This window comes from Ascidiella aspersa, chromosome 7 (assembly GCF_963924565.1).
Source record: "Ascidiella aspersa chromosome 7, kaAscAspe10.2, whole genome shotgun sequence".
NCBI classification, from domain to species: domain Eukaryota; kingdom Metazoa; phylum Chordata; class Ascidiacea; order Phlebobranchia; family Ascidiidae; genus Ascidiella; species Ascidiella aspersa.
The window spans coordinates 21,286,980-21,359,068 of NC_139453.1; the positions used below are offsets into that span (position 1 = coordinate 21,286,980).

At 35.1% G+C, this 72,089-nt stretch overlaps 6 protein-coding genes across 6 annotated transcripts in view; 4 read left to right on the forward strand and 2 right to left on the reverse strand.

The window, feature by feature from the left end:
• Positions 1-11,822: 11,822 nt before the first annotated feature.
• LOC146138293 (uncharacterized) lies at positions 11,823-24,456 on the reverse strand. Its single transcript, XM_083394041.1, has 10 exons — positions 24,343-24,456; positions 24,112-24,190; positions 23,869-24,037; positions 20,047-20,196; positions 19,491-19,610; positions 19,032-19,100; positions 16,409-16,533; positions 14,278-14,453; positions 12,793-13,091; positions 11,823-12,097 (listed from the first exon to the last, which is right to left on the reverse strand). Exons 1-10 carry the CDS (start codon positions 24,404-24,406, stop codon positions 11,981-11,983), a joined length of 1,368 nt encoding a protein of 455 aa, XP_083250167.1. The 5' UTR covers positions 24,407-24,456; the 3' UTR covers positions 11,823-11,980.
• Positions 24,457-34,042: 9,586 nt separating this feature from the next.
• LOC146138294 (bile acid-CoA:amino acid N-acyltransferase-like) lies at positions 34,043-36,331 on the forward strand. The gene is made up of 5 exons (XM_083394069.1): positions 34,043-34,144; positions 34,211-34,306; positions 34,369-34,469; positions 34,533-34,770; positions 35,110-36,331. The coding sequence occupies exons 1-5, from the start codon at positions 34,111-34,113 to the stop codon at positions 35,901-35,903; spliced, it is 1,263 nt and encodes a 420-aa protein (XP_083250195.1). The 5' UTR covers positions 34,043-34,110; the 3' UTR covers positions 35,904-36,331.
• Positions 36,332-38,008: 1,677 nt separating this feature from the next.
• On the reverse strand, positions 38,009-40,851 carry LOC146138295 (uncharacterized). The gene is made up of 5 exons (XM_083394781.1): positions 40,834-40,851; positions 40,383-40,509; positions 39,795-39,906; positions 38,599-38,719; positions 38,009-38,213 (listed from the first exon to the last, which is right to left on the reverse strand). The coding sequence occupies exons 2-5, from the start codon at positions 40,496-40,498 to the stop codon at positions 38,194-38,196; spliced, it is 369 nt and encodes a 122-aa protein (XP_083250907.1). The 5' UTR covers positions 40,499-40,509; positions 40,834-40,851; the 3' UTR covers positions 38,009-38,193.
• Positions 40,852-48,476: 7,625 nt separating this feature from the next.
• LOC146138296 (uncharacterized) lies at positions 48,477-51,724 on the forward strand. The gene is made up of 5 exons (XM_083394308.1): positions 48,477-48,571; positions 48,808-48,925; positions 50,098-50,260; positions 50,604-50,727; positions 51,511-51,724. The coding sequence occupies exons 2-5, from the start codon at positions 48,819-48,821 to the stop codon at positions 51,570-51,572; spliced, it is 456 nt and encodes a 151-aa protein (XP_083250434.1). The 5' UTR covers positions 48,477-48,571; positions 48,808-48,818; the 3' UTR covers positions 51,573-51,724.
• A 4,381-nt stretch (positions 51,725-56,105) lies between these two features.
• On the forward strand, positions 56,106-59,188 carry LOC146138297 (uncharacterized). The gene is made up of 6 exons (XM_083394560.1): positions 56,106-56,140; positions 56,353-56,470; positions 57,704-57,866; positions 58,200-58,323; positions 58,709-58,831; positions 59,127-59,188. Exons 2-6 carry the CDS (start codon positions 56,364-56,366, stop codon positions 59,186-59,188), a joined length of 579 nt encoding a protein of 192 aa, XP_083250686.1. The 5' UTR covers positions 56,106-56,140; positions 56,353-56,363.
• Positions 59,189-67,223: 8,035 nt separating this feature from the next.
• LOC146138298 (uncharacterized) overlaps positions 67,224-72,089 on the forward strand; it is an 8,670-nt gene continuing 3,804 nt past the window's right edge. Inside the window, 8 exon segments of the mRNA XM_083394145.1 lie at positions 67,224-67,289; positions 67,972-68,081; positions 69,109-69,262; positions 69,781-69,918; positions 70,661-70,771; positions 71,087-71,246; positions 71,433-71,565; positions 72,013-72,089. The exon segment at positions 72,013-72,089 is cut by the window's right edge and continues 104 nt beyond it. Of these exon segments, the coding sequence (XP_083250271.1) occupies positions 67,224-67,289; positions 67,972-68,081; positions 69,109-69,262; positions 69,781-69,918; positions 70,661-70,771; positions 71,087-71,246; positions 71,433-71,565; positions 72,013-72,089 (949 nt within the window).

Consider the following 72,089-nt stretch of genomic DNA (forward strand, 5'->3'; position numbering starts at 1 on the left):
ATCACTGCCCTAGATGCAACATAAAATGGAACATTCTAGGTCAGTTGTTCCCAAAGACAACCAGCAGATACCACTCTTCGACTTACAAGTAAGGTCTTATCGTCTTACATTAGTGATTGTATGGTGCATTTGTATAATATTTTCACTTTTACATATTCTCTTTAACTCTTATCCCCCCATATCAGTGGCAACAAGTGTAACATCACTGGAAAGGTTTAAGGCCTAACTTAATTTGTTGGTACAGTTGGAAAATATTTTTATCATGTATTATTTGGCTAATATTAATATTTTTTGTTTTGATATTTATAAAATATAGACCGGTCTTAGTGTGGAGGTAAACTTGTTTGGCACTTGAATCCTACCACATTTTCGTTGGCCGGGTATACTGCTCACATTTTGAGTTTGGGTGGGTCAACCAAAAGGGCACTGTTATAGAATCCTACCACAACAAACATTATTTGGATTAGGGTGCGTGTTAGGTTATTAAATAAAAATACCTGATCAACCCTGAACCAAACACTAGATCGACACCCTAGCCCAAATATTGTGCGTTGCTCAACGCTATGGTAGGATTCCAGACTGCGCCGGTTCAAGCATTTATCATTATATTTATTTTCGGCGCTGGTCTTTTATGTAATATTTATTTTCGGCAAGTGGTAGGATACTAGATCAGCGCCGTTTATTTTGACATCGACATAATAGGATGAGAAGTTGTAGGTTTTTCTCCTACAACGTTTTTATTAGTTGAAAATTACAGCAACTTGAATGAAAGTTCGGTATGTGAACTGGCGAAACCGCACAGGGCAGATAATACCATTGTCATTTCGGCGAAATATTTTTTGTATTTTTCAGAACTTTTGTCAATCCGTTTACCACAATATAGTTTTTCGTTAATCTAAGAACTAAAAAATAACACATTCAAAAAAATGTAATAGCGAGTTGAATAAACGCTTATAAGAGAACCTATACACCGATATTTTATAAGTTTTCTACTTAGGAAGATTCACTCATATTTATTGCAGTTTGTATTGCTAATAAACAAAACAAACTAAAATAAAAAAAGTACATACTGTTTGCTGCGATGGCTTTTCGGTGTACTATTGATACGGAAGCCGTAATCGTTGGTCATAAAGCAACTTCCGAGGGGCTAGATCACAGATGTTATTAAACACATATGTTTGTGTGTGTCTTTCATTGATTGATACGGACTGATGATCCCCCAGTGTGAAGCTGCTTGTACTAACAAAATGTGCAAGTATTGGCGCATGGTTGTTTCTCGACTCGCTCCTCTCTGAGCCTGCATAGCTCAGTTGGTAGAGCGACGGTCCCGGCTTGACCGGAGGTCGTGAGTTCGAACCTCACTGCAGGCCAGTTGTTTTTCTGGCTTGCTCTGCTTGCATCATAGATCGACAGATTCGGCGAGTCTGCGATGGCTTTTCGGTGTACTATTGATACGGAAGCCGTAATCGTTGGTCATAAAGCAACTTCCGAGGGGCTAGATCACATATGTTATTAAACACATATGTTTGTGTGTGTCTTTCATTGCTTGCTAAAAACTGTATCTCACTTTTTAAACATTTATTGATACAATATCAATGTAACCAATAACCATATATCTTATTTTTTCATCAGAAAAGAAAGATTGGCATGGGGAAATACCTTGGGGCTTTTAAAGACGTGACAATAGCAACAATCAATAAAGGAAACGAACAACGAAGCAATGGTTTAAGGTACAGTAGTTCACATTCACACAAAGAAAGGTGCTTAAACAAATGTTGTAAAGAAAGTAAAACAATTCCTGATTAATTATCCTAAAAATTTACTTTGTGAATTTGAACATTTTACAATTTAATTGTCATGCGATAGTCGAACCTTGACAGGCTATAACTTTTTTCCCTTCCCACGATTTTGCAAAAAATTACTGTTGAACTACATAATACAACACCTAATAACATAACGTTAGTCACTAACTCATGCCATTCAGATTATGGCAGAAAATTAACTTTTTCGAAGTCCTCTCAACGAAGAAAATGCTATATTTTTCGTGCGAAACCTCCCAGTTTGGCGGGCTATAACTTTTTTCCCCTTCCTATGATTTTCCTAAAAATTACTGTTTAACTTACTAATACAACACTTAATAACATAACGTTAGTCACTAACTCATGCCATTCAGATTTTTACAGAAAAATAACTTTTTCGAAGGTCCGCTCTACAAGAAAATGCTATATTTTTGGAGGAAACCTCCCATTTTGGCGTACTATAACATTTTTTCCCTTCCCGAGATTTTCCTAAAAGTTACTGTTAAACTACCTCATACAACACCTAATAACATAACGTTAGTCACAAACTCATGCCATTAAGATTTTTGCAGAAAAATAACATTTTCGAAGGTCCGCTCTACAAGAAAATGCTATATAAGGCCTATCTACGAAAAATTGCTATATATTTCGTGTTAAACCTCCCATTTTGGCGGACTATAACTTTTTTAATATATCGGTATAACGTTTCTCTGATAAGGGTTTATAAAACTCGCTATTAATTTTTCTTTAATTTGTTTTTTTAGTTCTTAGATTGGCGAAAAACGTTTTTGTGGTAAACGGGTTGTAAACAGTTCTAAAAAATACCAAAAATTATTTCGCCGAAATGACAATTGTCAGATAACATGTTCATTTAGTCTAGTGACACAAAAAATAGGTAGATCCCCGAAATAGGAAAAAACATAATTCTTGCCCAGGGGTTCTTTTTACACCGCGCTTTCCTTGACACAATTTACCAAAAATTTCGCCACCTTTTCTGAATAATATGTTACCTGGCCACACTACCTATAGATTAACGATGTCCGATACTCGGCATTTTCTTCCGATACGGTACCGATACCCAAATTATGGACGAAAACATCGCGATACGATACCAAATGACGTCATTACTATGCTTAAATGTGCAAATCAAATGAAACTAAAACGTTTAAAGCAGGGAGTTTAACCAAACCAGAACCATTTTACAACTAATAGTTTAAAACAGTAGTCCCCAAACTATTTTCATCACGACACAAATTTACGTGTTGTGGCCAAGACACAGACGACTTGTATGCAGTTAGTTAGCCTAATTCTTAGCAAACAGTTAAATATATTTGAGGTTATTTGAATAAAATTTCCAACTCTTCAAATTTGAAACGACACCTGGCGCATTTAGCCCGTAAAATATAGATTCGCATATTGCTTAAAAAGCGGCACTTTTTTTCGCTTTTTCACTTTTTTAACAGAATTCGCAAAAAAGTTTGTAGGCTATTTGCAGTAGGCCTACTTAGTAAAATCTATCAAAAAATAGTTTTTGGTGTAGCATAGCCTGCGACCTCCCTGTTTCGGTACGTGTCCTTGTCCAATATCCATTATGCCGGTCTTGGTACCGAGTACCAAATCAAGAAATTCGAACACAAGAAAAGAACGACAGAGGCTCTTTTTTATGGCAATATGCTGTTGAACACATGTTAAAACTTAAACTTAAACCCGCTTTTTCAGAATGTTTTTAAATTATATTTTTATAACAGCCGCCAATGAATCAACTTGGTTTAAGAGAAGCTAATTTTTTTTAAATCCAACGCCGCTATAAACATACAAAAAATGATTTTACCTAGGATTAGATACTACCAGTTACGCCATGTATGTGCTAAGCACTTCTCTCTTTTCCTTTCTATCTCTAATTTTTGTGGAACGTAACGTATAGGTTGCCTTTTCTGCGCGGCGCTGCTTTGCATTAGATCACCTTTCAGAAAGCCATATAGTATTCTTCTAAAAGTCTGTTTTTTGTTTTAAAGCTTTTTTTTCTGATCTGTACTGCTTTCATATGCTTTTAGCTTTTTTATTACATTTTTACTTTGCTATGTATTTTAGTAACTGACGATGTCAGTATAGGCGATATAGGCCTATATTTCTTTAAAAATGTCTAATACTGATTTCACTTGGATTTTTAAACCTAACGAGTCAAACGTAAATTAAAGAAATGTGTTTTATAAGAAACTTAAATTTAATTTGCCTGGATGACTTTAGTCAGAGTTAGATCAGCAGTTTAAATGATTATATAATAATTAGAGACAGTTTCCCAACACGAAATTAAAGAAACTTGCATGGTATATGTATGATATGGTAAGAAATACAAACTATATGAATAGAAAGTGACATTTGATTTAGGATAACTTAATGATGACCTTGAATAGGGGTCGCAAATTGCTGTTGTGACTTAGGCCTACGCCAAATTACTATTCCCAAATTTTAAGAACATAATAATTCGCAACACAATAATTATTTGCGAAGATAAGTAATATTAATTCAAACAGAAAATTTAACTATTTTCACGTTATTTATACATAAAGATTTTGCGATCCAAAGAAAATATGGACTCTTTGCTGACCTACATAATGGTGTGATAATACCTCAATTAAAAAAGCGCAATATAAAGCAAGCTTTAAAAAAGTAAGATAAATAACCCAATTGTATTAAAAATACCTAAAAAGCTTGTCGAAGTCAAGACATTTGTCTAAATTAAAGTCAAGTCAACTGATGTTGCTCAAAAGACATATGTCAAGTCAAATCATTGACTTAGTCATTAAAACACTGGTAGGTAGCATGCTATATATTGCAAATAAAGATGGAAAATATATATTTCAAAAAAACACTCGAGTAATCAATGAAAACAAAACGTGAACTTCGTTGAACGGTAGTTTAACGAAGTGTTGTTAAACAAAAAACAGCAAAACAAAAATATATAAACGAAACACAAAAAAAAAAGATTTTTATGGTTTCTACGGTTTCTGGTTAAAGCATGATATACCGACTTGAAAAATCTTGTTTTTTTTTAATAGTACAATGCTGTGTATACAAATCATAACAAAATAGGCCTACTTCCAATATGTGCAATAACAGCAAAACTTTAAGTTTATCATGATGTTAGCATAGACTTAAGTCACAGAAAGCATTTGTTCCACAAATTTGAAAATTGTCACACAATTTCCATTGCTGATCTCTATAGTAAGAGTAGATAAGTAAGGAGTGTAAATTTATATCAACTTTAATAAGAAAAAGCTAAAAAGCTGCTTAGCTTCCTACATGTGGCAAGACTTTTTTCCTTATGGCTCCCCAACGCTTTGGCTACGTTGATCCTGATTGGTTGGTCGTAGAAGACGATCAGTTTTCCGTAAGACCAAAGAGTGAACATGGACTAAGACACTGTATTGTAGCCTAGATAAGTTTTGTAGTTCCCGCTTAGTAATCAAGTAAACTTTCAGCTTAACGTGGGACTAACATTGTAGATTTAGGCCTACGTTTGACAGTAGAGACAAAATATTATTGATAGACTAGGTAAGCGCAAGTACGTTTTACAGCTTCACCAAGTAAACTTGCCTACGGACAGCACCAAGTGCTTTAGAATGCGTGGAGTTTAATTTTGCCAAACACCAGTAATTGTTTCTTTTCAACGATTGTACCACGCATCAAAGCGATTTTCAAAAACGGTCTACATGGTGCACTCTGACGTAAAAAGGTTACCAAAGCTTGCATTAAATAACAGCGGTAAACTATATAAACAACGTTCAATTTGCAGAAAACGCAAAGCAAATATTTATATTTTTAGTAAAACTCCCACAAAGCTCAAATAGGTGGATCCTTAAAACCTGATTTTGATTTGTCCATGGCTGGTAATCTCAAACAGTCAATTCCTAATTGGTTTAAGGGTGTCAACAAAATTAAAAAAAACATAGTCAGTCTATTTCTTTGTGATATTTCTAAATGTCACTAACTTAACTGCTATAATACTCTGTTATATTTAATTTTATTGAAGTCATATTTTGTGGTGTGCAAAATTATTCATTGTTGGCTTATAGTTCGATTTGTTTAGCAAAACAAATTGCGCGGGTTACATAAATAAAAAGATCAGACAAACGGCAGCCTTTCGTACATGAATTGTTCAGTTCACAAAACAATAATGTGGAAAAGATAAATTTGTCTGCAAAATATTGTACGTTTTTGATTTCTATTAGTTTAGGATCGTATTCAAAACACCGAAAAATAAAATTATTAACTTTTGCAGGTCGTGTTATGATCCTTATTATTTTTATAAAACAGTTTAGTTAAGCGAATAGCAAGCGTAGTGAATACTCGAAATTCAGGCATCTAAGTCGTGGAAGGACCAGTTAAACTGAGAGGCATGCTGCCCGAAGTCCCTATCCAGTTGAAACGTTTGCTGTAATAAATTAAACATAATCAGAAACGGAAAATAAGTCTCCCAAAAACAGTAAGTATACATGTCGTTTTTTCTGTTATACACCCAAATTAACAGTTGTAACTTTTTAATATTATCGACAAAGACGTACAATTGTTATGGTTCACACTCATTAGTTGAGGTCAGTATCGATAGTGGAGAGGCCATTTTATGGAACCGTTTACAATATGCAATATTCGTTTTATGTATATGAAGCTTCAGTAATAATTGTTGGCTAGCAAGCATTTCTCTGTAGATGACACAATGATTGAACTGGTGCGACTCCTTTATCCAAACTTTATCCGAACGTCAAATCAGACAAACGGACAATTATTGCTGCAGCCCCATCCGTGCATACACCGACACAAAAGATCAGTTTACGTACGGTTTAGGTTTAAATAAAAACAATAATTTTTAATTTTCAATTATTATTTTAAACTCTTTCACGGACCGATAACAAACTCCTCGCTGACCGGCACCAAAATTAGAATATATATGAATGCAGAACGTCAGCTTTGTTCCTTGGGCAGCCTAGGACTAGCTTTTGTTGCGTATTGTCCATCGACATATATTTCGTAAGTGTGCCGCCGATTTTTTTAGTTATATTGGCGTGCCAGATGTGAAAAAGGTTGCGGGGCATTACTCTAAGGTAATCTTGAGTTTCGGGCTTGAAAAATTCTCCGTTTTTTCTAAGAAGGTGTGAAAAATATTTATGCTTAATTACAAAACTTCTCAAACGAATAACGTTACAAACCTTTGTAACCCTTAGTTTGCCCCCGGACAAGAATTAACGAGCAATATTTGCAAAATATACGGATGTTTTTTTCTGGTAATTACAATTTTTATGTTATCGAGACTAAAGACTGTTTAGACATGCAATAGCTAGAACTTCGAAATGGAAAGTAGAAGTGACTATAATTTTTGTTTGTGTTCTCGCATATACATAGTTTGTAGTTCTTTCAAACTTCTGGTAGACCTATGATTGTACTTTATGTTTTTTTCGGTAAAAATCCAAAATTTCACAATATATGAAAGGGCTTATCTTCATTCAATCCAAAACCACTGGCAGCCAAAGTCAAAGTTTAGCTAGAAATGCAAAAAAACTACATGCACATATAGGCTCGAAAGATCGAGTCACACACTTAACTACGTGTGAACAGCGTGTTAAGGCTAATAAACGGTAGATTTTTCTAGACAATTCTTGGATCCGCCTCTTTATGGACGTGTCGCAAGGAGGGTTGTAAATGTTAAGGAAAGTGGCAGTTTAGAATAAGATACTATCGGCAATATCTATGACAAGCATTTACCTATTTGAGACGAATGATGCTTTGTAGATACTTGTTAAAGAAGCGAGGTGAAGTTGCAAATGGCAAGCTGTCGACGTACTTCGTCCAGGACTTGACGCTGTTAGTAAGAAGCACACATTAAATGGCACCACACACGCTGGCGAGCACTATTGGACCAAAAAGTTTAGGTAAAACAACTTCGACTCCAAAGGTAGTGTGTGAAGCACGGTTAGAAACTCAATATTCATGGTATACGTTATTAAGTCAGATATAATTCCCAACCTAACCCTAAGGCAGGGAAAATGCAAGCAATACATATCACATATTTAGTGTTTGACTGGCTCTAATATAAATAAAATACCGGGAGTTTTTTTAGCCATAATTTATTTTAAGAGTGATCTTAAGTAAATCTTTTTGGATAACAAAAGAAGCAATTATATAATAAAATTATTTCTGTAGGCTATATTTTATTGTTTACCTATGAAACGCACGTCAAACCTGGTGCAGGATTACAACCAACAAAATGCAACTATGTTTTTCTTTTTTAAAATCATCAATTAAGAAGTTAAAAAAAAGTTTTTCTAAACTTGTCTTATACATGGTAAAATGCATATTAAATCAGTACATATTCATAAGAACAGACACGCACCTATTTTATTAAATATATGACAACATAATATTTCCGGCAAGAAATCTGTCAGTTTTAACATTTTTAAAGTGTGAAAATCATCAACAATTTAACTGGTATCACTAAGAACAAAGAACCCCACTCCAATACTACATATGGATTCGTACAATGGCAAAAGTTGCATAACTGCATGAATTTATATAAGATGAAACGTGTGGGCACGTTTCGCCTTTCACAAATAATGAGTCATGAACAATATAAACACATAAAAAATGCCTTGTATTATTTTTAAATTCAATGTTAAAATTTAAATTCAACAAGATTTGTTTTTGGCTCAAGAAAACTGACACACGTAGGCTAAGTCACTGATAAAATAATCATTTAATATATGTCCAAAAGTGCGCAAAATGTTTCTCGCCACTGCGGGTTGATACCCCTATAAGAGAAATTTATCAAGCAAGCTCTTTTGTACGATGCTATAAGCTTTGGCAGCTCAAATATATGATAAGATACAAAGCATTTTTAAAAGATACGGTAAGTCTTGAAAGAGGAATATCAAAGAGTAGTTGAGTTTTCACAGATATTTTAGTTGGTGGTAACTGCATACACTTTAACTTACAATATTTATACTTGATCACCCTTTACTAACCGGTAAGCCTGAACCTAAATGCCATAATGATATTAGTTATTAGAAGGATAGTGTGCATTCAAGTGCATCATGCCTTCTCAAATCATAAACAAGAATGGGTTATGCGCAGTGGTTAAAATGAACATAAAGTCTCCTAAACGCAGGACGCCTTTTTGGAAATTTATCAAAAAATTGTTGATTTTTTAATTTATCAAAAAATTATTGATTTTTTATATGAAACGTTGCTTTTTATTTTTTTAGATATATACTTTAATAATAATGAGCTGATACTTTAATAACAATGAACTTTTTTGAATACATCACGACACCTGTACTTAATACCTTACAATATATTCTTCACATTTAATGACCAATATTTTCACGTTGAACGGAACTATTATTGTATCCGATCTGGAACCCGGTTTTGAAAATAAATATAGTCGAACCTGATCTTTTGAATTGCTCCGAACCGTAACTGAACTCTGAAAAAATCCTTGAGCCGGAACCGACCTGAAATTTAAAAGTCAAACGGTTCGAATCGCTGCCTAAAGCCCTAAACGACGCTCCAGTATGATATAATTACTTCCGGTACGTCATACAGGTACAAAATTTGTCTTTACGTCTCCTTTTTATTTTTTTGTTGCCTATTGGTTGGCCGACACGTGAAATAAATTAGGTTAAGGTTTAATTCAGGGCTGCGCAGTCGGTTAAAAATCAACCGAGTCCGACTCCGGCCTAAAAAATCAACCCGAGCCCGATCCCGAAATGGCAATTTTGTTGAGTTCCGAGTCTAGCCCTGACTCTACAGCAGGGGTGACGAACCTATTTGCTGTCGCGGGCCACTTTGTCAGTTACCACTGAGTAAGCGGGCCACACAGCTTTTAACTCATGCTATAAAACCTGTTAAAATCATCAAAAAAATGTTCAATGGCAAGCTAAGCTTACACTTAACTGGTTACTACTGCAATGTACTGAAGCAGCAACGGGCTCATGGTGTTAAATTTAATTATTATTAGTATATTTTATGACCCAACAATCAATAAACAGTTGAATCCTAAATTGATGGTTACTGTATGGATTTACACAACAGTTTCTACGATTCCTGCATGATATACGCCAGTGGTTCTTAACCTTTTTTTAGCCACGCCCCCCCTTTTGTAATTTTTCTATGCCCCTACGAAAACCAATTCGTCATTTTTTGATTAATATCACTGAGACAATATGAAAATAGTCAAGCGTATTGCTGGTCACTCGAAGCGCGAAAAAAATTGGGTTTTGATTTTATTGAATTGGCTAAATTGCAATTTAGGAGGCTTTTAGCATTGGGCACACAACAAATTGCTGTGCTCGTCACATTGATTTTTATCGAGCTGATTTTGACAAACGTGTTGTGAGGAAATTTACTCCACAAGTTGTAAGGCTGTGATGTCGAGCGCAAAAAAAGTCAAGCGCAAAAATTAAACATTACGTTCTCGTTTTTTAAAAGATGTGACAACACACAATACATAGGCAATATTACAAAGAATGTTATAGATTTGCGCAAAAAAGAGTCCCCCTGTTGCTAGCCTGTTGTCATATATAAAATATGGAACAAAAATAGTTCGAAAGGGATAACTTTTGTCGTTTATCTATTGGTTAGCAAAACTGAAATTAAATAGGGCCGTTATTTCTTCGGTGATATATGTATAACATAAAGACAGAAAACAGGCAATGGCACTCAAAGAGAATTTGTACTTAAAAAGAAAAAAAGTAGATAATTGAAATTACGCGCGTAGCGCGACAATTTTGGGCAGTTTCAAAGGTTGGAAAAAATAGAGTTTGTACATCTGTAGGAGTGGTGCCTAACCTAAACGAAACCATTAAAATCACTGAAGAAAATTAAATAATTAAGTAAAGCTCGCGCCCCCTTAAGAATTGCTTGGTCGCTGATATACGCGTTATTTAATCCGGCTATCAGCTTTTGATATCGCATCGCAAAGAGTAGAAGCGGGTCAAAGAAACTTTAAGACTGCCTTGTCCTCACCCGAATGCTTCGCGGGTCACACAAAATTCTTTTGCGGGCCACGTGTTCGTCACCCCTGCTCTACAGTCTGTATTCCCCCAATTTTCGTAACTAAAATAACGTGGATATTCATCAATACACTTTTGGGGTTGTCGTATAATTTATTCACTCAGATTCCATGGTTTGAAAGTATTCCACCTTCAAAAATTGTTTTTCCAGTCACCGGCCATATCAGTTTTTAAATTTAACCAACTGCTCGAGTCTCGAGTCCGACTCGGCAGCCCTGGTTTGAGTAGCATATTTGTGCGCGAGATCGAACGAAACCCGCCGGTGTCTTAGTGTTACCTTCTTTGTAAAATAAGTTTGGGCCGCCATCTCTATTTTTCATAAATAAAGTATGGTAACTATTCTTCTTTTACCCTCGTTCATGTTTTTTAATTTAATTTAAAATTTCTGTGGCACATAGACGGCTTATATGCAGAATTTGAAATAAGTAAAGCCAACGCTTCTCATTTAGCTAACATTGTTAAACTTATTGGAGTTACAGTGTTCGTTAATTTACTCTTATGTGTTTCTTTCCCGCAGAAAATAAAATGTTAAAGACTGTTGCTTCTCATCTAAATATATAATGTAAAAGTTTTACGCAAATCGCATCTATTCATACAGTCAATTGTAACATAAAAATATTGCGATACGCTCGCATGACCTTAAGGGTCTTTATTCAGCTAGGACACAGCTGATCATCGGAGCTTATTGTTTAAAAAAAGATTATATTTTCAGTTTACTGGGGCAAACTTTAAATACGTTTTTGGTAACTTTTTTAATCCAGTCCAGTTGTAAATTATGGTAAAATTGGCAACGCCCTTAAAACTCTATGTAATTTTTGATCGACATTCCTTAAATGCATTTCTACATTGTGCATTAGGAATGTCAACTTTATAAAAAAGTTCAACAATTTTAAAAGTTTATTGCTGTTGCTAATCTAACCGTTAAATTCCTTTAAATGAACTTTCTCACGGTGTTTTATTTTTACATCCAATGAGCGAAAATCAAAGCGTCGTACTTCATTACTAACATATCTACAACTAGATCTGCGTTAATGGCAGTTGACTAATAAGCGTCTGTTGAGTTTCGTAAACATAGTTTTTTCAAGTGGTAGCGTCCTCGAGGCCCTAGAGGAGAGTCTACGGTCTTCCTCCTTGAAGCTGATCTTTGAGAGCCAAAATACTGCGCCTTTGCTCATCAGGAAGCATCCGAATCTGCTCCGGAGTCAACTGGAGGACTTGCATGATCAGGGCAGCCTACAAACACCACGAATCAATATAGCCCAGCTGCAATGCTATGTCTGGCAACGATAGAAATTGACAATGATAGACGGAAACCTTAGAACAGCGGTTCTCAACCAGTGGGACATGGCTCACTAGTGGGCAATGGAAACTTATGAGGTGGACCACACAACAATTTAGAAAAGTTAGATTAATTAAAGAATTAGTTTTATTTGTGTCACTATAACTAATTTTACAGAAATATTGATTTGGGGAGGAAATGTAAATGAAACGTAAATTTATTGTTCAGAAGTACTTCACTAATGCACGGTTGAATAAATAATCTGTCTTGTTATATGCTCCGCTATGTTTTGTTCTAAATCGCTTTTATAGTTTGTTGTTTCATAAAAATAATTGAGCCACAAATTTTTTGAGCAACGAAAATGGGCCACAAAAGAAAAACGTTGAGAACCACTGGCTTAGAAGAATCACCAGTAAATAATATTTAACAACATAATATCAGTCCGATTCTGTTTTTTATCGTCCAATATATTTTCTCACTAACTATTCCGTGAATATGGCTAGGAACTAGGCCTAATGACACTCTGAATTAAATGTTAGGTTTCTCTGTAGTTTTAAGTGTGAGAAACAATTATCTTGCTTTCATGATATCTACGGTAAAATTACAGCAGATGAAAAGGCTAAGAGACAGTTCGTCTTCATAGCTTTACCTTTTCTTGGTCATGCTCCGCGCCCGGCTCGACAGCTGGCTCATCCGGGGGACCGGTTCTTCCCCTTCGCGGATCACCCCTGTCTTGATTGGGGGGTGGGGGCGGGTGGCGTCCGGTGTCCATTGGCGGTCTGTCCAGTGGCGAGCTACCAGGGCGATCGATGGGTGGGCGACCGTTGCCACGGTCCATCGGATGTTGATCACGTGGAGACATTCCCCGTTCCAGTGAAGACCGGGCTCTCTCCAGGGAAGGTCCGCGCTCCTGAGAAGGCGGAGGACGATCTGGAAACCAATTCAGTTTACATATATTAGTGGCAATTTGCCGTTCGTTAGTCGTCACATTAGAAAAATGCGTTAATTAGCGTAAATAAACAACGTCATCGCTAATTATTTTCTTAACGTTTCGTTGCTCGCGTTTCTTTCTACTGTTTTTTGCCGGGTGCACGCGAGTACATTGTAAATTAAAAGCCTTTTTTAATGTAAGACAACGAAATTAAAAATGTAAATTAAAAGCCTTTTTTAAAGATATTATGTAAAAACAACCCTTTTTGCAAAAAAATGGTTAAGTTCAGTCTAAAAAATATTGCCCGTAAGCTTACAGTTTTTAACGAGGTCGGAGGCGAAAAGTAAGGTTGGGAACCTCCGCTTTAAACCAAAGTAAGTTTGTCTAAACCAGAGGCGTGCAACATACGGCCCGCGAGACCTATTTATGTGGCCCGCACAGACTACGTCAAGTAGCCCATTGTTTTTTGAAAAATTGTCACTGTTTAAGAAGTTATGTGTAACGGAATCATTGGCATTTATCGAATTTGTATTACGTCACATGTCCGAACCTCCATTATTGCGCCATAGTGTGCATTGTAGTAAAACTGCCTTGTTTTGCTTGCAAAAAAGAAAGGTTGATTATGAAAGATGGAAATTCAACAAGCGAGAAAGATAGATTGCATTCTTTGTCAAAACGTTATATCAGTAATAAAAGAGTATAATTTATAAGGGACACCATAGTTAAAAACGCTCTGCTAATTATGATAGCGTTGTAGGTCAATTGCGGGTTGATAAAATGCTGCAATTGAAAAAGTCTTTGAGCAAACAACAAGAGGTATTTCATTGTTATGAAAGACGTTGAGCTTGTTACAAAACTGGGCTATAAGTTATCGAAAGCAATTGCCGAAAAAGGAAAGCCTGTTCAAGACAAAATTCAGGAATCAGCTCACAGATGAGCACTTGTTAAGTGAACTTCGAGTTGGCACTTCTGCCAAAACTAACAAGATCTCTGGTGAGAGAAGATATCACTCATCTCATTAATCGTTTAATGAGTAACTTGATTCTACACGGTTTTCCAATAAAAAAATTGTTTAAAAAATATATCTGTTGTTCGATTGTCCGGCCCGCACCACCATCATAGTTATACATTATAGCCCGCTGCGATAAACAGTTGCACGCCCCTGGTCTAAACGAAACACAATCAAATCTAAGATGGCCATACCTCGCGGAGGAAACGGCCGCCCGTAGCCTTCGGGGTGATGGGGTTCCATGTGAGGGGGTCGATGACGGTCGCGGTCCATTCTCCTGTCGCCCGGATCCCCCATCACGTGATCCACGGGAACGCGGTCGATGCCTCGCACCTCCATTTCCATTCGACGCGGAGGCGGCGGCGCGTTTCTAAAATAAAAACAATCAGGCGTGTTTACGGCGTCGTTCGACAAAGCGCCGGTTTCTAGCACTTTTTCGTTTACTTTGTCAGACTTGGACAACTAGATTTATTTTAGCTTTTGAAAATTAGATTAGAACTAAAATCCGAGCATTTTAGTTTTTTTTTCAAATTAGATTAGGATTAGACTTAGATAATTTTATTTTTCTTAAATTACATTAGAATTAACCGAATTATTAAAACAACGAATTTCAACTGGAATTGGAACTAAATTAACATTACAATTTTTATCCCTTTTAGCATAGTTCCAGTTATTTGTTTTGGCTGAGAGGCTACAAATGCCGTTGGACAAATTAGGATTTTTGGTGAAATCCGAGAATTAGAATTATAGCCAGAAAGCAATTCAAAAACTAGATTTTTGCTCTAATTTATTGAATAAAACAACTAGATTATCTCGTTGTTTAAGTCTGTACTGTGTTTCGGCGAGCTATAGCCGAAGTTTCGAACGGGGGTTTGGGCTTGTGGTGTGCTGAGAAACAAAAAAATTCGCCCTTTAAAAGGGTAAGTTGTTTGTTGTACAGGAAAATATAATCATATTTCCTAACTTCAATATCGGCCAAAGTATCGGCCTACATTTACCGATACCGATATATCGGTAGACGCCAAATATCGGCCGATACTATCGGTAAACCGATATATCGGTCTATCTCTAATATTAACAGTGTATTTAAAAAAAATACACGTTTTTTCTGGAAGCACTCGAGTGCCTAGCCAAACAGTTTGAGCCGTTGTTTAAAAAAACGCAGCGGCACCTTAAAAGAAACGCAAGGCACAGAATAATTGTTATTTTTTATAATTGTCCTGTGCCTTCCCTTATCTTAGATATCAAAATACGTTGCATATCAAAAGCAGTTGTTGAGTAAATTACGCATTACACTGGTGATATACTTAAAATTGCTTTTGCAACCATATTATTGGAGTGGGATTTCATTTCTTAGAATGCACAACAAAGGATAGTCAGAATGATTAATAAGAGAACAAAACAGTTTAAAACAAATTGACGTTAAAAAGTTATGTCGTAACGTGGTAAACACTCAATTGAAACAACCTGATGTTTTCGAACGAACTTGTGGACAAATATGAAAGACTTTAAAATTTAATCATGCGAAAATAAAAAAGGGTCCCTAATAAAATGAAGAAGTGGGCGCGAGTCACAGTCGCTTCAAGGATTAAAACATTACTCACCAGTAACAAAATACACATCGGCTGACCACAGTTGTAAGTAAGACGGTCATTTGCTAGTAATTTCTCATAAGCGGTACATGCTCAAAATCATGATAAGAACCACTGCCTAGAACTCGGGTATCATTTTTGTTGACATAAACCGGGCACCGCTTAAACTGGTCACCTATATCCAGACTTGGACAACAAGATAATTCTAATTTTCTAATTCAATGAATTAGAGCAAAATGAAGTTAATTCTACTCTACTTTGTGAATTGCTTGTGTGATCTAATTCTAATTCAAATCTAATTCGGATTACACCATTTTATTTTTAGTCTCTCAGTTCAAAAAAAATAATTTAAATTAAAACTCTTTGGTTGGAACGACTTTTTTGTCATTTTTACAGTCTAAAAAGAATCGAAATTAGTTCGTACATATACTATTCACGTTCGTATTAGAACAATTTGAGGTTTAAATTAAACTGATTGTGACTAAATAAATGAAAATCTAGTTTAAATTTGATTTTTCATGAATTCGGTAATTCTTATTCTAATCTAATTTGAAAAAAATCAAAACGATCAATTCTAATTCTAATTTATAATTTGGAAAAACTAAAATGCTCCAATTTTAATTCTAATCTAATTTTAAAATGATTAAATCGCCTATATACTGAATTCAAATGATGCGAGCCTATATCTGAATTCAAATGATGGGATTTGTATTAAATGTTTGATAAAAGAAACCTTTCGTTGGGCGGTCCAACATCCATTGGGTGACCGCGAACATCGATTGGATCTCTTGGCGGCAGAGGCCTCTCTCCCTCTCGCAAACCAAGTCCCGGTAATGGACTTCCGTTCGGCCGGACGTCCTGTAAGATGGCGCGAAAACAGTTTTGTTGTAAATTTAAAGTTCATTAGGTATAAAAATGTGGTCTCGTAAGATAATCTTTCGACAAAAGATGGAGAAAAAAAATGAAATACAAAATACATTATATAGGAGATTGTTTTCTGGGAATTACTTTATTTTTCGAGAAGCGTTTTCGAAAAGTTTATTGTCGGACATTTATCCATTTTGGACCAACCGCGAAGTTAAACGTTTCTATCAATGCGGGTTTAATGGCCGCTTAAAAATTGTGTACCCTTTTCAGCACAATGTAAAGGTTATTTTACAGAAACCACAAATGTGCCGTTGTCTGCAGTTGGGCTTTTTTCACATAACTGAACGCCTTTCTAGACTGACAGTTGAATGAATTGTTGAGATTGCAATGAACCCAAATGGGTTTACGAGATTCTATCAACAAACAGAACTAGTCAAGTTTTTACGTGACCCACTTGATAATGTTATCATTGGTAAAATACGATTTTTTAGCAACTAGTTGTGTGGTCGGGGTGTTAAAATCAAGGTCTAGTCACACCGAAATAGGACTAATGTATAACAATAGCTATAATGAGGTCTAATTTTGAATATGGCCTAAACCAGGGGTCGGCAACCTTTCGTACGCTGTTTGCCCGATTATAAATAATGTCAAAATGATAACAACTCGCGTGTCCAACATTGTTCTATGTTTGGTTTTGCACTGGCAATCAGGGCTGCGGAGTTGGTTAAAAACAATCCGTGTCCGACTCTGGCCGATATGAGATTTCATCGCGTCCGGAGTCCGACTCAGCCTCTGTATTTCACCAATTTACGTAACTAAAATAAGGTATTCAGCAATCCACTCATAGGGTCATGGAAAATATGCCTCAAGCATATGCTATTCCACCTTAACAATTTACAGTTTGCTGCCTAAATCAGTTTCGAATATTGCTACTGCGTATGCGCACACTTCGGACTCGGGTAGTTTTACCTGGTCTTACTCGAGTCCCGAGTTCGACTCAGCAGCCGTGCTGTGATCTGACATCTAATTTATGTATCTTTTTTGAAATACACTTCGATGCTTTTAAGCCGATACCTAGAAGTGTTAACTATCAGTTTCGCTTTTTGTTGGTTTCTCAGTCGCACCAAAAACACGTGCTTACTTTTAATGTAGAACAGTGATTCTCAAACCTTTTTTGCGTACGGACCGGTAAAATATTAAAACAATTTTTGCGGATCGATAGACCTTCAAAAATTAAAATCAACCCAAAATGTAATTATCACAAAAGTATACAACTTAAAAGCATATAACGAAAACTTCAATGTAATGAGAAATTTGCTGCTGTCTTATTGATATCACACGGGTTATACGTGGTTCTATTGAAGTTTTTCACATACAACTGGTCTTAAAGTTTAAGACTTAAACAAGTTGTAGCATACTTTTAAACAATTGGGCACAACACTTGCAGCATTGTGACGTACGATAAAGTTCAAAGTAGACCATTAACTCTATGTTACGTCCAAATGCTGCAAATTACGGAACTATATATAAGTTCTAAATTTGATGGACAAGCCTTCAACATCTTGCTTTTTGCAATTGAGATATAAATTTGTAATAAATTTGGCGGACCGGCGGGAAAGTTAACGCGAACCGGCGGTTGAGAACCACTGATGTAGAATGCCCTGCTTTAACGTAGTAAACGTTACGACAAATTTGGGGCATTGTGACGTAATACAAACGGTTATTGGTAAACAACGAGTATAACGCCCACAAAAAATAGTATTAAGTACAACACAGTTAATACACTTATTTGTGACACGAACTGGCAATGTGTGCAACCATTTAGTTAGCGCTAGTGTTAGTGATGTAATAATAATGTTAATGATGTGGCAGTGATGTAATGGTTGCACTTTCTTAAGGTGGTATGACGTGCGCGTAAAATCATTTGGCGTGCTATGCAAAATCATCTTGCGTGCCATGTCGGGGTAAGACCTAAATGGTATATAGATTTATATGTAATTATGTATGCTCATAAATGTCCACCAGTTGGTCGGTCATTCGGAATGTTAGAGTTGTACTAATGGGAGAAGTTTATGCGGCGGTTATTTCAAATAGTTAAATGAGATCGTGTTTATCCGCAAACACGAAATGGGGGCGTCTTTGGTATTATGTATGACGTGCTTAGGCCAGAGTAGCGAGCTAAATCTGATATTTAGTCGACCCAACGAAGACACACTATACAGCATTGCTTTTTGCTTACTTTTTATCGGTTTTAAACAAGGCATCAGCAAACTTACTCGGGATGGTAAAACCTTTTTTGAGTTTTTTTAACACATTTCGCAAACTTTCGAGTTTATTTTAACGGTAGTTACCACACATCGCCGGAACAAAATCAGTAGCCCAAGCAACATTTTATTATACCTAGTTTAAGTCAATATTGTATTAAACTGGTAAACATATCATTTAACCATGTTAACGTCCGATATTTCGTAATACACTTTAAAGCTCACCCCTTCTAGTCTGGGTCCGTCACCTGCAGCGAGAAGTGGCTGAATCGGGTTTTGTCTGTGTAGCATTTTCTACATAATAAGGAAAAAGTATAACAATAATTGCATCAAGGTTGGGAGTACCAGAACACATATTACATTAAAGAAAAACCCACATTTGTTTCCTAACAAGAAAACATATAAGCTAGTGAAAAACACTTGGGTTGTATCCAGACATGTTTTATCTGATCTTATGATTGCAAGCTCCAAAGGGGTCTTTCCTTTTTCATTCAAAAATAGCTATAATATGTAAACTTGACATGCAGTATTTAACAGATATAAACGAGATGATGTCTTGGCGAAATGGGTTCCTTTTTTTTTTTATTAATCTTTGAGACCAAATATAGCAATTATGACAATTATACAATGCACAAAATAGCACAATAGTTTGACCAATGGTTATCAACGCCACAAAATCGTTACCATTGCAATCTCTGGATCAACAATTCTCATGACGACCTGTGCTTGCAACAAAGCATACGCAAGTTGTGGATTTTGCAGCAGCATGTTTCTTGCTTCAACTGGATTATTTTGGATACATTGCTGAAAAATAAATCACCTCTTCAATAGACAACCTAAGCTGTAAAGGGTGAAATAAAATGCTCTGTAGCCACCTTCTAACCACAAAAGGCTGTTTTTTTTAATTTTAGGCGTAGTTATATAATGTATTAGAACAGTGCTTCCCAACCAGTGGGTCGCGAAGCATTTCTAAATGTTACAGTTTTGTGTTTGATCAGGAGATTATTGCATTATCATTAGGTAACATTGCGTGTGAGCTTGTCTCCAATCAAGCGTTGTGTTGATCTGATAATATCCAACTTGAAATCTCAAGTTTTGCGTTAATAGTAAATTGCATGGGATACATTGTTTCTTTTCTCATTATTTTTTTTTTTATTTGTTTGGTCATGTCTTATTGTGGGTCACACAATAAATTTGCATTAAAAGTGGGTCACGTCTGAAAATAGTTGTATTAGAATACCTTCATTTGCTTCATGAGTTCAAACATTTGCTCTGGGGGAAGACTAGCCACTGCTTTGCTTATTGCTTCTGGAGCATCTTGCGGTGCTGTTGGTTCTCCGAATTCCGATTCCACTGGTGGGCCCATTGCTCGAAAGTTGTTCACATCATCCTGGCAAAGATTGTATGAAATTTAAAATGTCATTTATGAGTCTAGTTCAGTGGTTCTCAAAGGCAGCCACTTGGCTCACTTTGGGGGGAATTTAAAATTTTGGGGAGGACATTTTTTCAAGGGAGGAATTGGGGAGGAAAAGTGGATAAAAATGGATCACTTTTTAATATTTGGTATTTAACACATTTAACTAAGTGCGCAAAGTTTAAATGGGAACGTCTACTTACCATATAAACTTACGTCATAATAGACTCTGTGTGGTTTACAATATCGATTGTTTTGTCACAGTGAGTAAAGTTCATTAGCATCAGGTGTCTGTTTTAATCTGTTTGTTTGTTTTAGCATGGTTATAAGTAAGTAAAAGTAATAAAGAAAGGGAAATTCGGCAAAATGCCAAGCCAATGCTCGAGAGCAAATTTAACCAATTCACTCATTTAAAAAACAGCTAATGTGGTTGGATCCACAAGTTTGTGCAAAGTATGACAAAGTAACGGTTGCAGAGCATACACTTCTTCCATTTCCGACTACATATTTAGTTGAATGTGGTTTTAGTGACATTACAGATATTTTGACCAAACAGAGGAACACTTAAGATTTGCAAACGCGGAGATCTTCGGGCTAAACTGACATGCTTTTTTTTAAACATGAAGCTCATGGTTCACATTAACAATGAAAACACTTTGTAAATTCGTTATGTAAATTTTGTTCGGTAAAATTGCTCTTTGCGTTTTTTATTGCTTTATAATCGTACCCTACTTTGGTATTGTTCACTGTTATCTCTGAGATAAATCATAAAAACGCATCTTGCACATCATATCCATGGTACTGTGAAATTTTGGCAATATACCTTTTTGGGATTTTTTTGGGAGGAATTAACAGTCTATGAGTCTTTAAGGGAGGAATATGAAAAAAACTTTGAGAACCACTGGTCTAGTTCAATTCTCAGCAACACTTGTGCCGTCTCATAATTCTAAGACTCGGGACCATACTAACCTTGCTAAGTAATCCATGGTGAAACTTGGACAACACATTTTGTTAGGTTAAAATAAGAAACCTTTTTAACTTTCCAAAATGGCGTTTTATCAATATAAAAGATTAGGATTGTATGGCTTAAAATAGTAGTGTGCAATCTTTTTAGTTTTTACCGAAGGTCTTTTATTTTTTAATACGTTAGACTGAAGTGAATGTACAATTTATTTAGGGGACAAAGTTTACAAGATGATTGTCATTCCACATACAGACAGTTACATCACAAAACAAGAGTAATAATAAAAAACCTACACTTTTCAAGAGTATTTTAAAACAGTTATAATACCTTTAATGGTATAATCGAATTTATTACATTAGTCCTAAAATAACCTAGGAAAATATTTAAACAATTTTCCATTTTTTTATTTTAGAGTGGATTCACAATGTAAAATAAAATGATTAACTAAAATGCTGACATTTTGTTAACTATATGGTTTGGGTCCCTCTTGCTGTGTGTATTACATTAGAATAAGTCACCAATTTATTTTTTGCCTTATTTTCTATGCCTAACAACTAACAAGACACTTAAAGGTCATATAAACTGGCATGCTGAAGTTTTTGTTAAAAAAAAAAAATAAAAAAGCCAAAAATATTTTCCCTCAGCTAATATTGAGTGATCAAAAATCATTTTCACAGTTCGCCAAAATAAAAAAAAAACTGTCATAATTCCAAGTTTATGGTTTTGAGAAAAACGCATTTTAAAGTTTTTTTTTGTTTTAAAAAAGTTTTTCTTTTTGTTGACAACTTTTGTGTTTATTAACAAAACGGAATAATTTGAATATATAATATTAAGTACTACATACTAAAAGTAGTCATAACAAATATTATATATTAAAATCGTTTTTTTATAGAGTTACAACAGTTTTTCAGAATTGAAGGAAGTTACAACACTTTCCAACCACCCACTGTAACTACTTTTTTTAAAATACTGCGGTTTAACTTCCAAAATACCCAACAAAAACAGAATACCATGATATTTCACACCCGTTTGTTCTGTTTTTGATGGTTTCACCCATTGTTATGCTACTAAACTAGTCTTAAGTCGCTACTTTGGTTATTTCATAAAACGGTGGTAACTTTACAAAGAAAGGAACACAAAATCCTAAACTATCGTAAATAGACACATACAACACTTTTTAGCAATTTTATGAGAAACAATTGGATCTACTACACTTTTAAGAAATTCATATCTCGAAAACTAAAGATACAACACTATTCGAAAAAAACGCGGAACAATTTCATTAGTAAAATCCAAAAAAACAATTTTGGCATTTTTGGACTTACGACAGCTTTTGTTATTAGCGACAATTTCTAGTTCATTATTTATGAAGAAATTGTTATAAATATTTTCTTTATTTATTATTATCATTCAAATTTATGAAGTTGAAAAAATTTTATACCCAGCCAGAGATTGTCAATTCTTGCAGTCATCCAGTCTGCTATCAGCAGACATTACAGTTATCTGGACGTTTTTAACAAAAGTTTGATGACTCCTGGCTTAGTGGATCAGATTACATTATTATATTTTTGATTTCATCTCACAGCTGGCATTACAAAGATTGTTATTCGTTTAAACTAAATATGTTGGACCATTAAGGGACATTTCAAAAAATGCGAAAAAATGGCAGTTTTTCTGCATTTATTAAGGAATTAAACTATTTAACACCAAAATTTAAATCTGTCTTACTGCACAATACAAAATTACCATATCAGAGGGCAATTTGTGATGACATATTTAGCAGAAAATTTTGAGCAATAAACAAAAGTGAGCATCTATGAATGCTGAAAACCCAAAATCAACTATTCAGGTATTTATTAGTTGGGGAGTAAAATTCATTAGGACTTTGTGAACCCCATAGCTTTCAGAAAAATGCTAACCCAACTATAAAAAACAAATGTTAATTTCAAAGTAATAAATATTCCAGTGACTAAATACAAAAGGAAATACAACAAAGCTGGTGCATATAACCAGATATATACATACACATGAATGTGGAAAAGCTGTAATCTAGCTTTTCTGGCGTCATCTTTTATCAATAATAACAGCTTACATATCATCATAGTACACAGGGATTCTACAAAACTAACCAAATCAGTCAACCATTTAAAGAATTTCATGCAAGCAAGACCAAGTCAAGGAAAACTAGCCTGCGGTTGAGTTTAAACTCACAATGAATGTAGTACTAGAGATGCCCTTCAAAATAACGTTGTTTGTCCCAACAAAATGCAGTCAACTTTTATGTTGTGATTGTTTTGCTAATTTTCTGCTCTGTTATATCAGTTGGTAGAGCTGTGGTAACTACATTGCCATCGCCTTGAGTTCAACTAACCACAAGCTAGTTTTTTAGCGAGACTTTTTTGAAATCCTTATGATTTGACTGATTTTGGTTAGTCTATTAAAGGCTTCTGATGAGTGCAGTTAACATTATATATATAAGTACAGGTAATAAAATATAAGTAAGTTGAAAAGAAACTACAGCAGGGTACCAGCTGCACGCAGCCCACCCCTAATTAAAAGACTAAAAAATGAAGTAAAAAGATACCTAAGCTAAAATATTACCAAACTGTTGTAAAGAGTATATTTATGCAGAAGTGTGATACACAATTTTCATGCTTAAATAATTCAATATGATTTAATCTGACCTGGAAATTGGTGCGATTTTTCTCACTTGTAGCATGATCAACACGGAGTGACCTGCCATGCAATTCCCTTCCATTTAAATTCCTCATTGCACTCATTGCTGTTTCCTGGTCTTGATATTCAGCAAAACCATAACCTTTCGGTTTGCCAGATTCTCGGTCAAATACCAAGCTGAAATTTAATTTAAAAATTATATTTTCAAATAATCGTACACTTAATATTTATTAATACTTCATAATTATTACCGAAAGCTGACCACATTTCCAACTTCATTAAATGTATCTTTAAGCTGTTCTTCTGTTGCCTCATAAGGAATATTTCCAACTGTAACAAGTAAAATTATTGAGTAAACATGTGGTCAAACAATAAATGAAAAAGTATTATAATAAGTTTTCTATTCAAATTGTGAAACATTGTAATATTTAGTTTAGTTTAACACACAGTGGCACCAGAGAATAAAAAACAGATATACCTACCAAAAACTGATCTTACAGATCTTTCGTAGTCAACTGGGTCTCGATCTCTCATAGACATCATCATGTTTATTAACGGTGGACTGTTAACTTTTAAAAATGTAATATTTTGATGAAAAATACCTGCATCACATCAAGGTTAAAAATGTGTTAATCTGATATCCGATTGTGCCAGCAAGAAGGCAGTTCAAGGGAATGAAAAGGTTATCAGGTGTTGTGTTAGCGCATAGCCATCAGCCACTGCGGAAAGTATGGCAAGTTCACCCGGGATTTTTTTTAACCTTTTAAAAGTCCACCCTAAAAAAAATCTTAACTGCAACCCAATTATGTGAAACACCTGTGCACCCTTAATTATCGCATTGGTATATACGTTTAAAGTGTAACGTATGCAATAAAGAGTGCATTGGGAAATGATTAAGTCCACCTGGAAAATTGAAAGTGCACCCGGTAACACAGTTTTTTTTAGGTGGTGCACCCATGGGTCTTGTCAAGATTTGTCATATTTTCCAGGCTGGGCCATCACTCATTAGTGCCCCAAATTAGTTGTTTTGTTAGGCTGACAAATCACGAGAAGTCGAAAGTTGGTGATTTAATCTTTATCACGTAAAGTTGGCATATTTCTGGAGGCCTAATGGTGCTTATTTAAATTTGGGGATGCAGATGGCCGAGGTGGCTATTTTGACAAACACTTGTAAAAAATCTGGCGCTGTCTAGAATCCTACCACATTTTCGTATCATGTTAATGTCACGTTGTGGATTATCCCTTGCGCAGTTTCACTAGGGTTCCTCTTTTTCCCGGAACTTTTTTACTTCAGAAGAAATTATATGACTTTTCGTGTTGGTGTTTTTTAAACGCAAAATTAATCGTAGTTGTACTCACTAGTCTGAAAAGTATGGCAGATCTCGTGGGTGCATGGCTGAAAAAATCCGGGTGATCGGGTGCAACAAAGGTAAAAGAAGTGCTCCTCGGGAGCAATTTTAAATTCTAGGGTGCACTTTGTGATTTTCCTATGTACTCTGTATTTCATATTAAACTGTAAACGTATGCCGCATAAGTGTTTTACATATTTGGGGTGTAGTTCAGATTATTTTAGAGGTGCAAATTTAAAATACCTTTAAAAAATGTTTATTTTAGTCCCGTTTCTCTCTGCAAAAACAACAGGGGGCTTGGTGCAGTCTCGCAGTGACCTGTTTATGATTCCCATACAATAATAGGTAAAATAATTTTAATGAATTTTTCCGCTGGTAAGCGCAAATAAAGCAACTCGGGCAACGACTTTAATAGGTTTGGTAATATTTTTTTTTCCTCATATTAATTAAAAACGACAAGTTTTTTTCAGTTTTGCTATGTTGCCGAAAAACCGAAATTATAAAAAGAAAAATTCCTGAGATTCGGGATCGTTGTTTAGCGGGTAATCCCGGGAATTTCCCGTCGAAACATTTTTAGAAGGCGCCAACTTAAAAATCGAAGTGCAATGCGTTCAGCTGCGAAAGTTTTTGTGAAATTTAAAAAATAGAGAGATTGTAATTTGCTACGTAATTGAAAAAATCTCAGGTGCGCACCTGACACAGAATAAAGACACCAAAAGCTAGTCAGCAAATAATTTCTGGCAGATTATTTCAACGTCAAAATAAACTTAATTACGTATATTTTTTTCGAAAAATAATTTTACCACCGTCTTGAGAATGGACTATGTTTCTTAGATTTTGAAAAAAAAAATTAATATTCGAAAAAATATTAATATTCAATATTAATATTCGCCATAAAAAATAAATTAAAAATTTCATCCCAGGTTGAAACTAATTTTTTTAAGTAGCGCAGGAGTAAACCTTTCCAATGATGCCTCGCTTGCTATAAATTTGTTGGGGAGTAAGGGTTTAATTCGGCAAAAACCGATATTAATATTCATGACATATCGCGATAATTTTTGAAAGTCTCTAGTACCCTTATTAAAAATCACAATCGAACGAAACTTTCACACGTTCATTTTCAAAGGCGTAGTTTGCCAAAGAACAAAAAAATATAAAAAATTTCAAAGTTTTAAAAATTTCATATTAATCTATTAATAGTCCCGATATCGCGATTTTTCACCCAAAAAACATCCGACCACAATAGGCACAAATAATTTTCATCCCACCATAAAATCAAACACATTGCATAGACATTGATCTCACCTTTCCAATGATGCCTCGCTTGCTATAAATTTGTTGGGGAGTAAGGGTTTAATTCGGCAAAAACCGATATTAATATTCATGACATATCGCGATAATTTTTGAAAGTCTCTAGTACCCTTATTAAAAATCACAATCGAACGAAACTTTCACACGTTCATTTTCAAAGGCGTAGTTTGCCAAAGAACAAAAAAATTTAAAAAATTTCAAAGTTTTAAAAATTTCATATTAATCTATTACCGGTGATAGTCGCGATATCGCGATTTTTTACCCCAAAAGGGGTAGTTTGTCAAAGAACAAATGCTACTTATTGAAGATAGTTTCCACAAATATAAAAGATATATTACACTTATTTCCACGCAACAACAGAAATAAGCAAACATACTTTTAAATTTGGGTTATTTTTTGTTGTTCATTTTTTACCAATTTAAAAGTTTACAAAAAATATTCTTACCAAATATTTGTTCATCATGTGTTGTTGTTTTTTAACATTGTTTGCAAAACCAGGGTTCGTCGTTGTTATCAATTGCCCCTTGAGGAACGTGTGTTTGAACACATTCCCTGTGGAACCATTCCTTACAACTGCTGCATTCTATTAAGAAAAGCGCTTTGTTATCGGCTAATCTACAATTACAGTAAATGCTAGTGTGTATAGCTAAAGGTTTTCTTGATAAACCTGGTCTATTCCTACGCGTAAAAAATGGAGCAACAGAACGATTTAAAACTATTTTCTGAATGTCACTGCGCAATGTTGCCTCTTTAAATATTACCTGCTCTGGTTTGATGCCGGATAGTATTGCAACTGCAAAAGCTATTGCAAAAGGACCACAATTGGAGCTTCCCTTCTGTTGGCATACCTTGGGAAATTCGAATTTAATGTTTTTAAAATTTTTTAAGTAGACAAGTTTGGACAACTTGAATAGATCGTCCGAGTTATATTCGCTATAATAACTGTCGTATAATTGTATGGAATTACTCTCCGTTGAAAAAATGTTGGACGCCGTTACCCAATGGTTTGAATGAACATTTATAATTTGAACAAATTTTCCGACAGAACAATTTACTGAAGGAAAATGAAACGGTGTTTCATAAGCATGAATGCTTTGTAACCCTCCAATTTGAGGAAATTGTGTTGCCATTATATGCATTACCGAATCAATATGCTTATCGCTTAGCCATGTGTCTTTTGACAATAATTCAAGGTGATCACTTTGATTCATGGTAAAACTGGTTTGATATTTTACACCACAACAACGGCGTCCCCAGGAACTAACAGGCAAATTGGAATTACAATCGTGGCCCTTATTCGTGTTTTTGATTGTCGATTTTCCGCGTTTGTTCGGACTAGAGCTTCTCAAACCCTTTGAAGGAGCTTGAAGATACTTCCCAATAGTCCTATCTGGCCCTGTGGTTCTTGGCTTCTTAGCCCAGCTTTCCTCTTCCTGTGGCTGGACGACTGCTCTTTTACGTTTGGACTTTTGCGCCAGCCTTATATTGTCTCTGAACTCTCGAACTAAAGCGACGTTCTGATCGTTGTACACTTGTGCAAATTCGGCAACATTACAAAATTTCTTACCAAAGCACCGCGTTCTTTTTAACTCCTGCTGACTCTTTTCCATGACCCCTTGTGTCCTATTATCTTTAGATAAGTTTTGATCTGCACTCCTAGACATCTTATTGAAAAACTCGGATGCGCGTTTATACGAATCGTCCGTTCCATGCCGGCCCAAGTCGTCTAGCATCAAACCTGTCCAAAGTGCAATTTTTGGCAAACAATTGACAGCAAATTTTTCAATAAATTCTAGACAATAAAATTCGTTGTGATAATTTGCCTTTGTATCCTTGACTGCCTTTCCTGCTCTGCTGAGGGTTTTACTAAAATAGCTGACAAATGGGTTTGTTGAAATTGGGGTTTGGTCATTTTCAAGTGCGCTCTCCCCCGCATCCCTTTCGGCAAGAACAAATTGTTGAGAAATATCATCTTTGCGTTCAATTTTGGATTTTAACCAATTCCAACTTATTTTTACCTGCATGTCATTTTTAGATGTAAATAAAATTACCATGTGATACAAAATATTGTTTATCGCATCAAGAGATTCCGCGCACATCAACAAACCCATCACATACATTGCCTCTTGCCTTCTTTTAGGAAGAAGGCCACAAAGGCTTTTCATATTCTTCATCGTGTGACTGCCACACAAATGAAGAAAGGGCTTGCTAAAAGTCCTATCAGTTGCTTTTCCTGACACCACATTAAAACAACGGTCTAAATAGGCTTCCAAATCCTCATTCATATAAACTGACAAAAGCGATCGAATAATTGCCATGCTTCCATCGCAAATGATTTGACGCACAACGGTTTTTCCAACTAACTTATTTTCGTCCGAATAAAACATTTTAAAAAATTTTGAAATGGAAACGATATTGTGACTGTTGGTCACGTATGTCACAACAGCCAAAGGGGCTTTTCCCTTGTTTGGGTGGCGCACAGATATTTCATACGCGTAATAGGGCGCTTTTTTTCCCGAAGCTTTAATGACTCCCCCTGTTGCGTCAATGTACATAATATCCGTTTTAGTTCTTTCGTGAAAAATGCGTAAATTATCCAACGACCAAAGCATAAGGCTACTTGGAATGCTTGAATGAAATCGAATGGTCCCTGGTAACGCGGACTTGCTTTCTGCACATTTCTCTGCCTGCGCAACCTGCATTGCCTTTATCGCGTCGGTCTCGTTGCAGGAAGGAAGTTTTATTTTATTTCCCTCTGCTCTCGCTTGTCTCAAAACGTTATAAATAGGCGCGTTATCGCGATTGCCTGACTCTTCCACTTCGTCGTCCAACTTGTCTAAATTTTTTAAGTTAAAGCGGCTGGGCAAAATGTTAGCCAACTTTTCCTGCATGGCTTTTCTTCTATCACCCTTCAACCTGCATGCAACGATATCGCCTTTTCTGTGCTTTACATCGCCTGTGTAGTTCACCTCAAATGTTTTGTCGGTATTGTTTCGCAAATCGATACTAGCTTTACAAGTGCAAAATTCGAACGTACAGTACGCTTTACAATTAAAAGCACGGGTTTTATCATTTTTTTGATTCCAGAAATGTCCTGCAAAGCCAAAACTACAGAACGGGTTACTTTTTTTAAGTGCTTGCCGAAACACGTCAACCCAATTTTTATTTGTAAAGTTTCGACCAACGACAGATTTTTTTAACGGAACCCAATCGGATTCAGAAAGTTCAAACGTATGTTGTTTTAATATATCTTTTTTAGGGACCCAAAACTCGCAACTACTATTTTCAGACAACGCTGACTCGTTTCCGTCACAAGACGACACATTGCCAATATAACCACTTTCATAAAACACGGGTATAGCACAAAGCAAATTATCACTGATATCAACATCCGAAGCATTGCTGCTGCTGCCACAACTGCCCTCGTACAACACAGCGCCATTTGTACTACAACATTCCACAACGGACAACCGCTCCTGACCCAGCACCTTGTTAAATTCATCACCATGTTTAGCAAAAAAACCCTTAAGCTTACGAACTTCACCTCTAATTTGTTTTTTTGAAACATTTTTGGCTTTCAATTTACCTAACAAAGTTATCCAGCTACTACCACACGCAGGATCGAAATCGAACGATTCAATGGCGACTTTTATCGACGTAATTTTGTTATCTCGTGTAACGTCGTTACTCTCATTTTTCAAAACAACGTCTAATTTATCCATGCGAGGAAAACTATCACTGATGTCAAAATCCGAAGCATTGCTGCTGCTGCCACAACTGCCCTCGTACAACACAGCGCCATTTGTACTACAACATTCCACAACGGACAACCGCTCCTGACCCAGCACCTTGTTAAATTCATCACCATGTTTAGCAAAAAAACCCTTAAGCTTACGAACTTCATCTCTAATTTGTTTTTTTGTAAATTTTTTTGTTTTTAGTTTACCTAACAAAGTTATCCAGCTACTACCACACGCAGGATCGAAATCGAACGATTCAATGGCGACCTTTATCGACTTTATCTTATCATCATTCGGTACTGTACTAAGGGCACCGCCATAAATTCGTTGAATCTCTCTGCAAAAATAATAATCTGTTAAAGCACTCGTGGGTTCGAGCTCATTGTTCGATGGAACCGAGGTCGTTGCTCCAACGGTCCTCTACAAGAAGACAGAGTTAGACGATCCAATCTAAACTACTAAAGTATTGAGGACAATACAGAGTTGAACCACAGCACTTACCACAGGCTTGGAGTCCTCCTGTTTTAGCCCGCTGGTCGAAGGAGCACATGTCCGTGCTCCAACGGTACTCTACAAGAAGACAGAGTTAGACGATCCAATCTAAACTACTAAAGTATTGAGGACAATATAGAGTTGAACCACAGCACTTACCACAGGCTTGGAGTCCTCCTGTTTTAGCCCGCTGGTCGAAGGAGCACATGTCCGTGCTCCAACGGTCCTCTACAAGAAGACAGAGTTAGACGATCCAATCTAAACTACTAAAGTATTGAGGACAATATAGAGTTGAACCACAGCACTTACCACAGGCTTGGAGTCCTCCTATTTTAGCCCGCTGGTCGAAGGAGCACATGTCCGTGCTCCAACGGTACTCTACAAGAAGACAGAGTTAGACGATCCAATCTAAACTACTAAAGTATTGAGGACAATATAGAGTTGAACCACAGCACTTACCACAGGCTTGGAGTCCTCCTGTTTTAGCCCGCTGGTCGAAGGAGCACATGTCCGTGCTTCAACGGTCCTCTACAAGAAGACAGAGTTAGACGATCCAATCTAAACTACTAAAGTATTGAGGACAATATAGAGTTGAACCACAGCACTTACCACAGGCTTGGAGTCCTCCTGTTTTAGCCCGCTGGTCGAAGGAGCACATGTCCGTGCTCCAACGGTCCTCTACAAAAAAATATAGTTAGATGACTCAGCACAGATATGTGATGAATATTAAATATCGGTTTTTGCCGAATTAAACCCTTACTCCCCAACAAATTTATAGCAAGCGAGGCATCATTGGAAAGGTGAGATCAATGTCTATGCAATGTGTTTGATTTTATGGTGGGATGAAAATTATTTGTGCCTATTGTGGTCGGATGTTTTTTGGGTGAAAAATCGCGATATCGGGACTATTAATAGATTAATATGAAATTTTTAAAACTTTGAAATTTTTTAAATTTTTTTGTTCTTTGGCAAACTACGCCTTTGAAAATGAACGTGTGAAAGTTTCGTTCGATTGTGATTTTTAATAAGGGTACTAGAGACTTTCAAAAATTATCGCGATATGTCATGAATATTAATATCGGTTTTTGCCGAATTAAACCCTTACTCCCCAACAAATTTATAGCAAGCGAGGCATCATTGGAAAGGTGAGATCAATGTCTATGCAATGTGTTTGATTTTATGGTGGGATGAAAATTATTTGTGCCTATTGTGGTCGGATGTTTTTTGGGTGAAAAATCGCGATATCGGGACTATTAATAGATTAATATGAAATTTTTAAAACTTTGAAATTTTTTAAATTTTTTTGTTCTTTGGCAAACTACGCCTTTGAAAATGAACGTGTGAAAGTTTCGTTCGATTGTGATTTTTAATAAGGGTACTAGAGACTTTCAAAAATTATCGCGATATGTCATGAATATTAATATCGGTTTTTGCCGAATTAAACCCTTACTCCCCAACAAATTTATAGCAAGCGAGGCATCATTGGAAAGGTTTACTCCTGCGCTACTTAAAAAAATTAGTTTCAACCTGGGATGAAATTTTTAATTTATTTTTTATGGCGAATATTAATATTGAATATTAATATTTTTTCGAATATTAATTTTTTTTTTCAAAATCTAAGAAACATAGTCCATTCTCAAGACGGTGGTAAAATTATTTTTCGAAAAAAATATACGTAATTAAGTTTATTTTGACGTTGAAATAATCTGCCAGAAATTATTTGCTGACTAGCTTTTGGTAATAAAGACTGGTCATTAGTAAATGATAAGGGTTATTTTTACCAAAAATAAATATCACGTTAGCGCCAGCCGCCAGCCGAACTCTTATAATTATTCGTGTGTGACCAAACTCTATAGAAAACATATTTTATTTTTTTGTTCGGCCCACTGATCTCTATGAAATTTTCATAGAGATCAGTGGTTCGGCCGGAGTAGGCCCATAGAATATTGACATGGTCGGACTCGGGTTATTTTTACACGAATACACGATAATAATCTTTATCTTAACCAAGTCGGCAAACTTATCTAAAACTTCTTATTTTGTTGGGTTATTGAAATATTTTTCCAAAAAAGCATATTCAGTCTTGTATTAGCGATGCCAGTCTGAATATTTGGAGTGTGTTCGCTTGGTGATGTTCGCCTGGTTCACTGCGATTTACTGTTCACTGCGAAAAAAATATGTTTTTCGTAGCAATAGAAAAATGGCCATTTGGCAACCTTGCAGACCCCTTTGTAAAACGCGATAACAATTTATTTGCACCTTGGAATCCTCTGAACAAACATATTACCCCACGTAAATTAAAAAAAAAAAGATAAAAAACTTTCTGACTTGAAATACATTTTTGATCTATATTTAGATTAACTTAGTTTTAAATTTGTAGACTGCCTTTTTTACATGTCTACTTTTTATCTGTTGCTTTGGGTTTCATTGTTATTTACGTCGTAAGCGCGCAATATTAATGTTGCAAATAGGCCTAAAATTTGTGCATAACATTTTTGAGGCTAATTAGTTGTTTATGATTCAATATACTGTGCCAATATTGTATATTGAACCAATGGTTTTAATATACGAAAGTACCATCAACCAAATCTTCTTATTTTAGGGACATTCCCTATAAATACTAAAATCCCCGAAATTGAAACCAATGATGTCCTTTCGAATGTTCTGATAAAAATTGTTACTTCATATTTACACAAACTTGTCTCATCAAACTAAATTATGATCATAAAAATACGAAAGCCATTATATTCGATAAAATCGACAATTTCGCATTCAAATTTATTTGTCATGGAATTCGACAAATGTTATTCAATGCTGAACGTATCCGACTTCAAACAGATATTGATGACTCTTTTACAGCAACCCATTTGAAATTATGACTTATGTTGAAACTTTAGTTACCTATTACATAATACTCCTGAATGACACAATACTCCTGAATGTCAAATTGGTAAACGATTTTTTAGCTGATGTAGTAGTAGTAGTTAAGCCGCTGGTCTAGAATCCTACCACATTTCCATCCGGGGTTTATTTTTAACATTATTTGGGTTGTAGGTTAGGGTGCGAGTGGTTTATATGTCTATATATTTAATATTTTAATTTTTTATTCAGAAGTGATATGCTTGTATATTTTTATCAATACAAAAAATATACTTCATGATATTTTGAAAATATATCTTAAAGAGACCATTTTATTTATTATTGCAGATAAGCAATTTGGGAAAGACAAATCTTATTGTAGTTGGATAAAATCTTATGACAACTTGAATGTGTTTTCGTCATACAGGTTTTCCAAATTAAAATTGTAGGGAATTCAATAAAAATGAAACCTTGTGTAAACATTTTTCCCCAACCCAGCATGGCTGATGCAAAAGTTTCTGTTCAAGTCACAAGTAACTTATGGTTTGACTGTCACCCATCTATGACACAGCTACAATAATTGTTTAACTTATTTTCAGATTTACCTATTAATGCATATGTGACAATCTATGCTTCAACTTATTCAGAAAAACTTTTATTTGATAGTTTTGCAGTCTATGATACTGGACCAAAAGGTACATAAACTTAATTTATATATACAAAAGTACTATGAACATGACGGACTTGTTTTTACTAGGTAAAATTGATTTAGGATTAAGTGAATCAATTTTGGGAACTTACTCAGGTATTAACCAGATGGGATTGTTAATGTCATTGGAACCTTCAATTTTAAACGAGGTATTTAAGCTACACAAAAAACTTGATGTAAATACAAATTAATTAAACTACCTACATTTTCAGATTAAAAATGCAAGATTTGTTGTAAAAGATGTGACAAAGACACAAAATATAACACTTGCAATTTATACTGGACGTTACACTTCCATTTCTGATCTACGCTCAGACAAAACAAAAGTATGTTTGACGAGGCAAGATATTTTACGACTTTACATGTCACCTAGTACAAGAAGAATTCTTATTAACGAAAACAAAGTTAAAGGAACACTGTTCATACCAAAAGGAAAGGGGCCATTTATAGGTATTTTAGAAATATGTATATATGTATGTTATGATTTTTGTTTTTAATTAAACTTTTTGGTTTTAATAGTTTTAACTCTTGTGCATTAAATCGTTAAGGACATAAAATACACCAATTATTTGGTTAAAAACATTGACAATGCCTATTAGCAGTGTCAGGTAGAGTGCCTAAAATATTCCTTTTGTTGTATACAAAAAAAAATATGTTCACTAGTATTTTAATAAAATATTTAGTTTAACACACAGCCAATATTTTTCTGCAATATGCAACTTTTAATAATATTTTACCAATTATTTTAAGTGCTGACAATTTTATGATCTCAACTACCTTGAATGACAGGTGTGATTAACATGCTTGGTGCAGTAGCAAACCCAAATGAAGCAAAATCAGCTCTTCTATCATCGCATGGATTTGCCACCTTAAATCTCAAGTATTTTGGATTTAGAAATTGGGTGTATCATATAAATATGGAGTTTTTCGAAGCTGCTTTAAATTTCATGAAAAATCATGAAATGGTGAATGGAGCTGAAGGTATATCAGTTGTTGGATTGTGTAAAGGTGGCCAAATTGCTTTGTGTATGGCTGATTGCCTCAAAGACATAAGGTCGGTAATCGCGATCAATTGCTCAATTGTACCAGTTCATAACTCTCATTATTTCCATGACCAGCTATGGCCTGCAGTTGAAGAAGGTAATTTGTTTTCTCTTCCAATGAATAGTAGCAATGTAGTCCATCCTAGAAATATTTTTTTCCCTCTTACATACAACATGAATCCCACTATGGATAAGAGATCTATGTTTAAATTCTTCAATAAACTTAACATTCCCTTTTTGTTTCTGACAGCTTTGCAAGATGATAATGTTCCATCTGAACACTTTACAAATCAGGCTGAGCGCCTGTTTAAATTAGCTAAGCATCCTAATTATAGCATTATAAGGTACCCAGGTGCTGGCCACTTACTTTCACCTGCCTATACTCCTTTTTGTGTTCGAAGTCCCGTTGCCGGAATATACACTAACTTGGAATGGGGCGGCCTAAAAATTCCCCATTGTAAAGCTCAGGTTGATGCTTGGGACAAAACCATATCGTTTTTGAAAGAAAAATTTTTGCCTGACAAAATCAGCAAACTTTAACTGTCCGGTTTCGATCCAAATGTTGCTGTAAGATATATATTATAAAACATCCAGCATGCTTACTGTTGCATCAAGACATAATTTTAATTGAATATTCTTTTACTCTTTTGTGTGCAATTGTTTTCCATTTTTGAGTCATAATTTCAAGAGTTTTTATATTGTCATGTTTATTTGTTAGTTACAGTTTCTAATTTTTACATAGTTGGTATATATGAATTCATTTATTGTATATTTTTTTCGCAACAAAGCCGGATGCAATGCCAGGTACGATATAATTTTGTTAAATGTTTGTATATTTTTGTCACAAACTCAACTACTACGTTAGCTATCCGCGCTTTGCTTAACTGTCATATTTGTTGATTTTTTATATATTATTTATTCTTATGTAATTATTTCGTTTGATATTGACATAAATTGCCGAGATACGTTTAATAAATTGCTTCCTTAACTTGAAAATATATTTTACGATGTTTATATCTCAAATAAAATTTATCTGTTCGCATTGTTGTAAGGGTGTGCGTTGCAGATCTTTGCTTAGGGATGTTCTTTACAGTTCAGTGAGTCGATCACTGGAACACCTACGTTCGGCAATCATTTACTTAAAGAATGCGAAGCCCTTTGCATAAGCAGTACACCAACAACCAGTTCAGTTTAATTTTGCAAAAATTATAAGTCTAGATTCTACTTTTCCAGCAATTTATTAATGTATACAATTAATCAAACATGTCAATGAGAATTATTATGTCATCGAATAGAGATTAAACAAGCAACATTGCAGTGATAATACACAGTAATATGTTTTGTCAGCTGTGACTTACTTGAATGACAGAAAGTTCGACAACGAGTAACGCGATTCGTTAAGGCCACGTGGCCACAAACCCGAACCGTATTTTTGCCTTTTTTAAATACATAAATGTAAAAAATAACTCCTTTGTAAGGCCTATATCGAAATAAGAAAACTGCAACTTTGGTTGGCAACCACTGTGACACAGTTATTCAACAACTACTTTCACATATGTTGCACAACGAACCAAGAAAATGAATTAGGCAATAAGCCTCTCTTGCATGTTGTCTAAACCAGTGGTCGGCAACCACCGGTGTGCGGACCGGTGCCGGTCCGCGAGAAGTTCGTTACCGGTCCGTAGCAGGGTTGCCGAATAAAAAATTGATATAAACCCAAACCGTACGTAAAATGCGGAAAAAACAGAATAAAGTAAAAAATAATTAAATGAATTTTTCATTCAAAATACATTAACTTCCGTTTAAACATTCTCCATGTTTGATTGGTTTGATAAAAAATCCCTATTAGTATTAAGCACTCGTGAGCATCAAAACAACCAGTGTGCTGTGGCCATATGAGTTGTATTGCAAAATGATTAATTATTTTGATGTTTAAGGCCGGTACGCGAAAAAAAATTTAGTTTTAAACCGGTCTGTAGTGCCAAAAAGGTTGCCGATCCCTGGTCTGAACAGATCAACCGCAACATGCTAAATTCGTATAGGCCAAATGTGACTGACTAAAAAGACCGAAAAATGTTGATTAACTGAGCGAGACGCCGCGGCAAAGTCTTAAAAACCGGCACTTTCCCGGATAAAACCGAACATATCGTATGTGCCGCTTGTCCAAGGGTTATAGTAGCGCTAGAGCAGAGGCGTAGCCAGGGTATTTTGCGCCGGGGGATTCCTGTAAAATTGCCGTCCCTCCATATGTTTAATCACATTTTCGATTACATTAACTAACATAATACGGTATACCTTATACGGCAAAACAATATAAATTTTAGTAAAACCACTGTATTTAAAGAAGAAGCAGCCTTATTTTTCCATTTGTAAGTCTCATTTTGGCGCCCGGGGACATACGTACCCTTCCGACCCCCTTAGCTACGCGTTTGCGCAATAAAGCAGGTTAAAAACTCACGCCTTCTTTTTTAAACAAAAAGTGCTAAACTAATCACTGAATAATTACTGAAAATAATTATTGCTAATAACTGAATAATCCAAGTTTTTTGACTTTTTATTTGAATAATTAAGCATAATAAATTAAAACATGTGTGTTATTATTGAACCTAGCCTACTAGTACTGTGTTATTACGAGTATAGTTACATTGCCACAAAGCGTTTTTCAGTTTATTCACCAGTTTCAACAAGACCTTAATATGCAAAAAATGGCAATTGAAATACAGCTACGTTATATTTAATCTGAGTATGTGCAACGAAGTAAATCAGTTTTTATAATCCATGCATGCTCAGTTTTGGTCGATCCGCTAGGGTCCTTCCATTAACATCCCATCTATTCTAGCAGATCATCATCTAGAAAACAAATAATGAGATCTACTATGGTGGCCTACATATGTAACGTTTATCTGACTTCATGTGTTTGCATGTTACGTGGATAGGTCTTCAACTTAAACAATAAATTGTGGTTGTTTAACACTGCATTTATAGCGTCTCGTAAAGAAAAAGTTTATCAAACCACAAAAATTGAATGCAGTTTTATACAACATAAAAAAGTCGAACAATAGAGCGGTGAACGCAAAATGATGCCCCGCAAGCTTGAGATGTTTTCACGATTTTTTAACTATTAGGACTTTTATTATACCGTTTTTGTAACGTAACGTAACATTTCTTAAGCAGGGACTGTATTATAGATGTCCTTGGATTGACGACACCCGGCTAATTTGTCGATTTAACCTACCGAATTGGGGGGCTAACAGATTGTTTAATTGCTTGATTTTTTCCTCTGCATCTGCTTTGTCGGAGGAAGCCTGAATGTCTTTTGCGATTTCCGCTATTGTTTGGTCAAACATGTCCGGATCCTAAAAATATAAAATTTTTACTATCGGAAAACGGGCTTTGTTCGACTGCGACATATAACTGTTTTATAGGAAAGGTATCCTAACTGTTACATTCACGGGACAACTTTCTTCATTACACAGTTATAGTTAAGGAAGATAAATACAACAGTGGTTCCTAACCTTGATTTGATCAAACCATTCACAAAAAATGAAAATAATTTAATTGTATTTTGTTAATAAATCATTGGATGTAAAAAAAATTTCTATAAATTTATAGGCTGCTTAGGCCTTTAATGCGCGATTGAATACAGTTAAACCATTTTAGTTATGAACTGCAGCACACGAACGGTTCCATTGAATTTTATCGTAACACCCGAGAGACTCTACCGTTTTTGCACTTACGTGTCGACTGTCGCACTATGCCAGTGTTATTATTTAGTTATTTTGAAATGACATAATTAGTTCCAGTCAAGTCAATTAAAGCAATTAGTCAATTTTAAGTCGTTGACATAAAAAGTAAACGTTAACTATTAAAATTGGGTATTTAGCTCGATTATAAACAAAACTTCTCCAAAAAAATAACAAACACCCAACATATTGCAAGCAAAAGCTTTTACGTGCGAAATTTAAGATAAATAACTAAATTTTTAATGAAAACACTTTAATTCAACCAACGCCATTTGTCCAAAAGACTTAAGTCAAGTCAAGGCAATTGAAAACCTAAAATAAGTGTATTACAACACTGCATATATATGCTGTGTAAAAACAATTCACGTCAAATTTTAATTTTTCTTTTACCATTATTACAACTCAAATTTTAATTTTTCTTTTACCATTATTTAAAATTATATGTAAGGCATCAAGTTAGAGTCTTTTAACTCAAACTCTGCACACATTTTTGAAGGACTTTAAAATGTGCGCTTATACAGAAGTAATTGTGCGCATATTTTCACGTGCACATCGGGCTAATTGGAGGGCCACCGTTAAGAAACACTGGTTTTGTCTGTATTCTATTATTACACTTTTGAAACTATAACTATGAGCGTAATAATAATAATAACAAAACAATCTTCCAAGTTAAAACTGTATAACATACTTGCGACTGAAGATTTTTCAAATAATCGACGGCAACATCCATGTTTTCCTGGTCCCAGAAACGTAGGCCTTTTAGTACCCACCTTCCAATTGTCTTGGCGATTCGTAACGTCCTAAAACCGACACAACATAATTTGTTACGCAATATTAATTTGCACATCAAAGTACTCTTTACAAAACTTTGGCTATGTAAAGCGTAATCCAACAGCATTTTTCAGCAATACCATTTGCATTTTTGGCCTACTACAGTATGTGCGGCGCCACATACAAATTGGTATAAATACCAGTGGAACAAAAGACACACGGTCATAACATTTTGCAGTCGTGACGTTAAACAGTAAAAAATATGAAAACCCAGCGCAAAATTAGTTAACACGTTTGCAAGTCATTTTTAAATGACTTAAGACAAAGTCAAGTCTTTTACAAAAATAAAAGGAAATATTAAATAAAAAAAATAGTTTTATGAAACAAAGTCACGTGACATAATAGCTTAAGGCAAGTTAAGCTTTTCAAGACCAGTGACTTAAGTGTATTACCTTAAATCCTTACAACCCTGGTATACACAACAGCGAAGTAAAGTGCCACTCACTTGTGCCACGAGCCTCTCCATCTTCTTCGTCTTGTGACTCGGTGAAGACGTCTATTTGACTCGGTAAAAACAACCAAGGAAAGAATAGACAACAATAGAAGGGTTTTGTTGTTCATGACCAACGTTCCTAACCACCATATAATAAAGTTATGTTAAAATAATATAAGACAACAGTAGTAACGGTACGAATCCGTAAAATGCCACGCACAACAGTACCAACCTTACTTACTTCTATTATTCTTGTATAGGCGTTTTTTACTCTGTAAATACAGACCTATGTTTTACGACAAAAGTTTTTTTTTTGACAAATAGTGTCGCAATATAAATGTACATATTTGCTAATATTAGTCAATGCACACTTTTAACCGTTTTAGAAATAATAGGACTTTAAAAGACCAGACAATTATCTGAATTCATATATATAACTATAGTTCAAAAATCTTATCTTTACCGGTTCCCTTGCATCCAAAGTTACAAACGCTTAATTTAAAAATGTTGCATTTCATACCCATATATAAAGCACATAACAATATACCTATTTCTACCCTACGCAAAACGGATCGATTCGCAAAAGCATTCAAGACCAGTATCACGCAAGAGGGAAAAAATCAAAAAAAGTTCGGTCATTGTTGCAGATAGTTCAGCAGCCATATTTTTACATACAAACCTTGGTTCACGTTATAGCATACTTTCAGTGCGACTTTTATTCACAAAAATTTGCATCGCTAAAGAAACAAATATTGACAATCCAAAAACGTCTTGATGTCGCCAATGCGAAATATATATATATTACCTTTAACGAACGTTTGATCGGTGCAGTTTATGACTTTTTGAAATTTGAGTTTTTACGTTTTGCACACAATATTCTCGAAATTGTTAAGCGGTAAAAAAAATGTTGACATCATTTTGTTGTATTAAAAGCTTGTAAAAGTCCAAATCTACACGTAAAGGCTTATGAGTAAAAACTCGGCCGGGCCATACTGTCGCCTAAGCAAAACCAGTTCACAAAAAATCAGTTTGGGTTCGGTTTTGGACTCCCTGGTTTACCCCGTATATTTACAAAGAACTATATAAAGAACTACCTTGATTTACGGCACTACGAATCGATTTACAAACAACGCAAATAAAATGCTAATTCGAGTCTTTTCCCATTTTGGAGGAATTTGTTCATAAAAGTCTGCCTTATGCCATACAAAAACATACGAAATTCCCTAGATTTTGCAATAATATTGGAAACATTTTATATATGCTTTTAATTGGTTTGTGCGTGCAAATTGAGCTCGTGCGAATATGATCATATTAATTTGCAAAAAGTTTATAGAAAATTTCAAAAATGCATGGTCGTGCATTTTGAAATCACTAAGACGTGAGATATATACATACTTCTCCCAATTATCATATTGGTTGGTAGATTCAGGTTAAGCTATTTGCATTTTTCCGTTTTGCGAGGAGTTTTTATTATTTTAATGGTAATTTGCGTAGCAACATATGGCGAAATTCCAAGGTATATTTGCATGTATTATTTAGTGCTATGCGCTAATTACTACAAATGACCAAATTTGACTTCTTACCATTCATCATTTCAATAGCCAAAGCAGCTCATTGTTAAAGCCTAATAAAAAAGTCTATAAACGTTTTTAAAAGTATGCATTACAGATTTACGCGCCTTCATGCTAATTGTTGTATTGTAGAACGGGATAGTGCGCGTCACAAAGTATTCAGTAAATTCAAAGACAAATCAGACCATAATATCAGCTATTATATCACATTTTTTTGCAGACATTTGTAATTATCACAGATTTTAATTAGTACAAACTTTTCTATAATCACCCTTGACGTAATTTGCGCATTATGGTGCGAGCACACTATAACTTAGTCTAATTAGCGAGGTTTCATCATCAAAAACAACTGAACCAGCACTTCGTTATACGTCATTATCATTGAAACAGTAGTCATGAGAAGGGACCAGTGCCAAGTCGTTCATAACTTTATTATCCCTTTGTAGAGCATAGTCTCTCCTGTATTGCGACTTTCAAAATTTTTAGTAAAAAAATAAAAAAACGTATTTTCTACTATTTCGGTTTTAGGTCTTCTTGTTAAATAACCACGCATGTAATCTAATTTCTGTACAAGTATTTGCGTGATAGCTTGGTCAAATGTAACCCCGGTCCGACTTAAATAACCAATCTTGTAATATTCGTTAATTATGAAAAAAAATGAGGTGTTTAAGGAAAGCTTCTTAATAAACTTATAAATACCGTTTACGTAGAAGTTTTGAACCATCTTCAACAAGTTTAAATAGATATTATATAGGAGTGTTTGACCAATTTATAGCGTCAAGTTTTTTAATAAGTTAGCAGCAAATCGCATTTATTTTTTATATTTAATGTTATTTAATAAAATTTGCATCGACAAAATATCCCAAACAATAAAGAATCCAAATATGATATTGCTTTACAATTTGGTCAAAATATAAGATCAAAATAGTTTGTGGAGTAAGGTAAGCTATATTAGGGTTACCATATTTTCGTGACCTGAAATCCGGACACTCTTTAGTCCCCACTAGCGGTTTTTAAAATGAGGTATGAACACATTGTCTGTCAATATGACATCACCCTAGCAATGCTTTGCCTAACCATTGTATACCGGAGTGGATTTTTGAACATAGTGTCGTGAATTCACCAGGCCAGGGGTGTTCAAATTATTTCTGCCACAGCCAAACCTGATCAACGCGATAACTTCCAGGCGCACATGGCGAGCGAAGCGAGCGCGATTTTTTAGGTATACCAGCATTTCTTTTAAATTTCTGGCAAGTTTTTATTACATTGCCGAAAATAAAAATGTTAAAAATATAATACGTTTTCCGTTAACGGTAAAGAACCGCTGATCTAATTCAAAAGACGGCATCAAAACGTAAACAAGTTGGACGTAGAAAGATCATTCGCGCGAAGCGGGAAAATTTTTCGCACTTACGTAGTTAAAATAGTCAAAAAGTATTTAAAATGGACGCGTATCCAGTTTATCAAAGTGGCGGCGGTCCAAATGAATTACATTGGCGGGGCGCATCCGGCCCGCGGGCCGTAGGTTGCCGACCCCTGTTTTAGCATTGAATTGGGGCTTTCTGTCGCTTACTGATATCCTCAAATGCTCACAAAGATTAGCATTTGAGAGTCTCGCTCTATGCTTGATTTTTTTACAAAATTCATCGACACTGGGAGTTGGTATTCACATGAAAACACTGTAGAAAGTTCATTTTTTTCAAGACTACATTGGAAGATCCGCACAAACCGCTGAAAAGATCCGGAACCGGCTCGCGATCCGCCATTTGAACATTACCGCACTAGGCTATTGGGCCATCTCTGATTTGACCTCTGGTGATCTCTAGGCTAGGGTTACTATATTTGATAATGCGCAAATCCATAACAAATTTACCTCAGTTGCATTGACCAACTTTAGAATATTACCAAAGTACTTTACCACCATTGTTTTCTTGTGAAAGAAGGATAAACACGAAACTATACACAAACAGAAAATAAATGTTGTATTGCAATACACGAATGCAAGTTCTCATTTGGTCTGCAACAGACTTCTTGTTGTGCTATTTTTCTACTGCTTTATAATTTTCTTCAGCGAATATACGCTGTTATCGTTTCAGACATGTTCAAATCGACCAAGATAAAGGCCTTCAGCTATTAGCCCAACTCCACTCATCCATGTACCCCAAATAAAGCGCTGTATTGTCGTTCATGACGTAATACTGAAATTATTACCCGTAACGCAACAAACAATTTAAAAAAATTCCGGACATTTAAGCATATTTTGGGGTTTCCCCCCGGACGCAGTTTGAACACTAAAATTCCGGACATGTCCGGGGAAATCCGGACGTATGGCAACCCTAAGCTATATGCCGTTTGGTTTTGCTTTGCGTGCAACATGTGGAGCAACAAGAAGCTTTAAATGTCATGTTTACCTGCCCTTTGGCTTATAAAACAAGATAAAAACAAAATCTGCCAGTTCTTTAACGCAAAAACTGTGAACAAAAAAATATAGGTTCAAACGAAAATTCATATTTCTTTAGTTTGCAAAAGGGTGTTGTAAGGTCTTGTTTACAAAATATAATTTATCCTCATGCTCTGAGTCCTCAAACCGAGAACATCTACAGTTTTTTATTTTTATAAGCTAGTAGGCCCAGTTTGACCTTCTTTTAACACCAAATAGCCAATATAAATGAGTTGACAACCCAAACACAATCTGTTTACTAAAGTTCACTAAAAGTTAAAAATACTTTTTTTGAACCCGAGAAATTAGTTAAACTTAAGTTAATCGTAACTGAAAAGAATTTACGTTTTGAAAGATTAAATGACACATATAGTTATGTGGTTAAGTTAAAAAGCAAAGATTTCCCCTGTAAATCTATCTTTTCAGGTTTTACTATTTTTTCAAAAGAAAAAATTGCACGCACTGCTGTATAAGTTAAAATGTTTAATCATTAACGTTTTATTGGAGGCGACAAAGTATTTCAATCAAAAAATGTAATTTCCAGAGTTCGAGTAAAAAGGAATGACACAGAGATTTCTTTAAGACAGAGGTTGACACCTTTACCTAGTCGCGGGAGTAAACCAAACTCAGCAAGTTCTCGGCGGGCCGTAACAACTTTGTAATAAAAACGTGTGGCCTTTGAGCACTTTAAAAACTTCTAATCAGGGACGGACCTAAATGTTTGAACCAGTTGAAAACGAGTCTAGTTATACTACAACAGAAAGCAACGTACGCAGCGCGAAAAAAATGCGTTTGTTTGGTTTAAATTGCCAAACTTACCAATTGGGCACCCCAAAAAAACATGAACATATTTCTTCTACTATTTTTGTTAATGTTTATGATAAAAAATACATACAAAAATTGCATTTTAGAGAGTTTCATGCTACGAAAAGCACCCTACTTATAGTTGTCATGCGCTCGTCACCTTTGCTCTGAGAAGGCTCCCTCAAGTCAAGTTAGATACGCGCGGTGCGCAAAAGTAACCAAAATAACGTGAATATTCAGCAATCCACTTCTAGGGGTGTCGTATAATTCATTCACTCACAATACAAGGATGGAAAATATTCCACCATATGCTATTCCACCTTAACAATTTCCGGATGGTGGCCTAATCAGTTTCAAAATTTGGTACAGCGCATGCGCAGGACAGACGTGGGACTCGGGTAGTTTTAAGTATAGTCTTACTCGAGTCCCGAGTCCGACTCCGACTCCACAGCCCTGGTTGGCGTTTATCTTTTTTACTTAAATTTGCGCTAGGATCAGGACCAAAAATTTTACCTTATCGCCAGCAATTGCATTTGTTGTCGAATAATAAACTAATCAGGTTAAAGAGTTGTAGTAAACCTGTGCAGTTGCTTAACGGAGTGATAGGGTCCACTTATATACAATGGTAGGGAAGGTGCACACAAGCATAAAGCAGAAAACACGCATTCAAAATGCTATACACGAAATCGGGATGACGTGTAAAGTACGGAAATTATTTAAAAAAAAAAACTTAGTTTGTTGTAAGCTGTGGTGGCTAAATATACAGCGCCATCCCGTGTCATCATTGAATCAAACAACATACGTTTCGTGATAATATAAATTGCAAAAAATACCCAGCAAACAAAATAGTATTTTATTTAATTTCTATATCCTTTTAAAAAAAAATAAAAATAACGATAAGTTTAACTTGCATAACAAATTCAAAATTGTAGGTTGTTATGTTCACCTTTTTGTAATTCATTATACATCATAAGTTGAACATTAAAACCCTATTGTTGATGAAAATTTAACGAAATGTTTTTTTATTAAACAGTTCGTCAATAGGTTTGGGGATAAACTGAACAATATACTTTACGATCTGCGCAGCCGCAAACAGACATTCATAACCAATATAGGCTTCCCGCTTTTGTTGTTCACGAAGTCTATTCTTGTAGATTTGAGTACAACCAAACAAGCTAATTGGAAATTTAGACAACTAACGTGGGGCTGGTCCAATGGTGTCAAATTTTAACTATACATAATTGAAAAAAATTTCGCGTGTCGCGCAACATGGTTCAGCAAGCATTGAGGCAATAGTATTCGCCGTCTCTGTCTATTAAATAGCAACATAATGTCGTTAGTATTAAGGCCTGATTCGAATAACAGCTTTAGAGTTAGACAATTTAAAGTAGTATAGACAAGCAACAACTTTTTACCACGTCAGCTGAATTAACAGTTCTGCTCATTGTAAAATAATCGCCATTTGAATAGTTCAGTCCATTAGAATTTTATAAAATATGTTGTTAAACAACATCTGTCGTATAAATTATTTTACACAAATGGTTTTCATTTAAAGTTTTATTTTTTCTCTCCATCTGACAATGAAGGCAATGCACACGAATAATACGAAAGCAAATATCTTCAGCGTATTAGCAGAAGCATCAGCCTTGAACCACAAGTGCATGGTTATGCAAAGAGACTGACTTTCTATTTTAGGAATATTTTAGAGATTGAATTTGCGAAGAAAAAAATGACGAGGAAATATTTATATAAATACAATTACGACATTTGCTAGGATATAATTGTAAAAAACATAATTACGCACATAATAATAAATAATACATAGATTTGTTCCGCCAAACGGCAGAATCTCTACTTAACGGCGTGTCAGATGAACAGGCGCTACACGCTACAAGTGTAAGCAAACTGTATTAATATAGGCGAACAGTATGTAAAACAATAAAATGCGACCAACGACTAAAAATGTGCAGAAACGTAAATTGCAAAAGTCTCCAAATGTATATCCAAGCAATCCCAAAACCCGACTGCCATATTGGATTTCGGTTTCTCAGATCACCATGACGAAGGAAGAAATAGTGTTAAACGAAACTAATTATTAGATGCCGACGGAAAACGTGATTAGACAAGAAATAAAGCGTAAACGGTAAGGTGCAAAAGTGGAAAAGCGATATAATTTACGCGTGAGCATGAAAGAGTGGAAAGAACAAGACGCGTACAAATAATAAAACAAATAACAATAACGCACACACAAACGATGAAATAATCGGTGCGACACATTCATTTTATAATTAAAAATACAACAATATAAACGAGACAGTTGTAAAATTACCAAAATGAACATGAGTTGAATATCGCCCTGGAATTATCTTGTTGATTAATTAATCACACGCGATCAAACAGGACATTTTGCATTTTCATTTTTACTCGTTTGTTTTTGTGAAAACCGTTAGTTCAATTTGATAGCATCAATAGTTTGTACTCCCTATATAATACGTTAAAAGTGGATTAATCTTTTTTTACAAAGGGTTGATAAATTAAGTATTGGCAGTCTCGGGCCGGATAACTTTAAATATTAACGCTCGCGGTTCGGATATAAAATTTGGTAGTATTATACTTGTTTGACTTCATTATTTACAAACGAAGGAAAAATATACAAAAATCTACTAAAATATATACTGAATTTTAATAAATTTTACTTTGGTTTCAAGTTTCAACTAAACATAGTATATTTTAAATCTAAGCGTTGCTGTCATTAATGGAATTGTTTTGTAAACTGCGAGGCGGAAGAATTAAACCTGTGGGCCGGATTTGGCCCGCGGGTCGCAGTTTAGTGACCTCTGTGGTAAACTATGGAAAATTTGACTGTTGCGGGTTTTTATAACGAAAAACAACGCTTGTCAAATAAGTTATTGTTCTTGCTGAGTTCAAAATAGTTTATTAGAGGTTTCATTTATGTGAAGTAATACTTTTTTGAGGGCAATGAAAGACACACACAAACATATGTGTTTAATAACATCTGTGATCTAGCCCCTCGGAAGTTGCTTTATGACCAACGATTACTTTTTTTTTTTTTTTTTTTGAGGGCAATATGAGATTGATCAAATTAAATGTTCTGTTTAATGAAAACTACTACTCCCAGTTAAAATAATATACACATGTTAACATAACATAATCATGTCCGGAATTTGTTTTCGCAACTCGACAATTTATAGTTCATCTACTGTATCGATGGTATAAAAATAACAAAAAGTCGTAAAATGAAGGAGTCGTGCCATTCTGTCATTTCCTCAATAACAAACAACTCAATCTATATAAAAGTGCATCTCACTGAAGTTTTAGTTATGGAATAAATATTGATCATATCTTTGACGAAAAGTTATACAAAGGTACGTTCTTATCTTTAAATTCCAGCTAACTATACGATTTTTTTTATAGTTAAAATCGTTTGTAACAAGACTGTAGGTATAATGTGCGTAATTCACTGCACGTAATGCTCTGTAAGCATGTTACTTAATAAGCAGGCCCCGCGAAATATTATTAAGCAAGACCCGCTAATATTAAATATTATTACTTAATATTAAGCAGGTCCCGCGAACTCACGGATAACACTCTTTTTCTTCAGATCGCATCATAATGAATGGCAAGGTCCTGGCAATGTTGCTTCTCGTCTCTTTCATTGTTCTCAGCGAATCGTGGGGACGGCGCCGGAGTGGAGCAAGGCGTAGAAGAGTGTGGCGCAAGTGTGTAAACGCAATACTATAACTTCAAGTCTTTACCTATAATATATTTTATATATTAAATTTTCGCATTTTGGTTTCATGCGTAATGAATTAATGTTAATTCGAATAGGAGACTGTCGATACTCAGTGTTCTTTGACTTGTATAAGCTATAGGCTATGTCAGACCTGGGCAATACACGGCCCGCGGGCCGGATCCGGCCTGCCAAGCAGTTTAATCCGGCCCGCGGCTTATTTTCAATAAAATACGCGAAAACCAGGGCAAGTTTGACAGATCTTGTCAAGACCCCGCAAAATTCGATTTTTAGCCTGTTCTAAATGCTAAAACGTAAATTATTTTTTGATTTTCTTCTGTGTGGCTCGTATGTTCCACGCGATTTTTTTGGCAATTTCACAGAAAAATAGCGTCCTTTGCTAAGTGGCACTCTCTCCAACGAAAGTTTAACAAACTTAGCCTAATATTTAAAATATTTATAAATATTGGGCTAAGCTGGTTAAACTTTGCAACACATCGGTAACTTAAACTTTTAAAAAAGAAGAAAAAACATATAGGCAAGTTTTTCGTACGAAATTTTCACGTATTTTAATCTTAAGTTTTGGGTCAACGCGCCCCACAACTTAATAAACGCTAATACATCAAGCAATATACATTTTTAGTCGGTGCTCAATGCTTCACGTACCATCTAAATCTAAATTAAAGTTTGCATTCTCAAACAAACATGTCGCAAATTTTTCGCGTTTCGCGCGACGTTTCGTGACCTTCTTGAAATCCGACTTAAATTGCACATTTTTGCACAACTCTAAACGTAATAACAAACAGGTTGATTATTTATTTTACATCGTCAGAGTATGACGTCATATTGTATGTATTTTAGATCCTATATTTGACTCGGCCCGCCACAATATTTTAGGTTTCTCATGCGGCCAGCGGCTTAAAATAATTGCCCACCGCTGGGCTATGTTCTACTTTTTCCAGTATTCTGCGAACCGGGCAATTCTGAATAGTGTATTAATAAGTTGAAAATGATCTAATCTAAAATAACTAAATAAATACGTTATGGTTTTCACTTAATATTACCAATATACCCAAAACGTATACAGATAGGATGTCAGTGTAAAGTTTAGCGCATTGTACAATATTGCTTAGTTTTAGATAATGTTATTGTTTGATTTAGAATCGCGAAAGCGGCAAAGAAAGTAGTCCACGTTGTCAAGAAGGCAATTCCGCATATCAAGAAGGTTGTGAAAGTTGCCACCAAGGTTTTGCCCTATCTCGGCGTGGGTGACGAAGATCAAGTGTTTGAAACGATTGCCTATTTAAAAAGTCTCCAGGAACAGGTAAAACGTGTTCATACAATTTCCTGTTGGTAGCCAATATTTATGCTAGTGTAATAAGTGCAACACAAGGCATTCACAATAAAGCGAAACAGTTATGCAACAAGCTGCAAAACATTTGTTGTTTTACTTGGCACAAACAGTAAAGCAATCTTTCCAAACCCGTGCGGTTTAACAACTGAACGGCGACTCTGTTCGTCCCTTTATTTTAATTTGAAAACTATAGACCACAATAAGGTGTTTGCTTATTTATCCTCCCATGGCTTTAAAAGACAAATATATGTGGCTCAGTACCTTGGTGTATATGTAAGGTTTCGCATAGCTTAAATACCACTATGTTTATAAGGATTTGGACCAGTTCAACGAGGCAATGAAAAATGTTGAAGGAGAAATGGTGGCCACCTTTGGCCAAGATGAAGCAGAGGAGAACATGAAGATGTTGAGCGACTTGGTGGAAACATCAGAAAGTGGTAGGTCAAGCAAATAAATTATATTTTGCATTTGGTGTTTCATTGCTAGGCAACGAAATGTAGGGCTTATGAAGTATAGCATATGAAAATAAATCCAATTACAACAGGGGTCACCAAATTTCGCTGGACAGATATTACATTTTGTGTTAAACTTTACCAAAATAAAGAGTGAAAACAATTCACTAAACTTGATATTATAGTGGCGCTAATATGTTGCGAGGCTGGAGAAAGTCAAATTTATTGATCGTTGGTTTAGAAACTTTTGTAGAACAAGGGCCATATTAAAAAAACGCAGTTTAATACTTCTACTGGTTCCTGAAGTATTTTGATCACCGTGAGTTACTTAATTGATGTTCTAGGTGTTTTTGAAACTTGTAATATGAGTCCACGTGGAGACCTGATCAACTTATAGCTGATACACCCACCTAAAATAGGTGGAAAACATTTCATCTTTGTAATCTATGCTGTGCGCGGCTTTTTCGGTTTCGAACTTATCGATATATCCAGCCAAATAAGCCGATTCTTTTAAATCCTAAATTCCGAGTTCGGCTCCTACTCTGACGTCCTATTACATATACAACTATTTCGAAAGGGAGATCCTCTCCAAATAAGTCGCTATCGAGCATCTAAGTTTTTGTTTATCACGAGCTATGCTTTATCCATTCTACTATAACATTTAAGTTAGATTTTTTCGTGGCAAATCTGAGCATTTCTTTTTTGTGCCTCTTTAAAAGAATAAATTTTATCCGTTTTAATATATATTTTTTCAACTTCGATTAACAGAATTGAAGTCACTAATGGACGGAGAGGATTTTCTGGATGATGACTTGATGGCTGAGATGTAATAAATAATTTCATTTTCAGCAGTGATGTTTTATGTGGTTATTTTGCTAATAAAATGTCCTGTATGAAATGGCAATTCTCAACTTCTTAAGTTGCAGTTATAAGCTTATCACACAAATATACAATTATTCGACGAATTTCAAATTCTTGTGCTCATGTTACCATTTATTTTGCCTATTAAAAAGCTGTACCACTGCCCTACCTATTTCACCACTTAGAAGTAAATCGTGAGACTTATATGCCAAGGGAATACCTTTTCATTTATGATGTCATAAAATCTCGCCGCAAAAGCATAATTTTAAAATATCATGAAACACCGGTTACCAGAGGAAAACGGTCGAAGTTTTGACAAAATAAGGACCCAAGTCGAAAATTGGAATATTTCTTAAGGTTATTCAGGTGTTCTAAGACCTGGCCCTTTAAAATAAGGACGAATCTTAGAAATAAGGGCGGTATGGCAACCGTGATTATAATAAAACCATAACTCTAATTTCTAAGAAAATTCGTCTTGCTTAAAGTTATGATTTGCTTCAAGAAAAATTTCGCATTGTGACAAATTTTTGAAGCATGAGAATGGTTATGAATATGTGACTGTTTATCAGTAGGGCGATTATTTTTAGACTTGTCAAACAAAATCAAAATTTTTTCAAAATTTACACGTTATGCCAAAATTTGTTAAAATTATTTCAAATGAAAATCGATTAAAAATACACATAAATCTTTTACAACATAAAAAAGCAAACTATATTGAGCTTTTTGAAACGTGATTCTGTTTAAATTTTCTTTATTTTTTTAAATATTCAATATTTTAAAATATTTCATCATATGCTATTCCACCTTTACAATTTCCAGTTAGCGGCCATATCAGTTTTAAAATTTCGTATAGCGCATGCACATGTCGCACTCAGGACTCGGGTATATAGTTCTACGTAATCTTACTCGAGCCCCGAGTCCAACTCCGACTCCGCAGCCCTGATTGTCGTTTATCCTTTTTACTAAAATTGCGCTAGGATCAGGACCTATTTCAAAAGTGATAAACAAAATGGAAGAAGAGATGGTGGCCGAGTTCGGTAAAAACGAGGCAGCCAAGAACATGGAAAGGTTGAACGACCTTGTCAAAGCATACCAAAACGGTGTGTAAAAAACATGACATCATAAAGTAGTTTAGGGCAAAATCACAATAACGAAACAATTCAATGAAATAGTTATATTAATTGTTCGAATTGTTTTTATGATCTTGACACCTAACTGGATGGAGAAGAGATGGGAGGGCGACTTTCAAAGTGAAGAGCCAGTAAATTTGGCCTTAACGCCAGCAATTGCATTTGTTGTCGAATAATAAACTAAATATCTGGAAAAGTGTTTCGGTAAACCTGTACAGTTGCTGAACGGAGTAATAGGGGTTGATTTATATATGATAAATCATGTTTATTTAGGAGAGTAGTAGGTAAGGTGCACACAAGCATAAAGCAGAGAACACGCATTCAAAAAGTTACACTGAAATCGGTATGACGTGTAAAGTACGGAAATTATTTTTTTTTAAACTTAATTTGTTGTAAGCTGCAGTGACTGAACATACAGCGCCATCCCGTGTCATCATTGAATCAAACAACATACATTTCGTGATAATATAAATTGCAAAAAAATACCCAGCAAACAAAATAATAATTTATTTAATTTCCATTCAATTTAAAAAAAAAAAATAACGATAAGTTTAACTTACATTAAAAATTCAAAATTGTAGGCTATTAAGTTCTCCATTTTGAAATTCATTATACATAATAAGTTGAATATTAAAACCCTTTTGTTTATGAAAATTTAACGAAATATTTTTTTATTAAACAGTTCGTCATACTTTACGATCTGCGCCGCCGCAAACAGACATTTATAACCAATATAGGCTTCCCTCTGTTGTTGTTCACGAAGTCTATTCTTGTAGATTTGAGTATAACCAAACAAGCGAATTGGAAAATTAGACAACTAACGTGCAGTCAGGGGCGGGTCCAATGGTGTCAAACTTTAACTAAATAATTGAAAAAAAATTCGCGTGTCACGCAACATGGTTCAGCAAGCATTGAGGCAATAGTATTCGCCGTCTCTGTCTATTAAAGAGCAACATAATGTCGTTCGTATAAGGCCTGATTCGAATAACAGCCTTAAAGTTAGACAATTTAAAGTAGACAAGCAACAACTCTTTACCACGTCATCTAAATTAACAGTTCTGCTCATTGTAAAATAATCGTCATTTGAATAGTTCATTCCATTAGAATTTTTCTAAAGTATGTTCCTAAACAACATCTGTCGTATGAATTATTTACACAAATCCTATGTTAAATTTTATATTTAAGCTGTGGCGCCAAAGTTGTGTTTTTATAATTTCTTTTTATGGTTTTTAGTTAAAGTTTTATTTTTTCACTCCATCTGACAATGAAGGCAATGCACACGAATAATACGAAAGCAAATATCTTCAGCGTATTAGCAGAACCATCAGCCTTGAACCACAAGTGGTTATACAAAGAGACTGACTTTCTATTTTAGGAATATTTTAGAGATTAAATTTGCGAAGAAAAAATGACGAGGAAATATTTATATAAATACAATTACAACATTTGCTAGGAAATAGTTGTAAAAAAATAAGTACGCACATGTTACGACAATCTGCAGAATCCCTACTTAACGGCGTGTCGGATGACAAGCGCTACACGAAGTGTATGCAAACTGTATTAATATAGGCGAACAGTATGTAAAACAATAAAACGCGACCAACGTCTAAAAATTGTGCAGAAACGTAAATAGCAAAAGTCTCCAAATGTATATCCAAGCAATCCCGAAACCCGACTGCCAACATTGGTTTTCGGTTTCTTAGATCACCATAAAGAAGGAAGAAATAGTGTAAGTGTCAAACGAAACTAATTATTAGATGGCGACGGAAAACGTGATTAGACAAGAAATAAAGCGTAAACGGTAAAGTGCAAAAGTGGAAAAGCGATATAATTTACGCGTTAGCATGAAAGAGTGAAAAGAACAAGACGCGTACAAATAATAAAACAAATAACAATAACGCACACACAAACGATGAAATAATCGGTGCAACACATTCATTTTATAATTAAAAATACAACAATATAAACGAGACAGTTGTAAAATTACCAAAATGAACATGAGGTGAATATCGCCCTGGAATTACCTTGTTGATTAATTAATCACACGCGATCAAACAGGACATTTTGCATTTTCATTTTTACTCGTTTGTTTTTGTGAAAATCGTTAGTTCAATTTGATAGCATCAATAGTTTGTACTCCCTATATAATACGTTAAAAGTGGATTAATCTTTTTTTACAAACGGTTGATAAATTAAGTATTGGCAGTCTCGGGCCGGATAACTTTAAATATTAACGCTCGCGGTTCGGATATAAAATTTGGTACTATTATACCAGGGTTGCCAGATGTAAAAAATAAAAAAAGCCAAACGCACTCTATAAAAAGGCCAAAAAAAGCCAAATCTACTACAAACTCTAACAAGCCTATGTTTTTCCTTAAATAAATAAAAAATGCAATAAATGGTCATACTGGTACATTAAAGTTCTCTTTTTGTGGCAAATTTTCTTAATTTTTTTCTCTTTTTGGAATTTTTTCTTGGCAATTTTTTTTGTTTTCGCAAATTTTTCTTAGCAATTTTACTCTTTTTGTGATATTTTTTGGAATTTTTTTCACTTTTTCTGTTAGTTTGATCTCTTCATAACATAACACTCATGACATTTTGGAATAAAACGAAAAAAGCCTAAAAAAGCCAAATTTCATTTGGATTTTTTTTTGAAAAAATAAAATCCTAAGAGGTTAAAAAAAAGCCTAAATTTTCAAATTTGGCTTTAAAAAATCCTAACTGGCAACCCTGTATTATACTTGTTTGACTTCATTATTTACAAACGAAGGAAAAATATACAAAAATGTACTAAAATATATACTGAATTTTAAGAAATTTTATTTTGGTTTCAAATTTCAAGTAAACATAGTATAGTTTTACATCTAAAAAGCGTTGCTGTCATTAATGGAATTGTTTTGTAAACTGCGGAGCGGAAGAATTAAACCTGTGGGCCGGATTTGGCCCGCGGGTCGCAGTTTAGTGACCTCTGTGGTAAACTATGGAAAATTTGACTGTTGCGGGTTTTTATAACGAAAAACAAGGCTTTGTCAAATAAGTTATTGTTCGAGTTCATAATAGTTTATTAGAAGTTTCATTTATGTGAAGTAATACTTTTTTGAGGGCAATATGAGATTGATCAAATTAAATGTTCTGTTTAATGAAAACTACTACTCCCAGTTAAAATAATCTACATATTTTAACATAACATAAACATGTCCGGAATTTGTTTTCGCAACTCGACAATTTATAGTTCATCTACTGTATCGATGGTATAAAAATAACAAAAAGTCGTAAAATGAGGGAGTCGTGCCATTCTGTCATTTCCTCAATAACAAACAACTCAATCTATATAAAGATATATCTTGCTGAAGCTTTTAGTTATGGAATAAATATTGATCATATCTTTGACGAAAAGTTATACAAAGGTACGTTCTTATCTTTAAATTCTAGCTAACTATACGATTTTTTTTCATAGTTAAAAAGAGTGTAGGTATAATGTGCGTAATGCTCTGTGAGCATGTTTCTTAATAAGCAGGCCCCGCGAAATATTATTAAGCAAGACCCGCTAATATTAAATATTATTACTTAATATTAAGCAGGCCCCGCGAACTCAGGGATAACACTGTTTTTTTTTTAGATTCCATCGTAATGAATGGCAAGGTCCTGGCAATGTTGCTTCTCGTCTCTTTCATTGTTCTCAGCGAATCGTGGGGACGGCGCCGGAGTGGAGCAAGGCGTAGAAGAGTGTGGCGCAAGTGTGTAAACACAATACTATAACTTCAAGTCTTTACCTATAATATATTTTATATATTAAATTTTCGCATTTTGGTTTCATGCGTAATTAATTAATGTTAATTTGAATAGGAGACCATCGATACTCAGTGTTCTTTGACTTGCATAAGCTATAGGCTATGTCAGACCTGGGCAACACACGGCCCGCGGGCCGGATCGGCCCGCCAAGCAGTTTAATCCGGCCGCGGCTTATTTTCAATAAAATACGCTAAAACCAGGGCAAGTTTGACAAATCTTGTCAAGAGCCCGCCAAATTCGATTTTTAGCCTGTTCTAAATGCTAAAACGGAAATTCTTTTCGCGCTTCGCGCGATTTTCTTCTGTGTTGCTCGTATGTTCCACGCGAATTTTTTGGCAATTTCACAGAAAAATAGCGTCCTCTTCTCAGTGGCACTCTCTCCAACGAAAGTTTAACAAACTTAGCCTTATATTTAAAATATTTATAAATATTGGGCTAAGCTGGTTAAACTTTGCAACACAAAGGTAACTTAAACTTTTAAAAAAGAAGAAAAAACATATAGGCAAGTTTTTCGTACGAAATTTTCACGTATTTTAATCTTAAGTTTTGGGTCAACGCGCCCCACAACTTAATAAAGGCTAATACATCAAGCAATGTTCATTTTAGTCGGTGCTCAATGCTTCACGTACCATCTAAATCTAAATTAAAGTTTGCATTTTCAAACAAACATGTCGCAAATTTTTCGCGCTTCGCGCGACGTTTCGTGACCTTCTTGAAATCCGACTTAAATTGCACATTTTTGCACAACTCTAAACGTAATAACAAACAGGTTGATTATTTATTTTACACCGTCAGAGTATGACGTTATATTGTATGTATTTTAGATCCTATATTTGACTCGGCCCGCCACAATATTTTAGGTTTCTCATGCGGCCCGCGGCTCAAAATAATTGCCCACCTCTGGGCTATGTTCTACTTTTTCCACTATTCTGCGAACCGGGCAATTCTGAATAGTGTATTAATAAGTTGAAAATGATCTAATCTAAAATAAGTAAATAAATACGTTATGGTTTTCACTTAATATTACCAATAAATATAGTAAAAGGCACTTAGGAAAATTAAATGTTACGAATCTGAATATCGTTATACCCAAAACGTATACAGATAGGACGTCAGTGTAAAGTTTAGCGCATTGTACAATACTATTTAGTTTTAGATCATGTTATTGTTTGATTTAGAATCGCGAAAGCGGCAAAGAAAGTAGTCCACGTTGTCAAGAAGGCAATTCCGCATATCAAGAAGGTTGTAAAAGTTGCCACCAAGGTTTTGCCCCTTCTCACGTTGGGTGACGAAGACCAAGTGTTTGAAACGATTGCCTATTTAAAAAGCCTCCAGGAACAGGTAAACCGTGTGCATAAAATTTCAAGTTGGTAGCCAATATTTATGCTAGTGTAATAAGTGCAACACATTAGTCTTTCGCAATAAAGCAAAACAGTTATGCATCAAACTGCAAAACATTTGTTGTTTTACTTGGCACAAACAGTAAAGCTATCTTTCCAAACCCGTGTGGTTTAACAACTGAACGGCGACTCTGTTCGTCTCTTGATTTTAACAAGTATAGACCACAATAAGGTGTTTGCTTATTTACCCTCCCATGGTTTTAAAAGACACAATGTGGCTCAGTACCTTGGTGTATGTGTATGGTTCGCTTGGCTTGTATACTATGTTTATAAGGATTTGGACCAGTTCAACGTGGCAATGAAAGATGTTGAGGGAGAAATGGTGGCCACCTTTGGCCAAGATGAAGCAGAGGAGAACATGAAGATGTTGAGCGACTTGGTGGAGACATCAGAAAGTGGTAGGTCAAGCAAATAAATTATACTTTGCGATCGGTGTAAAATCTTATTTTGGTATCGGTGTTTCATTGCCATAGGCAACGAATTTTAGGGCTTTTAACGTATAGCCTATAAAAATAAATTTATAACAGGGGTCACCAAACTTCGCTGGCCAGATATTAAATTTTGTAATATACTTTACCAAATTAAAAAGTAAAAATTATCACTAGAATTGATCTTATAGTGACATTAATATGCTGCGAGCCTGAGGAAGGTCGAAATTTATTGATCGTTGGTTTAGAAACTTTTGCAGAACAAGGGTCATATTAAAAAACGCAATTTAAAGAAATACTTCTACTGGTTCCTGTAGTATTTAGATCACCGTGAGTTACTTAATTGATGTTCTAGGTGTTTTCCAAACTTGTAATATGAGTCCACATGCAGACCTGATCAACTTACAGCTGATACACCCACCTAAAATTGGTGGAAAACATTTCATCTTTGCAATCTATGACGTGTGCGGCTTTATTGGTTTCAAATTTTTCTCCAGCCAAATAAGCCGATTCATTTAAATCCCAAATTCCCAGTTCGGCTCCTACTCTGGCGTCCTATCACAGATACAACTATTTCGAAAGGGAGATCCTCTCCAAATAAGTCGCTATCGAGCATCTAAGTTTTTGTTTTTTACGAGCTATGCTTTATCCATTCTACTATAACATTTAAGTTAGATTTTTTCGTGGCAAATCTGAGAATTTCTTTTTTGTGCCTCTTTAAAAGAATGAATTTTATCCTTTTTAATATATATTTTTTCAACTTCAAATAACAGAATTAAAGTCACTAATGGACGGAGAGGATTTTCTGGATGATGACTTGATGGCTGAGATGTAATAAATAATTTCATTTTCAGCAGTGATGTTTTATGTGGTTATTTTGCTAATAAAATGTCCTGTATGAAATGGCAATTCTCAACTTATTAAGTTGCAGTTATATAAGCTTATCACACAAATATACAATTATTCGACGAATTTCAAATTCTTGTGCTCATGTTACCATTTCCTTTGCCCATTCAAATCTGCTCCTGTCAAACGAACTCTTGCTTGAACATTCAACTGAAGATAAGTTTAATCACACGAAGCGCTTGCTCGATATAACTTAATTTAAGATTAATTAGGCAGAAATAGCACGTGAACAAAGAGTTTATGACACTACACGACACACCATGTCTGTTTGTGCGTAAAATGTTTTCGTGAAACGGTATAAAACGTGAAATACAACTGGGTGAAGAAAAAGTTTGCTTTGCTTTAAGTTGGCAAAGATATACGCCGAAGCCTAGATCCCCTTGAACTTAGCCCTGCCTCAAATAATGTGAATTTTAAATTTATGGTTCGTGCATTTTAAACTTTATGCGGGCCTGGTTCATCTTAAAATTCATTACAAGATAATTATTTGTTTTAGCCGCAACATGTGTTTACTCTAAGATGCGCAACTGCGCATCATCTTTTTTACTATAATTATGCCTTGAAAATGCAATATATTTATAAGTTACTTTGCAAAAAGCCGTTACCAAGTAAGCCTCAAAGGATTGGAGTCTTAGACCGACCACGCCGCAATCAGACAGATGTGAAATAATATCATTTAAAGGGCATGCAAACCTGGATTGGTCCGGTACTGCAAAATCTACCACCTTTGATTCACTTACTTACGACGTTTAAAGTGATCAAATATCGTTAATCAGAAATATAACCAATTAACCCAGAGACTTTACATTGGGTTTCAAGTAAAAAGTCTTATTATTGATTCTCTTACATACGTTGGAACAACAGTAGTGGTGGTCTGGGAGAAGTTTTTTAAATAGTTTTGGCATTATTCCACGTTTTTCTTTAATTTTCATATAAACACCACTAACTCGTGTTGATAATGCGATGACACATTTGTAATATTTTTTACGACCTAAATGGTTATAAATGTGTGACTGTTTATCAGTAGGGCGATTATTTTTAGACTTGGCAAAAAAATTTAAAAATTTGTTAAAATTTAAACGTTATGTCAAAATTTGTCAAAATTAATGAAAATCGATTTAAAATGCACATAAATAGTTTACAAAATAACAAAACAAACTATAGTGAGCTTTTTGAAATTGTAGTTCAGTTTAAATTTTATCAAAACTAAACACATTTTAAGTGTAATAAAGCTTCATTAGAGTAATATACGATGTATGCGAGCTTGCAGAATTAACCACCCAGGCCTAGTTTATTGCATTAGGTTTAGCTCGAACTTCGTTTTTGGTTTTTACAGAAGTGTATCTCTGATTTGAATAATATGCTAGATCTTTGTTAATTTTCTGCAATTATCTTTACGTGGTGTTCAACTGTTTACACAGCGATTTGGAAATTAACCAGCGTCTTGCTCCCCTTTGAATTTTAGTAGTTGTTTTGTCTTTTCGAAATGACCAAGATATCAACATTTTCATGAGTTTTACATAAACCCGAAAACATCAGTGAGTTGTGTTGCACTGGTAGCCAGCAAGACATCGAAAACGTGTCGTTGACAATGAGAAGACACTAATGCAGTAATTTAAATATATTTCTAATAGGTCAAAATTTTGTAAAAAAATATATTTTTAGGCTAAGTTAAAAATATTTTAAATTTCATTTTTCTGGGGCAAAACTTATCCTTTTTAGGTCAAACAAAACTCGCCCGATACTTATCACAAAACAGCAGTGACTTAATTACTCTTTAAGTCATTGTTTCCAATTAACTTGACTTACGTCTTTTGGACAACTGATTTGGGTCGAAATGAAGTGTTTTCATTAGGCATTATTTGTTTTTATATAAAATTGCGTTATTTAACCTCATTTTTGCCCATAAAACCATTTTCTTGCTACTAGTTATTCCTCACAATCGTACGAGTTAACCAAGTTTAAAAACTTTGTCGCAACACGTCAGCACATCAAATTAATTCTTTGTTTTATCGCCTTAATGTTGCGTCATGAAAGTTTTTGTTTAAATTCGATTGCCGATATCTTTTGCTAGAGTTTGCAACGAATGCCTTGTTACACCAATTTTTATGCGTCAGAGCTGTATGTGATGTTACGTATATCCGTTTAATGTGAGCGCTTTGTTTTGAAATTCGCCTTATTGTCAACAATCCATTATTTTAGAATCGAACGCCAGTTACGTCGCAATGTAGAGCGAAGCACTTTTGTTCAAGCCATATTTGGACAAAAATATTATTTCCGTCTATAAGAGTCGAGAGAAAAAGGTTTAAACCACGCCTTGTTATCACGTGATATTTTGTTAAGTATTATAAGAATTAATGACGTAAATCTTTCTTTATCGCAGAAATTTTCTTAACTGATTCTCGTCTATAAATAGCGTGTTCAATCAATATAAAAAAAGAGAGGGAGAGAGAGAGAGGCTTATATAGCTTCTACTCAGACAGCAAACTTGAGTGCTTTTGTGACTGAACCAGAGAGAGGCTTTTACAGCTTTGACTGAAGACAGCAAAAATTGACTGTTCATGTATCTGAACTAAAGGAAAGAATTGGACCTGAATGGCCTCACGAAGACAGGCCATCTCAAATCTTGTAGGAGTGTGGTCGATTCATCTTGGCAATTATATAAATGAAGACTCATTAATCCTGACCCACACCACCTCAACTTCACGTTTAATTTTTTATGACAATGACTTGTAATTGACTTGCTCTAATTACGACTTGACTAAGATTTGGCTTGTTATTTATTGATAAAGACTTGAAACTTGAGTCATATCAAAATGACTTGCTTACAAGGACCCCAGCCATTAGACCGAAATAAGACAAACATCAACATCGGAATAAAACACAGGGCGAAATAAGACCAAAAGGACTAATACCTAATAGTCGTAGTGCCGTCTAAATCGAAATAAGTCCTAAGCCCGACGGAATAAAACATAAATGTCCAAAATCAGGCCTATGCAACCCTTTGCTTTACTCCTAAATCCCATCCCAAGTACCTCACTAACTCCCCTAATAATTTTAATTCTTCTGTCGCAACACGTCAGCACATCAAATTAATTCTTTGTTTTATCGCCTTAATGTTGCGTCATGAAAGTTTTTGTTTAAATTCGATTGCCGATATCTCTTGCTAGAGTTTGCAACGAATGCCTTGTTACACCAATTTTTATGCGTCAGAGCTGTATGTGATGTTACGTATATCCGTTTAATGTGAGCGCTTTGTTTTGAAATTCGCCTTATTGTCAACAATCCATTATTTTTAGAATCGAACGCCAGTTACGTCGCAATGTAGATCGAAGCGCTTTTGTTCAAGCCATATTTGGACAAAAATATTATTTCCGTCTATAAGAGTCGAGAGAAAAAGGTTTAGACCACGCCTTGTTATCACGTGATATTTTGTTAAGTATTATAAGAATTAATGACGTAAATCTTTCTTTATCGCAGAAATTTTCTTAACTGATTCTCGTCTATAAATAGCGTGTTCAATCAATATAAACAAAGAGAGAGAGATAGAGGCTTTTATAGCTTCTACTCAGACAGCAAACTTGAGTGCTTTTGTGACTGAACCAGAGAGAGGCTTTTACAGCTTTGACTGAAGACAGCAAAAATTGACTGTTCATGTATCTGAACTAAAGGAAAGAATTGGACCTGAATGGCCTCACGAAGACAGGCCATCTCAAATCTTGTAGGAGTGTGGTCGATTCATCTTGGCAATTATATAAATGAAGACTCATTAATCCCGACCCACCACCTCAAATTGATGCCCGCGAGTGAGGAACGAACCACCTGCAAACTACTTTCCCAAGAAGACTGAAGAAACGAAGCTCAAAGAAAAAAATATGTGCCTTAATCTGTATGGATCACCTACAAACGGCCGCCTAAAAACTGTCATGTTTGGAACTTGCAAGAAGCCAGCTTTAGAAGAAATTAATCTCACCGAAAGATACGTGAAGAGACGCTCCATAGCGTCAGCAAAGCATTTGCTTGGAATTCGAAACACGAAATACAAACAAGCGTTGCCTATAAAGACATCACCACCGTTTGGAATCATGGAAAACGAAACGGAATTATGGATTTCACAATAACTGATTCTGCCTAGATTATCAGGTGAAAATCTATTATACTTTTAATATATATATATACATATATATAATAAGTAAAAATATCGACTGAAAGGTCTGTAAATTGTTTTTATGCGACTGTTTATCAAACCATTATGTATCGCATTTCGCAAATTATGTATAGTCTATATCTATGAAGTCTAAGCTTAAACGTCGATCGCACGATCTTTTGACAAATGTTAAAGGAGCTTAATTTTTGTGCTTGAAGCTCAATAGTTTGAAATCAACGCGTTAAACTTGTGAATCATGATTTAATTTTGTTGTGCACGAAATAATTTTGTGTTAAATTTCCGAATTCTTTTAAACATTTGGTACGTTTTTGGGTTTTAGTTTAGGGAACTCTCGTTATACGCAGCCGCGTTTAGTTAGGTAGTTAAAAAACAAACACGAGTCTAAATACCTCGAAGAAAAGCATAATGATTTTTTCCACACGCGAAATATATGCTTCAAAATCGTGTAAGTCTATAAACACGAGTTAGGGATAAGCCCATTACCTGCCTTTGTTAAAATTAATAGTGAAAAAGCAGCAATTTCAAAGCGTATTTTCTTGTGATGCGTCGTTATTTTAAAACTTACATTGAACGAATTGTGCAAACTAAAAAAAAAATGCAAATTTTTAAGGAAATGTTGCTCAATGTTAAAAATCAATAGAATTTAATTTTGTATTGAATCGCAAAAGATGTAACGTGAGTAATTACAAATTGCAGTACTTAATTGTCTCAAACTTTAAAATAATCTAAAGCGCCTATATGTATGAATATAAATGTATGAAACTATAACCAAAATGTTAATAACCTAAGTTTGAAGTGTTGCAATAAAAATACTCCCACGACATTTTGAACACACATCTGCCGAAAAAAAAATTTTGAAATTTCAGAAAACAAACACAACAAGCGTTGGACAAAGCGATAGATCGAGATGCAACGCGCAAAAACAACGGCTTCCTGGTGACGTCAGAATTGCAACGCACCGTGCAGGGATTTTCTCCTGCAAGCCGCACAGATTTCCTGAAAAGCAAAAAGCCACAGCAAACTGCTCTGGCGTGTCGATGAAACACATTTCAAGCAACCAGCGAACGCTGACATCAAAATCCTCCTTGCCAGTTCAGGCACAAACGAAAATTTTCTCGAGGAATCAGGAATCGAACCAAAAACAATTGCGCAAATGCGTTAAATGATCGGACAATTTCGCGTCCAATGCTCCATAAGCATTTCACAACAGCTGAAACACAACACACGAAAACAATTGGAAAATAATGTCATTCCTATATATTCGAAATGACTGCAAAACCTTTGCAAAGGGAGTATTTGTCGCAACACGTCAGCACATCAAATTAATTCTTTGTTTTATCGCCTTAATGTTGCGTCATGAAAGTTTTTGTTTAAATTCGATTGCCGATATCTCTTGCTAGAGTTTGCAACGAATGCCTTGTTACACCAATTTTTATGCGTCAGAGCTGTATGTGATGTTACGTATATCCGTTTAATGTGAGCGCTTTGTTTTGAAATTCGCCTTATTGTCAACAATCCATTATTTTTAGAATCGAACGCCAGTTACGTCGCAATGTAGATCGAAGCGCTTTTGTTCAAGCCATATTTGGACAAAAATATTATTTCCGTCTATAAGAGTCGAGAGAAAAAGGTTTAGACCACGCCTTGTTATCACGTGATATTTTGTTAAGTATTATAAGAATTAATGACGTAAATCTTTCTTTATCGCAGAAATTTTCTTAACTGATTCTCGTCTATAAATAGCGTGTTCAATCAATATAAACAAAGAGAGAGAGATAGAGGCTTTTATAGCTTCTACTCAGACAGCAAACTTGAGTGCTTTTGTGACTGAACCAGAGAGAGGCTTTTACAGCTTTGACTGAAGACAGCAAAAATTGACTGTTCATGTATCTGAACTAAAGGAAAGAATTGGACCTGAATGGCCTCACGAAGACAGGCCATCTCAAATCTTGTAGGAGTGTGGTCGATTCATCTTGGCAATTATATAAATGAAGACTCATTAATCGGACCCATACTATCTACACTTCTAACCGATCTAACGGCGCCGTTAAAACTAGGGCGCCCCAATGTTGACACCAAAGCGGCCGATGCCAGACCGATGGCCCCCGATAGTCCCATACCCTCTACCCACAGTTTCAAGCGTTATTTTGTCATTTTTGGAATTAGTCCGATAAACTAAGACGTATTCCAATAGGTTTAGGTCTTATTCAGACAATTTCGATCTTATACTGCCTATGGATATTACTGAGTATTTAAATTTATTATGTCGCTGGTCTTAATACTATGGTTGTATAGATTTTTGTGCGTTAGGTATTGTTGCTTTTTAGATATTATTGTGTGTACCTGCTTACAACGCTGCAAACCATACGCTTGCAGTTTGTTGATCTAAAAGCATTGTATAGGTCTCCAGGATGGTGAAAGTTTCGAACTTTAATAGATAGAGGTAGCAAACACAGCTTTCAACTCATATGTGTTTATTGCTGTAATAAGCAGTGTTTTCTCTCAATTACTATTTTAAACACCTCTTTACGACCCACCTAATTCAGTTTGCATCGTGTATTCAACATCTAACGCGTAGCCTACCATTCACGCATTCGATTTAGACATTTAAGCGTTGTGAATCTCATGCTAAAAATTCCTACGCACCTTTGGATTTTAAAGTCTGGCGAACCCGACAAAACAAACTATTGCAAACAAAGGCGCCCGTCGTACCTTTTATCGGATAACAATGCTGTAACCAAGCTTTGTTGTCGTAAGGTTCGTGTAGTAACACTCGCCAACAAGCGACGTCCCATCGTAACCTAACCTAGCCTAGCTAAGTCAGCTGTAGCTAGCAGTATGGGCAACTCTGCTTCCTCAAATTTGCTTCAGAAAGATCGCGGAATTGGCAAAGCGTCGACTGCCCACGAATCTAGTCAAACTGGAGCTGGTGAATCTCAAACGGCAGGTAAATTTGCAGTGGCCTGTCGCATTTATACACAATTTTGTATACTTAAAACATCTGGCGATTAAAACAATAACCGTTTAAAGGTAATGTTCTAACAATTTTTTGTTTGGCTTATTTCGGTGGGATTTAGTAGTCTTGTAATAATTTGTATAAACACTCTTTGAAACACCTCCGCTGACCTTCAATCCATGACTGCTATTTGTGGCAATGGAATATTTAACAGAACATTTTTAACTTTTAGCAATCACGGAGTCTTTTTCCGGTCGGCGAAAGGCAGAAGAAGAAATTAACAAGCAAAGGAGCCTTATTCTTCAAGAATATCCAGAGTTTAAGGGTAATTGGGTGAATAAAGTTATAATAAACCTGGTTTGTGTTATACTAAACTTACGTTGAAGTTGGTTAAATCGGTCAAGTCTTTTTGAGCAGTTTATTGCAGTTGGTAAAAACGATAATTACATCAGCGATATTACGTGAAGGCTGTGGATTATAAGAATTATTTTGTTTTTCAAACATTTTGTGTTTTCAAAACACCAAATACAATCCGAACAAATTTATACAACAGTAGAATAGGTAGTACGCCAGGAGTATAGATATAAAATAATTTGCCAAAACAGCACTTTGAAATTTGAATAAATGAGGAAATTCCCAAACAGCACTTTGACTAAATGAGGATTGAACAACGGTAATACAACTATGTGGACCTGCAATAAGGGTAGGGTATTCTAATTTTAATTTAATTTAAAGGAAAGTGTAATGCGATGTTCGTCTTGCGCAGACGTTTTAATGCACATCGTCGACTTGGCAAGCTCGATGAAAAAGTACGAGGATGACGACAGAAAAAATGAAACGATGAGCCTCGCAGTTTTTCGAAATCTGGAGGAAATATATTCCTACTACTTTGAATTTAATCAAAAGGTCAGTCTGGGTGTGACTATATTTTCTAAGAAATTTGTTTATATATATTTATATGTTTTAAAGCTTTGCTACGTCTTATATGCCCCATATTTTACGCCGGGGTACGAACCTGCGGCCCGAAAAGCGAAAATATGTGGCACGTGTTTTCTTCATTTTTAGGCCCGCGACAGGAATACTCTAAGTATAAGTTTTATGGCACAAGCCACAATTCATGTGTCATGCTTTTTATTTGTAAATCTATACCAGTAATAAAAGCAACGATTCTATTTGAAATGTTGTAGCATACTTCCTTTTGGCCTTAGTATAATTTATGGCCTCGCAACTACTGTAGCTGGCATTTGACGTCCACGTGGCCTGGATTTTTCTTTCACAAATTGCCCTTTATCGACTATGCGGTCCAGGCGAAATGGGTTTGGCCCCCGGTCGATTCCGCATAGACAAGTTCGTTGTTAAGTTAAATAATTTTACTTAAATGCTCGTTACGTAAATCTGGCAAATCAATTTGCTTCCTATAGTTATTATTTGTTCTGAATATGTGTATAATTATAACTATCCTAAAATAGGTGATCAATTATTTCACCTTCGTTCTTTGAGCGATAAAAAAATATATTATAGGCACACTTTTACGTCTCAGAGACATTGTACATTAACAAAACAATAAAGTTTATGTTGACGTTTTCAGATGCAACGTGAAATGATTGGCGATCAAATTGCAAAAAGTGGAGCGGCCATTTCGTTCGTTTTTTATACTAAGCTTCTAACAAAGGAGAGCACAAAATTTCCACTGGAAGGGTAATTTGCTTTAAAAAAATCAAACTAAAAGTTTAAACCTGTTTTTGCAAAATGAGTTGTCAAAATAAAACTACAATAAGTATAGGGCCATTTTTATTTTGACCTAAAAAAAATTTGTTGGACTTTATTTTAACCTAACGAAATTGCTTATTTAGGAAGTCACAGTTTAACCTTGAACTGATGCCACTTACCCAAACATAATATTTTGTCGATTTCAGACCCAAACGTTATATTTTGTCGAAAAGTCAAGGTGTTTTATGGATTATAAGTGCGTCGTGTGTTTTTGCGATAGATTAAGTTTGCTTAGGCATTTTTGTATTACAGAATGTCAGGAGGCTATTCCTAAAATCCAAACTGTTGACTTTCGAAAAGACCACGTTTGTGAAGAGGAAGTGTTTTATAAGAATTATTTATATACGTAACAATGAATAAAAAACAATGGACAATTTGCGATAAAAGTTAGTGCTGATCCAAGTGGGCATTGTGACATATTTACTGCTTTTATGATGTAATATGGTTTAATTGTGTCAGAGTTCCTGATTTACAATGCTTCCACGATATTTTTTACAAAAATTACTCTCAAGCAGCACAAAAATGTAGTCAAAAGCCATAATTTGACAATTTTTGACTTTATTGAAAATTTTGACTTTGTTTTGACCTATAAACTTTTTAGAAACAGTCCCCTAGGTCAGTATGGTATCCAACCTTTTGATAAACGACCCCAATTTTAATAACATAAAATGAGATATTCAGATATAAATAAAAATTCGCAAATATTACTGGAACAAAGTAACACGAGAGATGGTGCGTAATTATGCATAATTCCAGAGAGCAGTGGCTACGCATGGGCACCAAAATGAATACAAAGCCTAAATGACTTTTGCGGGCCCTAAAAATAAGGCTTCGGATGTAGTGAGATTCATAAGAATCGTTAACACATTTCTCGCTTCTTAGTTGAAATACGAGAGCTAATCCATTGAGTGTTCACCTTTTTTCGTATTTCTTATACAGTCATGTTACTTATCAGATCCAAATTCGACTGCTACCAAGTTCTTATCAGCGCGATGATGAACTATACAGACGTGAGCGTCAGTTTTGGCGACGAACTTGGCCGATGCGGATTGCTTCCTTTAATGCTGACAACTCTACAGAAGTTCCAAAATACGTTCGAAGAAAGCGAAGTAATATAAACTTCCCTATTTTATTTCCAAACAAAAGTATTCTCATTCAAATTGATGTAGCGAAATGTTTGGGGAAGTTTTTTTTATTTTCATGTGTTGTCTGAAGATACTGTTCAAAAGTTAGTAGAATAAACACAAAAATAACACCATGGCAAGCATTTTACCTATTTGCTGGTTGAAATCAACAGCAATTGCAAGTTTTAAGAACTGTAGAAAAATATATTCCTGTGCGATGTACAATTCTACATGTTTAAACTAATTTTCTGACATTTCACTTTACTTTTAATTCCTTATGAAAGACGAAGTAAATTGTGTTTTAGTTATGTTGTGCTGCGTTAACACATGTTGCAAATACGCAGCAAGTGAAAGGAAATTGCAGTGCACTGACCTAAGCCACTGCCAACTAACATAATTGACCAAATTGTATTTTGATTTGTGGTAAAAATACTTTGTTATGGTTATATCTATCTTGTTTAACCATACTCAACATATCAACCTATAATATTCACCTTTGACAGGCTGAGCGCTTTTTCGTTCTCGGTGCCATGAGTGTGCTTCACAATTGTTCCAAGTCGAGTAACAACGCAAGATATTTCCGGGAGATGAAAGCTGTAGAGACTGTGGCGTGGTATGCGAAAAACACACCACACGTCGAGGTAGGTAACAACTATACGGAAGATGAATAATTTTCATACAGAAAGATGGTGTCATAAATCACGGTATAACAGGACGTCATAAGACAAGTTAGTCGAATCTTGGGTTGGAATCTTTGTGTAAATAAGTGCCGGTTTTTAAAAGGAGCCACTTGACTTCTTTAGGGAGAAATTTTCCATTTTTGTTGGGTTGAAAAGGAAAAGTTTTGTTAAGTCTTTGTCAAAAAACAGCATTCAAAATTTACATAAAAAAGGAATACAACTTGCACCACGACAGTCTGGCAAAAAAAGAAAGACAGCATGTCTCAGAAAGTTAGTCTACAACGCTTACAGCACCATTGTCTTGTATAAATCGGTAATTACTGGAAAATATGATTTAACATTAATGGTTTATTAAAAGTTTGTGATGTAACCTTGTATACCTTTTCTAACTGGTGCACCCCATGCATATTTTGTGCACAACGGTTAAAGAGCACTGCTATATGGGTCACAAACCCGACGTTTTTTATCGTTGTTGATTGACGATTGTTGAAATGGTGTCATCATCTGATATATTGCTCTTTAACTCAATGTCCTAGTTCAGGGGGTTTCCACGCATTTAATAAACAGGAAAGTAAAATATCTGAATGATGTGTCTTAATTCGGCCAACAACTAGTGATTTGACAAATGAGGTTTGAGACAGTTATTAAAATCTTACTCAACTCTACTTATAAAAATAGTATTAACACCATTATTATTTCGAAGAGAATGGAAGCGTTGGCTCCACTGGGCGCCATGACACTTGCCTTCATAGAGGAGGAAAAAAACAACGGTATCATATCGAAAGACAACGCCCTCACCAAGACCATCTTAAAGGCAAGTTGAGTGTTGCCCTGCTAAAAAATACGCTGTAAGATGCCCATGCAATCATTAAACTCGAAAATAAGTTTTGGTGTCAATTGGATTACGTTTCGAAGGAATCTTAACGCGTTTGGGGCTATTTTATAATTTTTGAGTAAACGTGACACACCCCGGTTTGACTTAAATCTAAACCAGCAGCATCGTTATGTTTATTAAATAAAATAAAAATCTAACTTGTAATTAACAGTTAGCCAATGTTACATCTATACGCTGCATATAGGCTATCTCCATTATGTTGTTGTGCTATTTATGGCTTAAACTTCCGTTTAGCTTTTAGACTCAGCTCTGACGACGTCCGATCACCTATGGCACGGTTTGTCGGCCGTGGAACTTATGGAAGGTCTTACCAAACTGTGCAGCAACGTTGAAAACAGCGAAACCATAATGCTCCTTGACATATCGAAAAGTCTTATACTTTTACTAAAAGAAGGTAGGCCAGCATCTGGTTGATAAAATCTGACATCTTAACATGCCGGTTATAGTTCATCGTTTCGACTTTTCTCATCTAAAATATTTGAAATTTAGGCATAGCCTACTTTAATACGGATGGGTGTTAAACAGCATATTGTTTTGTAATGTTTCTATGAAATACAACAACATCAGGGTGATTTTTAAGGTGACGAAGAAGAGCAAATAGCAGCCGCCAAAGCGACGTGGGTTCTTTCGTTCAGTGACAAAAACAAGTTGGCCATCAAGTCTAAACCTGAACTGGTGGACCTGTTAAAAGCGGCTGCCAAGTCTGAGAAAATGTAAATTTAAACGTATTGCAAAGTTTTAGCAAGATTATATCATCATGATTGTCGTATATACCTTAATTGTACAGTTGTTCAACTAGGTTACTCAATTGATGTTCGATCCAGCAAAGCACCATAATTTAAAGTTATGCGTTTGGGCCTCTAGGTCATTTAAAGGCGATTTATCAGGGGAATGGAAATTGCTAACAAATGCCAAACTATAGGTTGTGCAACTAACACGCTATAGTTTTATCTTTATTAAAAAAACATACTTAGTTTATAAGAATATAGCAGTACATTTAAAATTTTTTAATGAAATTTAAAACTTTTCTAACTTTTAAATGGAATTTAAACCCCATACGCGAATAATAATAGGAAAAAATGCTTTTTTTTTAATGCTCCAAGGCTTTACAAGTTATGCTGAGATGAGTATCCATACACTTTTCCAACTGACTATTACAGAAGTCTTAAAAACGCAGCATCTGGTGCTCTCTGGGTTCTTAAAATCGAAACAAAAGTAGAACCATCTTTCCTAAACA

Coding starts and splice junctions, on each gene's coding strand:
- LOC146138297 (XM_083394560.1), top strand. CDS start 56,364: ATGAATGGCAAGGTCCTGGCAATGTTGCTTCTCGTCTCTTTCATTGTT. Junction 58,324..58,708: donor GGTGGAGACATCAGAAAGTG/GTAGGTCAAGCA, acceptor TTGATGTTCTAG/GTGTTTTCCAAACTTGTAAT. Junction 58,832..59,126: donor TGACGTGTGCGGCTTTATTG/GTTTCAAATTTT, acceptor TTCAAATAACAG/AATTAAAGTCACTAATGGAC.
- LOC146138295 (XM_083394781.1), bottom strand. CDS start 40,498: ATGAACAACAAAACCCTTCTATTGTTGTCTATTCTTTCCTTGGTTGTT. Junction 39,907..40,382: donor TGGAGAGGCTCGTGGCACAA/GTGAGTGGCACT, acceptor TGTCGGTTTTAG/GACGTTACGAATCGCCAAGA. Junction 38,214..38,598: donor TCTGTTAGCCCCCCAATTCG/GTAGGTTAAATC, acceptor TTTGTTTTCTAG/ATGATGATCTGCTAGAATAG.
- LOC146138294 (XM_083394069.1), top strand. CDS start 34,111: ATGGCTGATGCAAAAGTTTCTGTTCAAGTCACAA. Junction 34,145..34,210: donor AGTTTCTGTTCAAGTCACAA/GTAACTTATGGT, acceptor ACTTATTTTCAG/ATTTACCTATTAATGCATAT. Junction 34,307..34,368: donor CTATGATACTGGACCAAAAG/GTACATAAACTT, acceptor TGTTTTTACTAG/GTAAAATTGATTTAGGATTA.
- LOC146138296 (XM_083394308.1), top strand. CDS start 48,819: ATGAATGGCAAGGTCCTGGCAATGTTGCTTCTCGTCTCTTTCATTGTT. Junction 48,926..50,097: donor CGTAGAAGAGTGTGGCGCAA/GTGTGTAAACGC, acceptor TGTTTGATTTAG/AATCGCGAAAGCGGCAAAGA. Junction 50,728..51,510: donor GGTGGAAACATCAGAAAGTG/GTAGGTCAAGCA, acceptor TTCGATTAACAG/AATTGAAGTCACTAATGGAC.
- LOC146138293 (XM_083394041.1), bottom strand. CDS start 24,406: ATGATGATGTCTATGAGAGATCGAGACCCAGTTGACTACGAAAGATCT. Junction 16,534..19,031: donor ACGGACCCAGACTAGAAGGG/GTGAGCTTTAAA, acceptor GCCATCTTACAG/GACGTCCGGCCGAACGGAAG. Junction 12,098..12,792: donor CGGAGCATGACCAAGAAAAG/GTAAAGCTATGA, acceptor TGGTGTTTGTAG/GCTGCCCTGATCATGCAAGT.